The 63,942-nt window shown below is 36.5% G+C and overlaps 3 protein-coding genes across 5 annotated transcripts; 1 reads left to right on the top strand and 2 right to left on the bottom strand.

The window, feature by feature from the left end:
* Positions 1-13,441: 13,441 nt before the first annotated feature.
* LOC141822379 (uncharacterized) lies at positions 13,442-49,880 on the top strand. 3 transcript variants are annotated; one of them, XM_074709829.1, is made up of 9 exons: positions 13,442-13,554; positions 16,631-16,672; positions 16,786-16,873; positions 17,290-17,367; positions 24,497-24,530; positions 33,463-34,807; positions 34,896-34,989; positions 35,104-35,315; positions 49,622-49,880. In XM_074709829.1, exons 3-8 carry the CDS (start codon positions 16,794-16,796, stop codon positions 35,138-35,140), a joined length of 1,668 nt encoding a protein of 555 aa, XP_074565930.1. In that variant the 5' UTR covers positions 13,442-13,554; positions 16,631-16,672; positions 16,786-16,793; the 3' UTR covers positions 35,141-35,315; positions 49,622-49,880. The 3 variants fall into 3 exon arrangements, with proteins under 3 accessions (XP_074565930.1, XP_074565928.1, XP_074565929.1); XM_074709827.1 differs by having other exon boundaries at positions 13,442-13,614; XM_074709828.1 differs by having other exon boundaries at positions 13,442-13,707.
* On the bottom strand, positions 14,311-14,820 carry LOC141818052 (uncharacterized; the record flags this gene model as incomplete). The annotated part of the gene is made up of 1 exon (XM_074705643.1): positions 14,311-14,820. A coding segment is annotated over one exon (510 nt), but the record flags the coding sequence as incomplete, so codon positions are not given.
* A 770-nt stretch (positions 49,881-50,650) lies between the features above and the next one.
* LOC141821432 (light-regulated protein, chloroplastic) lies at positions 50,651-51,468 on the bottom strand. Its single transcript, XM_074708865.1, has 3 exons — positions 51,277-51,468; positions 51,013-51,174; positions 50,651-50,929 (listed from the first exon to the last, which is right to left on the bottom strand). The coding sequence occupies exons 1-3, from the start codon at positions 51,426-51,428 to the stop codon at positions 50,854-50,856; spliced, it is 390 nt and encodes a 129-aa protein (XP_074564966.1). The 5' UTR covers positions 51,429-51,468; the 3' UTR covers positions 50,651-50,853.
* Between the last annotated feature and the right edge of the window lie 12,474 nt (positions 51,469-63,942).

Genomic DNA, 63,942 nt, shown 5'->3' with positions numbered 1-63,942 from the left:
TAGAAAACCTCCTATTTTGAGGTCGTGTCTAAGAGGCACGCCCGTGCCTCTTCCACAGGGACGTGTTCACTCTGGGGCGTGCCTATGAGACACGCCCGTGCCTCTCAAATAGGGGGTGCTTATCGCAGGCCATGCCTAAGAGACACAGCCGTGCCTATTTTTAGAAGTGTGCCAGGCAGGGGTCATGCCTAAGAGACACGGCCGTGCCTCCTAACAGGGGCGTGTCTTGCCCAGGCCGTGCCTATGAGGCACGGCCGTGTCACAGAGCAGTTTTGGGGTATAAAAGTTGATTTTTGGTGAAGAAAAAGCATTCTACCCTTTGGACTTGCCCTAGCCGCCACCTTCATCTCTTCACCGCCGTCTCATCCATTACCCCATCGGAAAGAAGTCAAAGGGATTTCCGTCTTCAATCTGGCCATCTTCCACATCCACCGAGGAGTCAACGGGATTTCCTTCTCCTATATATCATTTCACCTACCGCTTCAACCACGGAGATTTGTATTGAAGTTGGGGATTCCTTCCTTCACCGCATCCTTCTGTGGAGTTTTTGTCGCCTCGCATCCACCTCCAGCCAAGGACCTAGGGAGAATCATTAGCTTTAACTCTTTTCTCCCATTTTAAGCATAGATTAGATTTTTGACATGTCAAGTGTTTGTTAAAATTCTCCTTACAATTTTGAATGTTGTTTGTCCTTAGATTTCTCTTGCTTGTTTCTTTGTTCATGCACTTATCTACTTGTTGCACTCCTTACTTCATTAATGCAATTTGTTCTTGATACTGAGCATCTTACTTCCATTGCTGTAAAACTAGAATTTAAGACAACAACCCCCCCCCCATCCAAACCAAAAAGAGAAAAATCCAAATCCCCAATTGTAATAACCACTAGAATTACCACACACCGACTATAATCGTTGGGAGATGACTCGAGTTGCCCTATACTACTTTAGTTAGGGGATTCAGTATTAAATTAAATTGACGTGCTCATTTAGACGACAATCTGAGTAACGCTTCACATAGGAGCAACGTTTTTTCTCCTTCCTTCTAGCAATAAGGCAGGCACACGACGGTCGACGATAAGGCGGTGGTCTGAGGCGCGCGACGATCGGGAGGGACGGGCGGAGCAAGCGGCGCGTATCGAATAAAGAAGCAGAAGAGGAAGAGGGGAACACAGCCTTTTTCCAGTCCTAGGGTTTCAGCGCACCTTATACCATCTCATCGCTGAGATTTTCGGTGAGTAGACGCGGCACGGTGGTCGGCTGTCTACCCTTAAATCGCGTATCGCACGTGATTAGGGTTTTCTGCGCCAAAGAGAAATCACGAGAGAGAGAGAGAGTGGCTCATGCATGGTGAACTGAAGAAAACTCAATGCTAAACCAGAGAAACCTAAACCAGGCTGAATCGAACCGGGTAATTTAGGATTTACTTTAGCAAACCGAGTTCAAAACTAAATCACTTGGGTCACTAACCAAATGAACTCTGATTTGACCCAAATCAATTTGTTCATTTCCTATTTACAAGACAAACCCCCTCATCACTTTCATTTTGCCAAAATATCTTCCATTATGAACCAAACTAAGTTGGTTTAATTTGGTTCAAAATTGAATCATTTTCTTCAATAACCAAACGACCTCTGATTTGAATGAAATCAATTTCATTCATTTCATCTTCATAAGAAGAATTTCATCATTTTGCCTTTGTCTGGTCCAACCAGACTTTATTTCTCTCGATCTGAGAATCCAATTCTCAAACTCATTTTTAGTCCTTCAGAGAACTTGTAGTGTGTGTGACCCAATAGGTTCCCAATTATGTTGGTCATTCATAATTAATCATTAATTATGGAACGATCATGAGTGACACCTAGTAATACATCTTAATCTCCAATTGACCAAAAAATCAACGATTGATTCCAAAACTTTTCTAAACCCTTTAGTAGCTCCAATGAAACGTGTCTCGTTCATTTTACCATCTTATACCCACTTGGTTCAGGACATGGTCTATGTGTGTTAGTCCCCACTAGGCTGACTACGTCACACCTAGCCCAAGCTAATTTTTTTATCTTGTGGATTCAAGTTACTTGTACATGTGTCCAAAAATGTCGTACTCTTGACATGTAATGCTTTGGTCAAAGACTTTTAGTAATAATCCTGACAAGTGGTCATAGGGTATACGTCTCCTTTTTAAGGAGCGATGAATCCTCTGTAGGCTATTTAAATACCTTCGGACACTTCAACTTATACCCAATCATCTTAGGTCCACACCTTCTCAGAGATATTTGCTTAAGATGTCAAAGTATAAGCCTACATGACCAAGGTGACTTGAATACCGCAAGTCCAAGGAAACTCGCACTTAAGCTGCACTAAGATCTTCATTGACATATGTATAGAACCATATGAAATCTCATGGCAAGTCACTCCAATGAACTTGTTACCTTTAACCAACATCCACGTTTAACTCTCAACATCCAATGTCTCCAGCCAGTGAGAACAACTACTTAGCAAGTCAAGGAGTTTAACACCTGCTAGTCTCGACAAAATTGATGACGTCCGTACTCATCAATTCATCGACTAGGGATAATTTCAATATATTTATAATTGTACATGTAAAGATGCTCACGAGTTGTGATCCAATCATAAATTCTCTCATGCTATGAATTATATTGCGGATATTCAATAAATGAGTTTAAGATTTAATCAAACACATATAGAATGTGCACTCAAATAATGAATTGTTATTTATCCAATAAATAGTATAGCCATAAGGCGATTGCCTTAGGACACCTCTCAAATATAACAGTTCGATCCTCGTTGACCCATCGATTTGTTGGACGTTTGGTCCACTGACCCGCTTAGACTTCTTGTCTGGTGCTCTGATTTGCTAAGTCTTCCTGCTTGATCCACCTGACTAGGACTTCCTTACGCGATCCTACAGACTAAGACTTCTTTGTCCAGCCTTAGCTAAGATTTTCTTGTGCTCCCTACACAATCAACTCAGCTTGTTAGCACACAACATAATCTTAACTTGAACTATTTGCCATGATCAAAACATCAGTTCGAGTTCCATGCACCTACAGTTTCAGATTTTTTTTCTTTTATTATTTACTAAAAAAACTCCACCCATAATAAATTCCCTATTATGGCTGGTCTCAAGCTCGGATAAAGGAGGAAGGGTTGCATTGAGTTGCCAACCAACATTAAATTAAGATAAATATTCAATGAATTGATCAATTAAACTATTATGCTAGTTGTTCCTTGGAAGGAACGCATTGTAAGGTTCGACTGTAACATCTTAGTAAGGACCGCTACATCTCGACAAAAGTTCATGTTGCAGGATCTGACTGTAACATATCGGCAAGGATCAATACATTTTTATGAAAACTTGAGTGTAATGTTAAATAAGCAAGAGTTCTCGCACCATAGATTGGATAAAAATAAATATTATAGGAAAATTAATAGTCTAAGATTTAGAATATAGAACATAGGATTTAGGTAGTAAATACGATTATTAGAAGAAGAATTAGTATTTTGTGTATATAAGAGACAAAATGGATAGGTGAGAAAGTAAAAATGATAGAGAACTAGGATTTTAAGTTATGGTACACAGGAAAGAATAAAATAAGAAATGGAGTGAGTATTATTATAGATAGTTCGTTAAAAGATTAAGTTGTAGGAGTAGTTAGAAAGAGAAATAGAATTATAGCTCTCAAGATAGTAGTGATGAAATAAACTATAAACGTAATTAGCATATATGCACCTCAAGTAGGATTAGATAAAACTATCAAATCAAGATTTTGGGATAATTTAGATGAAGTATTATAAAATATTCCATCAAATGAAATAATTTTAATAGGAGATGATCTAAATGGGCATGTTCGAGTGAAAAATGAGGAATATGAGAGGGTGCATGGGGGTTTTGGATTTGGAACAAGAAATGAAGAAGGGAAAACTATATTGGATTTTGCGATAGCATATACCTTATACTAGCTAATATATTTTTTTAAAAAAAAGAGATAAATACTTGGTCACATTCAAAAGTGAGAATAATAAATCGTAAATTAATTTTCTTATGGTTAGGAAAAGGGATAAAAAGAGTTATAAAGATTGCAAGGTCGTCCCTAGAGAAAGTTTAACTATCCAATATAGGTTAGTAGTATTGGATATATGCCTTAATCATAGTATCAATAGAAGAAAAATATACACGACTCCTTAAATTAAATTAAGGATGTGAAGCAAAACATATTTAAGGAAAAGGTAGAAGTACAAGTATTAGGTAAAATATACGATGACTCTAATACGACATGAGATAAAATTGAGTCAAAGTTGAAAATATTAGCCAAGAGTATACTCGGTGAGTTAAAGCGGCATGCACCACCAAGTAAGAAATCTTAGTGGTGGAATGAGAAAGTATAGGAGAAAGTGAAGGAAAAACGAATAGCCTATAAGGAATTATATATTTGTAAAAATGAGAAAAACTTTAAAAAATATACAATAGCTAAGAAAGAGGCTAAGAAAGTAGTAAATAAAGCAAAGAATGAAACTTTTGAATGATTATATCCAAATTAGATACAAAAGAAGAACAAAGAGACATTTATAGAATAGCTAAAGTGAGAGAGAAGAAGACAAGAGATCTTATCTAAATAAGATGTATTAAAGATGAATATAATAGGGTACTAGTAAATAATAGAGAAATAAAATCGTGGTGGAAGAGATATTTTCATCAACTTTTTAATGAAAATTTAGGTTACCAACTTAACTTAGATAATTTAAATGGATTAAATAAATATAGAAATTTACATTTTTATCGTAGAATTCAAACTTCAGAAGTAGAATAAGCTTTAAATGGGATGCAAAAAGAAAAAGTCATTTGACCTGATGATATTTCGATAGAAGTATGGAAGTGCCTAGGGAAACAAGGTATTGAATGACTTACATATTGAAAATAAAAAAAATGTCTGATTAATGGAAGGTAAGTATTTTAGTTCCCTTGTATAAGAATAAGGGAGACGTATAAAATTGTGTAAACTATAGGAGTATTAAACTAATGAGTCATACCATAAAATTTTAGGAAAGAGTGAAGAAAAAAGATTAAGGAAGGAGACCACGACGATTAAAAATTAATTTAGGTTCATATTTAGAAGGTCGACAATAGAAGTTATACATCTTCTCGAACAACTAATTAAAAAGTATTGGGAGCAAAAGCAAGATTTACACATAGTATTCATTGACTTAGAAAAAACTTATGATAGAGTTTCAAGAGAAATTATATGAAGAATTTTAGAAAAAAAATGTGTTAGCGTATCATATATTGAACTAATTAAGGATATGTATAGGATGTAATGACCATAGTAAAGACTTCAAGCGAATTAACTAAAGCATTTCCAATAAAGTTAGGGTTACATCAAGGATCAGCTCTAAGTCCCTACCTTTTTACACTGATTATAGATGAATTCACTAAACACATTCAAGACATAATACTTTAGTATATATTGTTTGTAGATGATATTATTTTGGTAGATGAGACATGTGAATAGTAAATGCTAAACTAGAATTTTGGTGGGAAACATTAGAAGTGGAAGATTTTAGATTTAGTAGAATAAAGACATAATATATAGAATTTAAATTTAACAATATTAAACGTAATCAGACAATTGTTAAGCTAGGAGATGACGAGTTATCTAGTACTAAGAGATTTAAGTATTTAGAATCATTTTTGTAAAATAATGGAGGAATTGAGAGAGATATCTTACATAGAATACAAGTAGGATGATTGAAATGTAGGAGAGCGTAAGGTGTTTTATGTGATTATAAAGTACCTTTAAAATTTAAAAGGAAGTTCTACAAAATGACGGTTAAATCTACTATGTTATATGACATTGAATATTAGGCTATGACTTGAGCACATGACCAGAAGATGAGAGTGGCAGAGATGAGGATGTTAAGATGGATGTATACAAGGATGATAGAATAAGAAATGAAACCATTAGAGAGAAAATTAGAGTTAGATATATTGAGGAAAAACTCTGAGAGACACGTTTAAGATTGTACATGTACTTAGACAATCAATAGATGATCTAGTTGGACGATGTGAAACTATGATAAATACGCATATCAAATGAGGAAGATAAAGATAAAAAAAAGACTTGGTTAGCAATAATAAAATAAGATAAAATTTATTTAAGTATATATGATGATATAGTAGGGGATAGAATTTAATGGCGTAGAAGGATCTACACAGTCAACCCCACCTAGTGGGATAAGAATGGAGAATTGACAAGTAAAAAGTCCAATAGGTATTGACAAGTGAAAAGTTCAATAAAGAGTTTACATATGAAAATTTTAATAGAGAGTTGGTAAGAGGAAAATCCAATAAGTGTTAGTAAAAGAAGTACAAGTAGGTCAAGATTGACAAAATGTTTGATAAATGATGGAAGTTCAGACAGGTCAAGGTGAACTTGATGGTTGGCAAGTGATGGAAATCCAAACAGGTCAAGAATGATTAAATATTTGACAAAGTGATGAAGTCAAGTTAAGGTTAATTGAATGGTTAGCAAGTGATGGAAGTCCACAAGTTAAAGGTGAGTAAGTCAAAGTTTACTAGATGATAAGTAAGTAAAATATCTTAGCTTGAAGAATGACCTTTAGTCATGCAAAAGTCCTAACATGCTAAGGTGGCCTTTGTTGGTGCAAGGTGTGTTAGATTTGAGAGGTGTCCTAAGGTAATCGTCTTACGATTATACTATTTATTGAATAAATAACAATTCACTATTTGAGTGCACATTCCATATGTGTTTAATTGGATCTTAGACTCAAATACTGAATGCCCACAATACGATTCATAACATGAGAGAATTTGTGATTAGATCACAACTCGTGAGCATCTCTACATGTGCAATTATGAATATATTGAAATTATCCCTAGTCGAGGAATTGATGAGCACGGGCATCATCGATTCTGTCGACACTAACACGTTTGAACTCCTTGGTTAGCCAAGCAGCCGAACTTACTGCTGGAGACATTGGATGTTAAGAGATAAACATGGATGCTGATTAAAGGTAACCAGTTCATTGGAGTGACCTGGCTTGAGACTTCATATGGTTTGATACATATATCAATGAAGATCTCAGTGCAGCTTAGTGCGAGTTTCTTTTGACTTGCGATATTCAAGTCACCTTAGTCGCGGAAGCTTATACTTTGACATCTTAAGCAAGCATCTCCGAGGAGGTGTGGATCTGAGATGATTGGGTATAAGTCGAAGTACCCAAAGGTGTTTGAATAGCCCACAGAAGATTCATCACTCCTTGGAAAAGGAGACGTATACCTTGCGGCCACTTGTCAGGATTGTTACTAAAAGTCTTTGGCCAAAGCATCACATGTCAAGAGTAGGAGACTCTTGGACACATGTACAAGTAATTTGAATCCACAGGATAAGAAAGCAGCTTGGGTTAGGTGTGACGTAGTTAACCTAGTGGGGACCAACACATAGACCATGTTCTGAACCAAGCGAGTATAAGATAGTGAAAGGAACGAGGCACGTTTCAGTATAGCTGTTGAAGGGTTTAGAAGATGTTCTGGAATCAATCATTAATTTTTTGGTCAATGGGAGATCATGATGTACTACTAGGTGTCACTCATGATTGTTTCATAATTAATGGTTAATTACGGACGATCAATATAACTGGGAACCTATTGGGTCACACACACTACAAGTTCTCCGAATGACTTAAAACGAGTTTGAGAATTGAATTCTCAGAATGAGAGAAATAAAATCTAGTTGTACTGGACAAAGGATAAAATGATGAAATCCATCTTACGAAGATGAAATGAACGAAATTGATTTCGTTCAAATTAGAAGTCATTTGGTTAGTGAACCAAACGATTCGATTTTGAACTAAATTGAGACAACTTGGTTTGGTTCGCGATAGAAGAAATTTTGGCAGAACGGATGTGATGAGGAGATTTGTCTTGTGAAGATGAATTAAACAAAACTGATTTGGATCAAATCAGAGTTCGTTTGATTAGTGAACCATGCGAACCAAAATAAACTTGGTTTGCTACAATACAGGTCTGAACCGGTTCAGTCCTATTTAGGTTTTGGTTTTCTTGATTTTTGGCTGCCAACCTAGGTTTTAATTAAAACCTAGCCTTTAAATTAGAAAGACTGTAACTCCTCAAAATATACGATCGCAGCACTGTTCCTCTTCCCTGGCCTGCCTCTCCGCTTCTTCCCGCGAGGAGTTTCTTCCGGTTCTTCCTGGCGAGGAGTTTCTTCCGATTCTTTCCAGCGAGAAGTCTCTTCCATGCAAGCCCTTTCCCACGAGCCTGATTCTGCCGGTGACCTCCACGCGATCGCGCGTCTTTGTTATTCTTCCTTCTCGTGACGCACGGCGTCATCGCTCGCTGGCCATCCACGCGATGAGCTGCCGGAGATGTCGGAGATGCCAGCTTCATCACCGCCCGAGGGAGGAGGATGCTGGTCTTCATCTAACTCCCAATGGTGCCGGACTTCTCTTCCAGCCACGCCTCTGTTCTTCAACTCTCGATCGACCGACGCGTGTGGAGAAGGCAAAAGCCACTAGCTGTCGCAAGAGAAACCCTGATGAGCCTCTGTTTCTCCACCCGACACCACACTGTTGTTCCTTTTCAATTGCGAAAACAGAGGAACCGAGTTCTTCTTCTTCCTCCGGTGGAGAAGTTGATCGCTGGACATCTTCTGGTGTGCGGCGCTGAAGGGAGCAGTGAAGAAACCCTAAACGCCCGATTGCCCTTTCCTTGATCATGGTCGGTCGTCTCCTATTTCTGGTTGTGTGGGAGAGGAGGAGAACGTCTCCTGTTTTTTATCATGTGGGGGAAGAAAAGAAAAGAGGCTGTTTTGTTTTCTTTTCTTATGGCGATTTATGAAATTGTTGTCAGAATAATCACCACGAGGCGTTGTTGTAAATTAGGGTTTAGCCATAGTATTTTGGCATCGAGATTCATCAAAGCCGGGAGCTTATGAGGCGCTCCAGAAATTATTCCATTATTATCGGAAAGAGTTTCTGATTGTTTGTCCTAAATCGGCGGTCAAAGGTTGACCACCAAAAACTAAATCGGGAATATGATTCTCGATGCTAGTTAGAAAGCCCTGAAACGATCGCGACACACGTTGTTGTGTGGTTTTGAAATTAGGCTATTCTCTCAATTCGATCATCATCGATCATCGACTAGTACTGAAAATGATGACACGACTCGTGGCTTTCAAAGCCGTCCAGACGGAAGCTTGGCGTGGATCACCAGTAGAGGCGGGATTCCGACGAGGACCGTTCGATTGATACCAATTCTGCTCAAACATCATCGGAAAGGTACGCTTAGAATAATTTATTATTCTGTAAAAAAATTTTAATTTTCTGTCATGCCTTGTACGTTATTATTTCCTATCTATGTATATGTGTGTGTGATAATAATTAGTTTAATTATCTATTTATTTCTACTGCGCACATTTGTGAAACGTGTAAACACGCGTATTGCACCGGGACAATCCCAACAAGGTGCACTAGGTCTTCCCCTAGAGTTTTGATGTTTGACAATACACCTAGGTTTGGTCAGTTTGACCAAGGGTTGATCCAAATAGGACCTGATATTTGGATGTGAGAGAAGTCTAGTCAGGTCAGTTTGTCCAAATGACTAGACTAGAGAAGTCCTAGTCGGTTAGACTAGGCAGTGAAAGTCCTGATCTGAAAGATTGGGCAAAGAAGTCCTGGTGAGTGAAACTAGGTAGGAAAAGTCCTAGTTATAGGCTAGGCAAAGGAAAGTCCTAGTTGTAGGCTAGGTAAAGGCAAGTCTTGGTTTGGAGGATCAGGTAGAAGTCTTAGCAAGGTCAAGTGCACCCGGTGCAAGTCCAGGTAATGTCAAAAGGACTGGGAAGCATGACAAAAATCCAAGCGAGTAGGGTCAGGAGGACCAGAGGCTTGGTGCAAGTCTAGGCGGTCAAGTAGACAGGTAGCCTAGCAGTAAATCCTAGGGGCCGAGGATCATGCCTAAGCGGGAAGTCCAACAAATCTAGAGGACTTGTTGGCAAAGTCTCCTGAATGGAATGGGTAAGAGCGCGTTCCTAGTTGGGGAACAGTAGGCGTCAGACTAACCTAGGATTTCGATAGAAATCTGAAGTTAGACCTGCAGGGTAAGGTTTAGGTTGCTTGTTTGTATGCTTGTCTTACAGGAACCAGGAGCTGAAAGTGAGATGGAGAAAGTATAAGTGAAGCAAACAAAGACAGTTGAACCAAGCCTAGGGTCAACTCAGGTCAAACCTGAGTCAGATGGATCTATACGACTTTATCCGTAATCCAGCAGACCGGATGTTCTAGGTGACTCAGGTTCGGATAAAGTCTGTGGAAGTCAAAGCTCATTCAGATCCTCCACGTCAGCACAGAGTCGATCGGAAAGAGAAATCCAGTCGACCGGAAGCGCCGAGTTAGCTGCGAAGATAGTGGATCGACGGTCTGCGTGGAGTCGCCTGGAAAGGGAATTCAGGCGATTGGAAGAGACTATAAAAGGAGATGAACGTGAACAACCAGCATACAACAACAACAAGCTATCCTCTTTATCTAGTGGTATTGCTGAATGCAAACGAGTCAGACTTTTGCAACCAGGGAAGATCCAAGAGGAGTGCACGACGCTTAGGACTTCCAGATCGGATCGACAAGGGTTTGGTTAATTCTTTCTTTACTTGTCCTATTTTGTATTGTATTGTTATTATTATTTGGACTGTAAGACGTGTTTCTCCGCCTCCGAACGAACGTTCGGAAAGAAGGCTACTAGTGGGCGGGTGTCTCCCATACATAGGCCTTGGATGTACTAATCCTGGGGGGTTAGGAACTAAGTAAAAATTCGTGTGTCTCTGTATTCTTTTCTAGTATCCGCTGCTTAGTGATTTCTAATAGAACGAATGAAAAAGCGACGACCACGTTATTCACCCCCCTCTAGGGGGCATCACGATCCTACAATCTTAAGGTGAGTTAAGTGAAGTTTTGATAAATCAAGATTGATTGAAGACTAGAAAGTGAAAGTCTTGGTAAGTTAAGATTGACTGACACTGGGCAAATGAATAAAGTCGGAGGCTAGGATTTTAGCCAGTGATGGAAGATTTTATTAAGTTGTCTAATACTAGGTAAATGAGAAAATCCATGAGACATAGGATTTCTTGACAAAATGAGTATTCAACTTAGAGTGGTTGGAGCTAAGGTTTCAATCAACTAATTATTGGTTCGAATTGGTTGATGGTTAAGTCAACCAAGTAGTTGACTTAGCTAGGTTGGAATGTCAACGAATATAATGTTCTTGTTTAAGGTTAGTCAACTAGGCAGTCAATTGATAAGTAAGATCAGTTGACTAATACAATTGCAACAATCCTAAAAGAGAGTTGTTGATCTGACAAATTTATCTACAACATCAGGTGATGCAAATGTTATAAAGGTCCAATCAATTACATGAAAGGATTAGTCAACTCAAGTAATTATTGTGAGTTAGGGTAGTTGACTACATGCTGGTCTACTTGACTCAATAGAGTCAATCAGTCGATTGAGATAAGTTAACAATCGACTGATTAGGTGATTCCAACTAGTAGCTATTAGCAATAAAAGCTCTATAAGAAGGAGATTGTTTGGAGATTTTGACATTGACTCTTGAGTGAATGAAGCAACATTCTTGAGCCTACTTGAGCAATTTGAAGTGAAAGAAATCCAGTTGAGAAAAATTTCATTGTGCAATTCTTTCTTGTATTTTATTGTATTTACTATTTACATAACAATTTGTATTATGTATTATATTTCTTCATTTTTTTTCTTTCATTATTTACTAAACAGAAAATATACCAAAAAATAGTTTTCACTAATAAAAAATTTATAATTTATAATTATATTATTATTTTCTATTATAATTGCATCGTGTTAAATCTTTGCACACTTAGTGCATATCTCTCAAATACAAACAAATCTAATTTTAATTTTTTATTAAATATATTAAAAGAAATTATTAAATTTGAAGACCTATAGAATTGTTAGACGGATTAATTTGTCACGGAGCCAATTGACCCATAACGAGACAGATTGACTCATAAAAAATTCATCATTTGGATGGTCTGGGCAAACTGAAAATCTTCAATCTAATCTAACCTTAAAGTAGATTGCGGATTAAACATGTCAATTTATAAAAAATAAAATAATAAAATAAAATCTCTACAAATTAAAATTTGATCCCTCCATAAATAAATATTTTTTAAAAAATTTCTAATAAAATTCATAATTCTTGATTTTACATTTATACAATCAATGTAATTTGACATAAAAATTTATAATTTTCACTAAAAATACATATATCCCTATAAATCTATAATCCATAATTAATTTTGAAAATTTTTTCCTTCTCATCCTGTGGATCAATCCGCCTACCATGGGTCTATCCATTTGGACCTGCAACTTATATGGATTGATCATATAAATCAATTTTTAAATAAGTTGATAAAATTTTAATCTAACTCGTTTAAAGTAATTGACGGGTGGATCAATCTGATAAACTCAATTTAAATTAACAACTCTAATCATATGTGAGAAAATAGGACAACAGAAGTTCCTATATTTTGGGCACACATAATAAAAAGAAATATTGATGCAAAAGGTAAATTAAATGGGTATTAATATATACATAGTATTCTTTATGACTTCCAAAATAGTAATTTAGTCAAATAAAAACTCTTTCATCTTTTAACTTAATGTTGGAGGAAGAGAATTTGTAGCAAAGTAAAGTAAAATGAGAGGTAATCCTTGTCACAATAGATTTCCGTCATAAATTTGTGACGGAAATCTAGACCGTTCGATTTTAAAATAGAAGATTAAATTCAGGTCATCGCAATCATCCATTCAATCTACGGCTTGGATTTAATCTTAACTTTAAAATCGAACGGTCCAGATTCCCGTTACAAATTTTGTGACGGAAATCTATTGTGACAAGTAGCTTTATTAAAGTATAATATACGTGTATTCCCTTGTTGGATTTATCCAAATTAGTTCGAAGATAACAAGAAAGAAGATAAAAATTAACTACTTTCTATTCAGAATTCCTCTCTTCCCTTTACAAACTATTTAGATATTAAAAAAATATAATTAAAATATTTTTTTTTGTCTACGGATGACTTTATGACAATTAATTAAAGTTAATGATGTATATAATTACAAATTTCAATTGAGAAATTAATGTTTTTTAAAATAAATATTATAATATATTAATTTTTTATATTTAGTTCAATAAATTCGGTTTAAAAAAAAAGTGGGCCCACATTCCTGTAACCCATAGGGTTCGCGGCGGAGAGGGACCGCGCGACACGCGTTGAGTCGCGTGGTTGGGTTTAACTTGCTTCGCGAGCTTATAAAGGGGAACGACTTCATCCTCCTCAACCGTGCACGGATCCAGAGACGGGAAACGAACCGGCGATATCGATCGCGACTAGTGACCTCTCCGTCGGTAGCGAGTTAGCTGACCGAAGATTTCCGGTGGTGAGCTGTGCGGCAGATGCAGATAGCGGTGACGGTGCTGATTTTCTGACTCTGTTTATCCTTGTTGGTGTTTGTTGAGCCGCTATGATTTTTGGTCATCATCTTCCGCCCGATAATGAGTTACTATGTAGGGTTGGTTATGCCATAACGTGGTGTTTGGAATTCATGTCTTTTTGTTGATCGGCAGGTAATTAAGTTCTTGTTTCTATCTATGGCAAGTACAAAAGTGTTCCAGCATTTGGGTTACGAGTTTTGAAAATTTTCTATCAATGTGATTTATGTACTCGCTTTTGATTGTTGGTTTTTTGAATTTGTGAGAAGTGGTTAAAGAGGTAGTTTAATCTTTGGTCGTGGGTGTTTGAGATTATCAAATGTTGATGTCTATGGTGCCATTGCATTGTGGCTTGTTTTGTGAGCTGCGTTTGGTGGTATCATGATCTACCATCTGGTCAAGGTGTTATGTACTGAGTGTGCCTGTTGATAGGGAATCAAATAAATAAAAAAAAACTTCAACGCAATATCTAGTTTGAGTCATGACAATCAAAATACAAAATCAAGTTATTGACTAAGTTGCATGGATACAGATACGGGTATCGCATCAAATACGATACGGATACGGCGATACAATAAATTTTGAAATTATAAGATACGATACAGCTAGGATACGATGTGTGTGTAATATTAAAAATTAAAAATTGTAGAGATAGAAAGTCATAATCATCATTCATAATATCCATTACAAACCAAAAAACATAGTCAATTATCAGATTCATTACTAAATCATGACAAGTCACCAATCATCACCTTGTCCATCACCAACATTATCTTCATCAGTAAATAAGACTGCCTCCAATTCAGGTTCATCAAGAGACAAATTTGCAATTTCAAGGATAGCAGCACCCTCCATGTCCATGGAATCAAATGCATCCGCTCCAACATCCCACATCTTACTTTCTCCTTCGCTATAATGTGGGCTCCTCCTTGATAAAATACGAAGATTGTAGTGAACATATACCAAATCTTCCGCTCTTTGTAGTGTTATCTTGTTCCTTTTCAATGAGTGTATGAAATTGTAAGTGCTCCAATTTCTCTCACAACAAGAAGAAGAAGAAGGATGCCCAAGTAGCTTTAAAGCTAAATTTTGAAGGGTTGGTGCAAAAGCACCATGGATAACCCACCACTTGGTTGGTGACATCAAACCTCGATCTCGCATTGCATCATTATCAGAAAAATCATCAATAGCGGCTGAAAAAGAGGCAAACTCCTCATTGACACTTCTTCGTTCTGATGAATTGGAGTAATATCATCAATGAGGAGTTTGCCTCTTTTTCAGCCGCTATTGATGATTTTTCTGATAATGATGCAATGCGAGATCGAGGTTTGATGTCACCAACCAAGTGGTGGGTTATCCATGGTGCTTCTGCAGCAACCCTTCAAAATTTAGCTTTAAAGCTACTTGGGCATCCTTCTTCTTCTTCTTGTTGTGAGAGAAATTGGAGCACTTACAATTTCATACACTCATTGAAAAGGAACAAGATAACACTACAAAGAGCGGAAGATTTGGTATATGTTCACTACAATCTTCGTCTTTTATCAAGGAGGAGCCCACATTATAGCGAAGGAGAAAGTAAGATGTGGGATGTTGGAGCGGATGCATTTGATTGCATGGACATGGAGGGTGTTGCTATCCTTGAAATTGCAAATTTGTCTCTTGATGAACCTGAATTGGAGGCAGTCTTATTTACTGATGAAGATAATGTTGGTGATGGACAGGGTGATGATTGGTGACTTGTCATGATTTAGTGATGAATCTGATAATTGACTATGTTTTTTGATTTGTAATGGATATTATGAATGATGATTATGACTTTCTATCTCTACAATTTTTAATTTTTAATATTACACACACATCGTATCCTAGTTGTATCGTATCTTATAATTTCAAAATTTGTCATATCGCCGTATCCGTATCGTATTTGATACGATACCCGTATCCGTATCCATGCAACTTAGACTTTGGGATGGTTGGAATAGAGTGCAATGTTTTGAAAACCAGAACAAACCTGCTGGAAGACCGAATAGACCAATAACTTAAAGCTAAATTGCAATAGTTCAACTAGTTAAGAAATCCCAGTTAAACAGAATTCTAATCAGTTCATTTAGAAAAAACACATTTACATGGTCTGCATTAGTAGGATTATCATCTGAACCTACATTTGAAGTATTTGTTTTAAACCTCATTTAGTCTAACATTATGTACAAACTATGGATTATCATGATTTTCAATAATCAAAAGCATATTTTTTTTCTAGAGTGCTTGTTAAGTAGTTTGTTATATAAGTTTTAATCTTTCCTTAAAATGCATCATCAAATTTGTCAGTTTCCTCTTTTGTGCATCTAAAAATTATCTAATTGCAGATTATTTAAATCTCCAGGAAGGGTGAAATAGGAGAGGGGAAGTCTGATGAAGACCAAACATATATTGAAATGGAGGTGTTGGTTGTTGTTTTTATCTAAGTAAAAGGCATTAATTTGGAATCAAGCCATATAGATTTGACATAACCAGCAGTGGCTAACTAGGTTTTGTTAAGACTAGATGGGGGAACTGGGCCAATCTGTGGGTGAAAGAAAATCTGTTGAAACTCAATAATCTTGTTCCTTTGTCTACTTGTTTCTTATCCAATTATCCAATTGTACTTTTATACCTATATTTAATGAAATGCAAATAATGTGACATAGTACTTCAAACTATGTTTTTTGAGCTTTATTTTGTTCATATCTTGTGTTGTGAGCTGTATAATAGTCTAGTGTTTGGGTGTGATATTGGATGCATTGCAAGGTAGTTGTGTGAAATTGTACCATTGTTGTATGAGCATTGGATTACATTCTCACTGCTAGTGCAAATTTGCCTGGTGAAATCAAAACAGTCAAATGCTTTGAACCTGTTTGTGTCACAGTACATAACAGTGTGCTGAACATAATTCTTGAGTATAATTAAATTTAGTAATTTGATCAGTATTACATGTTATTTTTTCACACACATGGATACCATATTTTTTTTGCATTTCTATTTAGCATCATTTTGTTAACTTCTGTGTTGTTGCCTCTAGTTGCATACTGTTGGATCAGTTGGCTAACAACGCTAGATAGAGGTATTAATCTCTGCTCTCTTGTTCACTACAAATGGGAACAGATTTCTCTAGTAGCCTCCTTTGGTCTGTCTGAGTCTTGTTTTTCTTATGTGCTTACCCTAATTTTTCTCTAGGTTTCACAATGGATATTTCTTGGGATGATGGGATAAGGTTATGGTCCCTCCTGTGGAAAAAAGAACAAATGATCACTAAGAAAAGGAGGTTTGTCAGCCACTTATTCCTTCCTTTGTGACTCGTGTACTTGTGTTTTTATTTTTGTGGGCATTACATCACAACCTTTTTCTATAAGAACTGGAGAGGAAGCAAAGTCATTCGAAGGCTGAATCTTTTTGTTTTTAGATGAATTAAATAATAGGAAACCAGTTGAATTAGGAACTTAGTTGATACCTCTTTTTGTTTTGTGGATATTTTCTCTTGTTTCTCATTGGGTTTTAAGTAAAGATGTGACTTTGTTGAGGCTTGCGAGTAGTTCTGGTTGGAAATTATCATTAAGTTTGGACTTACATTGACAAGATAGTGAAAGAAATTCAGAAGCTAATCTCACTTGCAATAGAAAAACTGCACATATGGTTTTAGAGATTCCTCCCTGATCATAAATGCTTGAACACTTTGTGCAGCTTACTGATGGGACCAGTAACAACTTCACCGGATGGGCATAGAAAGAGATGCAGAAAACCACAAATTGCAACAGACTTGTAAGTTCATTGTATGATGCCTTTTTGGTATCCCTCCTTGCTTCTCTCTCCTCAAATAAAAAGCAAACACTTTATGAATTATGAAACCAATATGTTCATGCTTGCCTGGATGAGAGAGCTTATTTTTATCCTAGCAGATACTGTTTTTTATTATCACAATTTGTAGATGAGATATTTTATTTGTATTGAGCACAGCTAAGGAAATTATCACATCAAGAAAGAGAATCTATATGCAGGCTGGAATTTAAGCTAAGATTACTTATGGTCATCTTCTAGATCCACCTCTAGCTATTGTGTTTTCATTTGGTTGTAACTTGAGGCCCTAACTCCTAATCTCATTGAAGAGTAACAAATAAATGTGATATCTTGGGTCTTGGCACAAATTTTTTTTTTATAGATATGTTATAATTTATTTGGATAAAAGGTCTTTTGTCATGCCCTGGGAGTGTACCGAGAGGTACCCCACTCGGTGATAGTATATTAAAGAAATCTAAGAACTAGGATAACTATAAAATTCATCAAATTTATTTAATTATATCATTTTCTTTGTATACAACAAAAACTATACGGAGAAAATAGTAGATAAAACAAAACGTAAATATAACAAAACAAAAATCAAACCAAACCATGAATCAATAGGTCGAGATCTCTGAGCAACTCTATGTAAAGCTAAAACAACTATAATATCAAAAAGTGTGTAGGACCCTTTTTACACTAGAAGGGGGTGAATAGTGTATGCAAATTTTTACAGATTTAATAGTTAAAAACTTCTAAACTAATATACAAAGTATGCAGTAGAAAATAAGACAAGTAAATTAATTTTTAATAAATAGAATCAATACACAAAACCAATTTGATCCTAAACTAAACATGCAATATCTAGCATAACACTTAGTAATATTTAGCATGCAAGATTTAATAAATTCCTTAACACAATTAGCATAGAAGATCTAACAAAAACTAAATATGCAAGACTTAATTAAAAAATTATGATTCTTATTAAATATCTCCTTTCCAAAAAGATTTTGAAGGTGGAGAAATCCAATCAAGAGTTTAAACACAAAACAAATAATGTACGACAACTAAAACGGAAAGAAGTTACGAGCCCTAGTTGCCATTTGAAATTGAAGATCATGAGTGCAGCGCGTCAACACAAGAGAACAAGAGTACTTTCGAAGAGAATGATAGAGTTTTGATTATCGAAACAAATGCTTTGAGGCTCCTTTTTATAAAGCCCAAGTCGAACGTTGACCTGACATTATTCTAGGCCACTGAACCCTTACAGTCGTCTAGAGCTTATTGACGTGGCTGCAAACTTTATCTCCGTCGATAATGTTTCCGCAGACTTCGATTGTCTGGAATACCAGTCACGGGTACCTCAGATTAGATGTTCCCAGTCGACAGGAGCTTTCGGTCACTCGAAAAATGTTTATAAAGGCAACCTGAGACAGCAGCCAACCCTCACCTTTAGATCCTTTTATTTTCCTCCCAAACTCAAGTTCTAGCACCTTTTAAGCCTAGTTCCAACTAAAGTTTCGGGTTCTAGCCATCTTTTTCGACAACATGCCTAGGTAACGAAGCTCTAACTTGATCTTTTTAAGTTCAAGTTATTTTTACCTTAATGTTCATTAATTTATGTTAATGTTATTATACCTTAACATAAAACTACTAAGGCCAGCTACTCCTAGCTTCCTAACTTGGATCCTAAGTTTTCCTCTTAGGAACTTAGGATTAAGTAGACTGAACATATATTCATACCCATACACATTAGGTACCTAAGTAGCAAGTTCTTTACTAATCATTGTAGGGACATTATTGAGATCATAGATTACTATGGTCTATCTAGACTGGTTTACTGCACTCAGGCACTAAATATCGACTTATGTGTCGAGTTCTTAACAACTTGGTCAAGATAGGCAACCTCACTTCTTTTTTTTTTGGATAAGATAAAAATGTATTATATCCAAGACAAAGGTACAATCAAGATCAGACAAGCCCAATCAAGTCCATACACCAACATCCACCGTTCCAAATAACTAATGGCATGCCATCATGCATCAACATCAACCATCCCACATAGCTAGTGGACCCTCCACTCTACATACATATTCAGTCATTCATCTAAATGAAGCTAGCCATCTCCAACTCTAATCTAGATTAGATGGCTCAGTATGTGATCCATCAGAGAAGGCCCAAGAGCCTCCAAGGTCAATTAACCCAGCTTATAAAGTTAGACCGTCAAACAACCCCCCAAGCAAATCCAGCAATGAACATGTCTTGGAGTTCGGCTTCAGCTCAAGATCCGGGTAGAACAGTGCACTCATACTTGCAACAGGCAGCCCGATCCACTTCATGAAAGTCTGATGAATGTGCCTCCTTGTGCAGCCTGGTTTTGGAGGGAGAAAGCCAAATTTAAATTCAGATTTCCCTCCAATGGAGCCTTCATCTGTAGCCTACCTCACTGCCCATGTACATACAGCGGAGCTCCAGTAATCCAATAGAGCTCCGACCTTTCAACAAGCAGCTCAAATCAACATTGGCGACACTGTCTAAGGCCTAATAGTGATCGATAGCTCCTTAACATGTATTGCCTCCCCTCCCACCGTAAAACTCATACTAGGCTTCTACATCTCCCTTGGCTTCACCAGTGGCCGAAGGTGAGCCCATAGCAAGAAGAAGGTTGGAGGAGTAACCATTGCTGTTGGTGTGCAGTTCCACCAACAGCAGTAGGCAGTGGGCGGACAGAATGATGACGATCGATTGTTGGCTGGGGCATTTTGTCCGTGTCATCCCTGATCCTTCTGGCCAGCTCCAAACTTCGACGGGGTAGTGTGCCCAAGGCCTAGGACAAGTCAGTGTGACCAGATCAGGGGTCAACAGGGAATGGATTGTTGGGATCTTATGTGAAAATTAGTAAATATACGTAGTGGAAAAAATATTTCCTCCAGAGATCTATGTGGATACAGTATACATATTTGATCGAGTTGTCATCTTTATTGCGTGAATGAAACAATCCCGGCAACAACTTTGATTCAATAGTTCTCAGCACAATCAGAATGGTTGCGCCTCTTTGATATTCACACGAACACGTTCTTCGTTCGTCGCACGAACTCAGCCTTCTGAGAAGAACCACCTTCGTTGTGCTAGCAACTTGGATGGTTCGGCCAAGAGGAGAAGAAGAGACTAGAAGTGATATCTATGAAAATGCATGCAAAATGGCTTTTGTACTCATCCAATGAATACAAAAGGTTTTTGCCTTTTGTTCTCCTTTTTATTAATGTTCCATTAATCTCTATTAATGAACATTAATCCTCTTTAGTGGTTGAGTCTAGTCTAATGAGTCTAATTCGGATTAGACACAATCCAATAATCTAATAGTTGGATTCATTTGAATCTAACTCAACGAGTCTAATTCGGATTAGACTTAACTCTATAATCTTAGGGTCCATTATATTTTAGTCAAACTAAAATAAACCCATCTCCAAATCAACATGTTCTTTGTATGTGACCCAATAGGTTTTTAAAATATTGGTAATGTCTTTAAAATAACATTTTAGATACATAAGCGATGAGTGACATCTAGCAATCCATCATTGCTACCTAAGTGATGAGAATGTTAAGATTCGACCTAACCTTTCTACATCTATTATCTTATATAACTTAGTCCGTCCTTCTATCCTCGATATCTAGATTGATCCATGAGACATAGATTGTGTCATCTTCTTATCAATATTTCTGTTTTTGATCTTTAAGTAAACTCACTTAACCAAATGAGCTCAATATCTTATATTGATTTATTTGAGCGTAATCATACATTTTAGTAGTCCTACTTAATCAAAGCCTACAGATATCACTTCCGTCATATGGAAGGGATAGATCCCATCTATATCACATACATTCCTCTGCATAATTTATTGCATACCCAGTGATTGATTTTATAGTCCACCTTGTGGTTACAGGTGACGTTTGCTGATACTAAAGTACTCAACTCCTTATATAGGGAACTGCAGCGACTTTAGGTTTAAGGACTATTTATACTAATAGTCACTATGAGAATGTTTATGACACTCATATAACGATCTGTGAAATATTCTCATGGTGGATCAATTCAGTACCTATTCTCTAATATATATCAATATGTCAATTTGATATCTTATATCCATGACTTGTAAGATTAAGTTATCAGTTGACTTACATGTTAGTCTCAACGCATTAATATTGCTTTTGTATATTAAAGCTTGATTAGGAATAGTTAAGAGTAGCGTTCTATATATATCTATAACTTTCCACTATCAATTCAATTAATTGATATGTTCTAAACTAGAACCGACTACCCTAGGACATTATTATACTTATTTATCAGCCACAGATCTGAAGTAAATATAATAATCATAAATTTTACCTTTTGTTAATGAAATATGATACAAAAGTTTCTTAGTCAATCATTTCATAATTGGCTATAAGGGCTAACAATAACATGGACATCCCAAAGCTTGAAACAGCCGGCCATGGCAGTGTGTCGGTGTGAGCTTCGATCTCCTGAAGATGGGGATGCTGCAGCCTCAAATCACAGCAGCCCTTGGCCCAACAAGCTTGTGGGTTTTGGATCCAAGCAACAACTTAAGACCTTGGCAAATTTGGAGATTCCAGCTTGATATGATTAGCCTACAGCCTGCTGATTTGGCTCAAAAGTGGCAGCCAGTTTTGGGGGAGATTTCGAATTTGAAATTCAAAACTACCTCCACTTGGCACGCTTCCCCATCTCACCTTGCTGTCTGTGCGCATGCTCAGCACATGTAAATCTTCTTACTTAGCTCCGGCAAGCCATCTGAGCTCTGGTGATCCTCCAGTAAGCAAAAAGACGTCCTTGCTGTTTGGGCAGGACATCAACAACAGTTCGCCTTGCTTCCTCTCCAACTAGTGAATGCCCACCACAGTCATGGAGTCCACTTCATCTCGTTGCTAGTCAGGGCATCCCTGTCACTTTTATACCATCGTCGAAGAGGCTTTCATTGTTGCCGGTGTGCAGCTCCACCAGCAAGATATGGCTTTCTGCGGGATCCTCCCGGAGCACAACAAGATATGGATGAAATCCAATCTCGACGAATAACCCCTTTGTTAGCGATAGCGGAGCTGGAAACTTCAACGATTATGGCTTTGTTGGTGTCTTGGGATCGTCAAATTTGTCTTCTCGTGGTCGTTCTATTCCAATATCTTTGGACACCATATTTGATGGTCTTGTGGATTCCACTACAAAGAGCGCGTTGGTTGTGCTTGTCTATGATAAGCCAGTATATGATGATGATATATTTGACAGGGCACTGGGCTTGAACTCGTCATCAACGAAGTATGAGGATGCTTTTTCTGCCATTTTATTAGGATTAGATCATATTTCGATAACTTCATTTGCGGATCTTCTTCAGAACTTTCAGAAATAAATGCTAGAGTCGAGGGCAGGAGTGATGGGAGATTTTTGTATAAGGAGGAATAAAATATCTCAGAGTTTGATGAGCTAATTTTAGGATTCGGTAGGAACAACCCACTTAAAGATAGGGAAGCACTAGAGGCTAGACACTAGAAGCTAGATGCCTCAGCAACTACACCAACTACAACTAAGGCAGAAGATCCCTTCATTGTTTTGGAGTCTGTATCGACCTCAGCATACTCATCATCTGGGTTATTTTCTGACCCTTTAGAAAACATGGAGAGGCCTATAAGTTCACAACATGCATTCTACTAGTAAGAGGATCTTTACTGATAGCAATGTTTTTGATGGAACCTTACAGTCAATAACTTTATCTTCAGACGAAATGATGAGAGACACAAGGAGAGGAATTTTCAAATGATTTCCAGGCTAAAAGCTCTAGTTATGATGAATCAAGAACGAAATCACCGCATCATTCTTTCACTTATATATTTGACAACATTCCAAAGGTGGAAGTTAGAAAATTTAATGACTTACACAGCCTTATTGGTAGACGTGGCCCTAATACAGACATGCATGAAAGTAATACTACAAGAGTTTCACTAATACAGGTATACTCCTTTACCAGTTCCTGGCGCTCCTTGGTTAGATGTCAGCATGGATTTTGTGGATTCTAATAATCCTACTCTAAACTCGAGGATGAGTTCTTTTCAATTTGGAGCTAGTGATGCAACGGGATCATGGGATGGTGTGTTTGTAGAGGCTATAACTTGTAACTCGGGTTGAACTACATGACAGTCAACCCATCAAATCGAAGCTTGTTTAGAGATCTACGATTGATTATGGGTGGAACCCGTAACAGGCCAATCTCGGGCAAAAAAAAAAAAAATCATTTAGGGCCTTTTCGGAGGCCTGAAACAAGTTTAATATTTTTTTATTAATTTTGTTGACTTAGGATTTTGAGGTTATTTTCGTCTGTGCAAATTTAGGGTTTTGAGTTTATTTAAACACTTGTTTAACACTTGTTTAAGTAGTTATTCGGTAGTTTTTGATCAATAATAGTTTTCGGCCATGTCGTTTTCTTTTCTGAAATGACGAATTGGGTTGCCTATTTCCTGATATTTTACTGAATCAATAGAGTTTAGAAGATTGTTTTCGACATATGTGTTCGAATCAACAGATTTAATAGTTTCTGCTGTTTCAGAGAGGGAGGGTTGCAGGTTTTTTCTTTTTGTTGCTGTTGGAGAAGGAGAAGAAGAGATGGGGGAGAAGAAAGAAGAAGATAAGGGAGGTGTGTTGAGTGGAGCTGTTAGCGCGTGGAAGGGGCTGACGCATGGGCGGTGGGAAGTGCTACGTACGTGGAAGAGAAAAAGAGTAAAAAAATACTCTAATTCATTTTAAACCGAGCGAACCGACTTAACCTATTACTTGGATCGGTCTCCCCTTAACTGCATTGAACACCATAAAGCAACCCTCAAATTAACCATTACTACTATGTTAATTTCTTATTGATTGATCCATGCTTCTCTTGATTTTGTTTACTTATTCTTCTAATTTACATATTCAGTTCTCATGCCATTTAGAACAAGGTATTATCTTTTAATGTGTGTTGGGTACTAGAACAATGTAATGTTATTTTGTTCATTACTAGAATTCTAGAGAAGTTTGTCAAAATATAATGGTCTTTTGCTGCTGTTGCTGCAGGTACTTGCCAGAATATTATGTTAGGAATAATGAAGTAAGTTTAACCTTCTTTTCATTCTGTAAATCTGAAAACTAGCTAATTGACTATGATTTAAGAGAGAACCAACTGAGGCAAGCTCTGTTTAATGACATTGCAGCTTACATAGAGAGGAAGTTTGATTACATTAAATGAGAATATTTTCCATGAGAATGTAAACTATACTTTTTGTTTATATCACGTGGAGTTGAAACCAACCTAACTATTATTTGGTAAGTCAACTTTACAAAAGACTTACTATCTGGCTAGTGCATTTTTAAGCATATGTTTAACATTATATATGGGGGTGGCCACGACAATGGTTGGTTTTCTTGAGAAAACCCAACCCGATGATGGTCTTTTGTTTTTGAAAACTACCTAACATATTTAGTTGTATTGAACTTCTTTGATTATTATATTATAATTAAAGTCAGATTAATATAAAAACAGTATGAAATTGTTAACTATTAATCAAAAATACTTTGAATGGAGAGAATATAATAGATTTTCATTCCAAAAAATTAATTAACGAAGAAAATCTAAACTGAAAAGGTGGAATGACTCATAAAAGGGGGAAGTGACTTGCCCCACAAACAAGGTTTAGCTCATATGGTATCTTTTTTCACTTACATGCTCTTTGCAAGTTGGTAATGTTAGATAAAGTAAATGCTAGATGGATTACCTCAAGCATATAAAAGCTCTAATTGACACAAGACTATGTATCTAACCACTATACTTGCTGACACATTAATATTAATAAATTGCACACTCCGTGCATCAAATCCAAATTATAGACAATATCACTAGGCCAAGTTTTACATCTTGATATGTTCTTGATTTATAAATGCACCACCATGGGTTTAAAAAACCAATGTTTGGATCATTATCTAGCGGTATAGGCATATTTTGAAGGAAACTATATAATGGTTGTGTATTGTCACGCGTCACATATGCAGTCTACACGCATAGTTATAAACTATATAAAATTCATTAAAACCAATTTAAATTAAGCCAAATTGTCTCAAAAATCCTGGAGTCTTATTTCTCATGAGGGTAGGAAACAACTAGGGAAAGAGAGAGGATAGGGGAAAACTCTATTGGAGAAGGATTGAAAAATATTTTCATAATGTTAATTTCTATGAGGGGAAGGAAAGCAGAAGGGAAACTTCAAAATTTTATTACTTTATTTGTTGAAAACATTAAAAAGCTAATAAAAATAGATATGAAAATAAGATTAATTTTAAATTATTTAACGCTAGACTTGAACTCCATTGCATGATCAAGTGAGGTTTTCGCCCAAATTGGTAGAAACCATAGAGGAAAATTTAGAAAAGATTTCCTCAGTGTTTCTTTTTTCAGAAATTGAGGGAAAGTGTAGTTGTGATGAATCTTTTTGTCACCTTATCTCTGTTGATGTTTCCTTAAAATTACACCCTAAGGTATCCTATTTAGTAATTTTGAAGTGATAAATATTTTAGATGTCCATATATTTTTTAAATTTGATAATGTTTGAGTTTAAAAACTTGAATATGCTTATACAATATATACTTTAGGGTGCATTTTAAAGTAACAATAATGAATATAAGTACAAATAGAAGGGATTATCTGGGAAAGCAAAACCCTAATAATTTCTAAACTACTCCTATGATTTTTATTTTGCAACATGGTTGACTAATTCAATTATCTGCAGTTTCACACACGACTTGCATTTGTCGTATAAGTTACGACCTTTTCCCATTCTCAAGGTTTAGTGTGTTATATCCCCTATATGTGATCTCCTCTATGGAGATCGAGTGCTCTGTCACATATGACACATGATCTACCCTCTATATGCTATGTGTGTGACTCTCAATTAGCCTTGGTAGGATCTCTTAGCAAGAAGCTTCTCACTTGATCTTCATGTGCCCTTTCTATTTGTGTACATGGGCACACATTATTTAAAATGTGACTAGGCGGCTGCCTAGGTGGTGGGAAGTTATTGCTTCACTTGTGACTAGGCAAGCCTTATTAGATAACCATTTAAAAAAGTATCCAAGGTGGACAGTCTTGGTGGTTGAGGCAAATCTAAAGAATTTTTTAACAAGTTGTTGATTTATTTGACATAGTTATCTATATTTTGATTTTAGCATGACACAATTATAAACTAGCTATGAGTTTTTGCAATTTGAATTTATGACTATGAAGTATTCAATTTTATTATTTATTTTGATTCTCATTTTATTGGTTTCATTGTGAAGTATAAAATGTTCATTGATTTTATATATTAGTGCTTAGTTATTAATTATGATTTGATTAATTGTAAACTTATTTTGATTGATTAAGGATACAATTATGATATATATATACGCATACATACTATCCATCCTTAATTTAATATATTTTTCTTTTTTATTTTAATATTCACTTAGGTCTTGACCTAGGTGCTTGTCACCTATCGCTTAGGCACTAGGTAGTGGATCGATTATTTAAAATCACCTTCTAATATCTTGGACACTACAAATAAGTTTTACTAGCTTTTAGTCTCTAGCGGTATCTCTCGCACACCTAGCTATTGCTTCATTGAAGCGAGCAAGGTTGTATGTCACCGTTGCCACCTTTAGGCAAGCTTATTCTTGTGGATGTTGTAGTTCACTATTGCTTCCTTCTAGTATCATTTTACTTTCAACGAATTTATTGAGTATCTTAGTGTTCAACATGGAACCTACCGGTAGTCTCCCTAGTTACTCTATTCTTGAGCATCAAGTGATATTTGATTTTAAACAAGTATTTGCTCTCTTATCAACATCCTTTTACTTGGTGACCAATAAGCTCCCTTCGGTTCAAAGTGTTGGATTCATTAACTTCTTCCTAGTTTCTCTCTACCTTTGGTTTTTTATATAATTTTGGCTTCATGATGATTATCACGGAGAAGCTAAACATAAACAACTATGCTTAGTGGGTCACAATTATTCGAGTTTGGTTCATGCGCCATGGGCAACTCGAACACCTACACAAGGTTTCAAGATTCTTGAGCTTAATGTAGCCTTTGAAAGCATAGCCTAATCGATCATAAAATGCCTAACAATTTGAGAGTTCATCCCTTTAATATAAGCACACTTACTCTGCTTGCCGCATTATTGTACATTAGTCACTAACCTACACTATGTTCATAGTGTAAAAATTAAGCATGATAAATTTCCCATATTCAACATTTTGGTTTTAAATTGTGGTTGGAAGATCAATTGGATTTAGATTTGTAACTAAGCTTACATGTGTTAATTGGGAATTGCCAAATTGATATGCAAATACAAAAAAAATATCTTTCTCCTAAATTGGTAGCAACTAATTTGGAATAGAGTAGACTTTATCTTGATTCATGGGTTATATAGATTACAATTAATTGATATTAATGCATAAATTATCTCTTGATTGTGATTGTTTATGAGTAAAAATTATACATCAAAAATAGCTATAAAAATAGTATGACATCTATCCATATTTATAACATTAGGAACCATTTTAGTTACCAAGCCAATTAATTGTTCTCTCAAACAAAGAAAAAAAAATTGAATTATGACAAGTAAATCAGACATTGTTGTTGTTGTTATTGCTATAGAAATAAAAAAAACTAATGATATTAGGTAAATTGCTTGAAATATAACCAATATGAAGCTAGTAGAAATAGGCTCCAACATATATCTTACAACAATACAATAACAACAACTAAACTTTTAGGCAGGGTTGACTATATGAATCTTACTACGCAATTGAGCTTTATCCTCTACTATATCATCATCTATATTTAAATAAATTTAATTTAATTTTATCGTTAATCAAGTATTTTTATCTTCCTCTTTTTTATTTAATGTGTGTATTTATTATAGTTTTATATTGTCTAACTGGAACATTTATTGATTGTCTAATTACATGTTTATATCATCTTAAACATGTCTTTTGAAGTTTTCTCTCGATAGGGGCAATTTTGACTTTTTCTCTAATTTTCTCATTATTATTCTGTCCATCCTCATATGTCCGTACATTCACCTTAACATTCTCATCTCTGCGACTCTTATCTTTTGCTCCTGTGTTTAAGTCATTGTCCAACATTCAACTCTATATAACATAGCAAGTCTAATTGTTGTTTTATAAAATTTTCTTTTATGTTTTAGAGGTACTTTATAATCACAAAAAATACTTGATGTTCTTCTTCATTTTAACTATCTATCTATATTCTACATAAGATATCTCTCTCAACACTATTATTTTTCAAAAATGATATTAAATACTTAAAGCTCTCAATTACAGATAATTTATCATTTCTATCTCAACAATTGTCTTGCTATGTCTAATATCGCTAAATTTAAATTTCATATATTCTGTCTTTATTCTATTAAGTTTAAAATCTTTCACTTCTAGTATTTCCCATCGAGATGCGAACTTAACATTTACTCTTTCCCGTGTCTCATTTTGTAAAACAATACCATCTACAAACAATATGCACCATTTTAACTATCTGTCTATATTCTACATAAGATATCTCTCTCAACACCATTATTTTTCAAAAATGATATTAAATACTTAAAGCTCTCAATTACAGATAATTTATCATTTCTATCTCAACAATTGTCTTGCTATGTCTAATATCGCTAAATTTAAATTTCATATATTCTGTCTTTATTCTATTAAGCTTAAAATCTTTCACTTCTAGTATTTTCCACCAAGATGTGAACTTAACATTTACTCTTTCCCGTGTCTCATTTTGTAAAACAATACCATCTACAAACAATATGCATCATGGTAATGTGTCTTGGATGTGTCTAGTGAGTTCATTCATGATTAGTATAAAAAGATAGGGATTTAGAGTTGATCCTTGATGTAACCCTATCTTTATAGAAAATTCTTTAGTTATTTCATCTGGAGTCTTCACGCTTATCATTGCATCCTTATACATATCCTTAATTATTTTAATATATACTCTAACATCTTTCTTTTCTAAAATTCTCCACATTATTTCCCTTTGGACTTTATCATAAATTTTTTCATGGTCGGCGAGTTCCATGTATAAGTCTTGCTTCTTCTCTTGATATTTTTTAATTAGTTGTTTGAGAAGATGTATAACTTCTATTATCGACCTTTCAAGCATGAATCAAAATTGATTTTTGATCACTATAATCTCTTTTCTTAATCTTTTTTCTATTACTCATTTTTAAATTTTATAGTATAACTCATTAACTTAGTACTCTTATAATTCACACAATTTTATAAATCTCATTTATTTTTATACAAGGGGACTAGAGTACTTGTCATCCAGTGATCACACATTTTTTTATTTTTAATATTAGGTTGAATAACTTCGTAAGTCATTAATACCCTGCTTCCTTAGGCACTTTTATACCTCTATTAGAATATTATATGGTCTAATCACTTTCATTTTGCACCCCATTTAAATCTTATTATACTTTTGAAGTTTTAATTCTACAATAAAAAATTATATTTTTATACTGTCTGATCTACTTAAGTTACATAAGTTAAATTTATCATCTAAACATTCATTAAAAAGTTCATGAAAATACCTCTTTTATCGCTCTTTTATTTCCTTATCATTCATTAGAACTCTATTGCATTCATCTTAATGTATGTTATTTGAGTTAGACCTCTTATCTTCCTCTCTCTCTCTCGCTTTAGCTATTCTATAGATATCATTTTCCTTTTTTGTAATCAATTGTTGATATAAGCATTCAAAAGTTTCATTCTTGGCTTCATTCACTACTTTCTTGGCATCTTTATTGTCTATGTCTACTTTTTAAACTTTTCTTCATTCTATAATAACTTATAAGCTCTTCATTTTTTCTTTACTTTCTCTTGTACTTTCTCATTTCACCACCAAATTCTTCACTTGGTGTGCACATCTTTTTGACTCACCAACTATGCTCTTGGCCACCATTTTCAAATTTAATATCATGTTATCCAATGTTGTATTCGAGTCGCTATGTACTTTTCGTAATATTTGTGCTCGTATTCTCTCCTTAAAATATACTTTGCTTTCCTATTCTCTAACTTCTATCACTTGGTTCGAGGAGCTATGCACATTTGCTTTTTATTGATATTATACTTAGGAGCATATCTAGCACTACTAATCTATGTTGAGTAGTTAAGTTTTTTTCAGACATGACTTTGCAATCTTTACAAATTTTTAATCTTTCTTCCTGATCATAAGATACTCAATTTACGACTTATTATTCCAACTTTTAAACGTAACCAAATGTTTTTATATTTTTTGGAAAAATATATTAATTATTATTAATTTATATGCTTTTGCAAAATCTACTATATATATTTTTTCATTTCTTATTACAAAACCATAACCCCATGCACTCTATCATATTTCTCATTTCTTACTCGATATGTCCATTTAAACCTCCTATTAAAATCATCTCGTTTAACAGATTTTTTTTTATAATACCTTATCTAGGTCTTCTCAAAACCTTATTTAGTGTTTTTATCTAATTTTACTTGAAGTGCATATATGCTAATTACATTAGTTTTTTACCATCACTATCTTGAGAATTATGATCTTATCTCTTCCTAGCTACTTTTATGACTTAATCTTTTAACGAACTATCTACAACAATAGCTATTCTATTTCTTATTTTACTTCTTCTTGTGTACTATAAATTCTTTATCATCTTTGCTTTCTCTCCTATTGATTTTGTCTCTTATAAATATAAAATATTAATTATTTTCTTAATCATTGTATCTATTACTTCATTACTTTATCAATAAACATTCGTATATTTAATGTTCTACAATTCAGTATTCCTATAATATTTGTTTATATACAACCTATCATGTGAGAACTCTTGTATATTTAACATTACACTCAAGTTCTCATGCAGATATAGCAAGACATATAGTTGAACCTTACAACACGTTCTACAACTTAACATTAGTATAATAGTTTGATAAATCCATTTATAAAACATTCGTTTGTTTTTGAAGTTGATTGGCAACCTAATACAACTCATGCTTTTCTTTCGTGTTTGAGATTAACATTGACGGTTTTATATATCTTACAACAATATGAACACTAAATTGTTATTTTGAAGGCTGAGAACAAATATTTTAGATAGAATTTCATATACCTCCACCTTACTCCTTGCTAACTGTGTAATGTTGGCATCGTGAGTTATGTTGTAGTGGAAACACACAACCTCGTTCTCATCGGTGAGGTGTTGAATCATATCATATCTAAATTCCACTTGGATTTCAAAGAACTCATCCATCCTCTTTTTGGCTATTTGGCTAGCCTCGCTAAATTCACATCAACTTACACTTAAGTCTTACTTTTGAATTTATTGACCACCTTACCAGCATCATTGATGTCGGTCCTCTTTTAAACTTTGATAGATAAAGTTAAATTTTTGGTAAATTTTAGGAAGTCAAAATGAAATTTCCTCAAAATATATTTTTACATATTAACTTCCATTTCTAATGTTATTGTCTTTGTTACTAAAACTATATTGGACCAATCAGGAAAAATCAAACCCGAGTCATGTCTTAGGCAAAAATCACAAACTTAAGAGAAGAATAACTAGTTTTTGAATGGCTTTGTCAAATTCTTCGTAAAAAGCCCATTTGTATAATTCAATATGTGATGGATATACATCTTTTTATTTTACCCTAACCTAACTTACCCCTTGTTAAAAAATAAAAATGAAATGTTCCTCCCATTTCCCAGTGCCACCTTTAATATGATACTATCCTTAGCCTTTCATAATCTTGACCTCAACTACCGTGAGTCTAATATCCCACCTCCTTTGAGGCTTCTGTACCACTATCAACACTTCTCTATGCCTTTCTCTGCCTTTGACCCTCCTAAATAGATGAGTGAGCACTTGACCACTCTCCTAGTGCAGCATAACAAATGACACCATCAAACTGTTCCAGCCACTTCGCGCAGAGTAGTGGTTGACTTCAGCCACTTAGCCTCCAATCCTCTGACCACTTTGAGACTGATTTTCAATTACCTAAGACAACAAACCCAACAGTCATTAACACATTGGCTGACCTAAATTCAATGATCCCAATACCAATTGAGCATCAATAAGCGAGAGCCTATTATCCTCCTATTGTTTCCCCCTTTCATAGATTACTCTTTGTAGTAGAAATCTACAACCACATAGTAATTGGTTGTTTTCTATTACCCATATTGTTAGTGATGGTAACAACCTTTGCACCTTCAACAATTGCTTGTACTGTCAAGAGCCTATTATCCACTTTGTTTTCCCTCTTTCATAGACTACATTTTGTTGTAGAAATCTACAACCACATAGTAATTGGTTGTTTTCTAGTACCCATATTGTTAGTTATGGTAACTACGCTTGCACCTTCAACAATTGCTTGTACTGTCTGACTAGTTATCTTGTCTCGTTTAATTCTATATGCTGGAAAACTATGACCAACTTAAAAGGAATTTATAATCAAGTCTTAGAAAGTCCTGTTTATTTTAATGTCTTGTTCAATAAAAGTTTAGAATGTGATGATTGAGATCTTACTAGGATGGTGAGTATGTAAAGTCCCTACCAAATCTGAACCTAATTGTAAATCACAATTCCAATTATTTTGACTGTTTTTGCTCTTAGGATTATAAGAACAGTCCAGTCCCATATCTTGACAAATACTGTTTATTCAGTTTTCTATGTAATATAGGAGTTGGTGTGGAAAAAAACTATAAATGTAATTTCAAGTAGAAATTGTCTCAGATGGCTTAGATCCTGTCATTCTTATTCTTGAAAAGCTTAGGGCTCAAAGAAATTTCAATTTCCTCTAGCTGAAAGGTTTCAACAGCCAAACATTAATTTTCTGTTAGTATGGTCTTTTCTTATAAGCATGCTACCTTATCAATGACACTCAATTAATTTGTTTTGTTCTTTGCTTGAAAATTTTTATTGTTATCCTTATCCCTTGACAGGCCAACGCTGATTCTGTAAGAACAGCTATTGAAAGAAGTTTCTCATGTGATGGTAAAGGAAACAACCAAATGATTCAAGACTATTTACAACTTGTTCAAATGCATGTTGAGAAAAATAAATGCAATAATGGTCAAGTGAAGCAAAAACGAAATGCTGTAAGAAACAAAGAGAAGTTTGTTCATGAAACTCCTACCTTTCAACTTTGTCTCAAGTCTATTAACAATATGTTGGAAGCACTTGATGAAATGTCCCATCAGGATCTTACTGCAACAAATAGGAAACTTAGAAGTGTAACACTGAAATTAAAATTTCCACTCACCCGCATTACTGGAAGCAGGGAATTGCTTATTGTGCGATTAAAAAAAAAGTTCCAAAAGTTTATATCAAAACTTAGCGATGGGGATGCATTGCCAGAACCTTTATTCAATGCACTCTCTGTGATTTATTTGTCTTTCATGCATAGGTCCGGGCATATTGATATGCTAAAATCAAAGTTTTACCCTTTCTCACCTGAGGTAGCAGCTTTGCAGAGCAATATCATAAAAGCCCTTGGGTTGCTTCCAAAAGTTAAAAATGATGAATTGAAAGATATACACGCCTTACTGGATCCAGAAGCTAAAGTTTCTCTAAGACGTTTCAAGTGTGCACTTCGGAATTACTTGATAGAGTACTTGTTTGAATGCAATGAAATAGATGTCACACAGGAGTTATTAAATATCATTCATTTAATAAACCAAAGGATGTATAGTCAGACTGTTATACGCTCGACAAAGACAATAGAAGAGGAGGTTGAAGTTGTAATGGTTTCCAGCTGTCACCTTAATCAAATTATGTCAAGCCCACTTGCAGATCAGAGTGATGATGAGAATCTTTTGCATGGGTTTGGAAATAATGAGAGTGCTGATGCTTTTAGTTTGACTGGAACTGATTATTTCTTGTGTCTTAGTGAAAATGAAGATGGGGAGATGTATAGGTGTTGCTCTAACTTTGAAGCCGGAGCTACTGGGCAAGTCACTCCTAGTACAGATCCTTCCTTTCAAAAGGTGGTTACCGAGGAAATTAATCAGAACAGCAAAGGAATTCCTGCATTTGAGCAAGATGATGTAGATGAGGAGAAACCTTGTCTTGAAGAAGCTGCAAATTTCGGTCTTGATAGAACTGCCCAAAACTCACAAAGTTTGAGAGTCAAATCTAATCAAGAAGTCTGTGACGAGACATCATTGGTTGCTTATAAATTGATTGGCTCCATACTTGATAATTTACTAAAATCTGAAGGCACAGTTGTAGATTTGTCGACAAGATGGTACTTAAATGGTGGATTATCAGATCCTGCAGATTTGTTAGGTATGAAATTGTCACAAGAGAACAAATGTTTTCCTCAATGGCACTTTCCACATAAACCTTCTAATTAATGGTTCAATTGACATGCCAGATGCTGAAGGTGTGTGGAACACTGCAAAAAAAAATTATGGGCATCATATTCTTGTTCAAACTGTCGAAGAGCTAGTACCTTCCTTGTCGAAGAGGTTTGGTTTATTTACCTTGGGAAATTTTTTGCACTATCTAAACTTCTATTTTTGTTAGTAAAATTGACTTCGATGGCTGACCTTGAACTTTCCAATATGATGTTGATATTGTAGTTGTATTAGAAGAATGAAGAATTTCATGGGCATCTGATTCAGTTTTTTTCCCAAGCATAATTCAAGGATGCAGAATAAGTATTTGGTGGAAAACTTAAATTCTTTGGTGTTCCTGTTGGCATGCTACTAACAGCTTTTGCTGTCCCTAGAGCCAAAGCAAGAGTACATTATGAAAATTCTCATCTTGGCTAAACAGAATACTTTTCACTGAGGTAATGAAGTAATCACACTGATTACTGAGACCTTTTCCAGCTTTTGTAATGTTTTCATCATGAGAACCTTTTCCAAAGATATCTAGAGAAATGGATAAAAATTGTATGACTTAGTTTTACTTGATAGATGTAAAAAAATGTGTGGTCATGATCAAGCTTACAAATTCCATGTTAGGGCCCTTTCTCTTCCTCTTACTCAACATGTTGGTGCAACCCTTCCCTTACTCTTTCCATCTGATATACTACTGCAGCTCTGTGTGACCTAACTCCTCCCTTGCATCACTTGTTTCCTTTCGTTTGACTCTTCTCCCTATGTAACCATTGACTACCTACCCTATGGATTACAACCCTTTGGGTCCCTCACTTGTAGCCATCTCTCTTCTTCCTCTTTGGCCTTTTACATGTGCATAATCATTCATTTTCATCTCCAGCCCCTAGGACTTCCTCATTTGGCATTTATTGTACAGAAAAAGCAACTTGGTTGCTTTGAGACTCACACTGGTAAATTTGAGAAATCTCACTGTATGCTAATTTTGCAAGTAAAAGTGATTTCTGTCATTGGACTAATCATGAAGGAATTATAGCAGATCGACTATGGTCTCTTGACATTATTCTTAGGACATATGTTGGTGCATATAGGCAATCTCCTTTTGTGTTTTTAAAATATGTTTCAACTAAGACTGAAAGTATTAATATTTTTAGTAATTGATGACGTGCACAATGCACTTCTTGAAGCAAAGGCATATTCCTTAATACCTTTTCTTAAATATACATTAAAAAATATGTGTTACTTATGATGGGATATCCAATGCTCCAAGTATTTGGTCGAATATTAGTTGTGCATCTTAGGAGAGAATATGCATCCTTTCACTCTGTTTTCATTTTCTTAGCTAAAAAAGAGAGGGAAAAACATGATATAGTATATGCATTCCCGTGGAATGATGCATGGCTAACAAATAAGTTGTCAAACTAGCTTAACTAGTATTAAGAGTAAAAACATAAAATTCTCAACTGAAATTAAAAGTGCATAGATAAAAATGAGAAGTTTCACTTTAGGCAACCCATGCAAAATAATAAGCGAATGATAATTAAGTCACAAATCGATGCGCTAATGTTTGTCAAGTTTATTCTTAGAATGTGGTTTTATTTTGTGAGTGTCTAAAGATCCTACGAGTCGTAGTCCTTATCAGCAATTATCCCAAATAGGTTTAGTGAACCTTGGGTCAGAGAATCAACAAGAATATTCAGCTTTTATATATATATATATAATGTATCAGGTAGACCTAGGTAGATTAGTAGGGTTGAAATATAGAAGGATTGTAATTATAAAAGTTTATCCTAGTTGAAATGCTTACATTTCTCTCATACACCATGGGGTTTACTAGTAATTTCCAATGAAACCTCCTCCCCTAACTCTAATTCTACTAATGATTTACCTATAATAATTTGGTTGAGCAATACAAAATAGAGTTCTGGCGCAACGGTAAAGTTGTTGTTGCCGTGTGATGAAAAAGTCATGGGTTCGAATCTTGAAAATAACCTCTTGTAAAGTAGGATAAGACTGCGTACAATAGACCCTTCCTTAGGATCCCACGTTAGCTGGAGCTTCGTGCACCAAACTATCATTTAATACAAAATATTTTATGTAGGAATAGTTATCATGGTTGAAAATTATTCCTTGGTTATCTTTGATAATTTTCCTACAAATCAAACTTAGGAATTGTAGGATCGGAGAGCGCATTAGAGGGGGAGAGGGTTAATAGCGTGTTTTGCTTTTTCATTCATTTTTGAAAAACTCATTATAGAGATGGCAGTGGAAATAGAAAGAACGCAAAGGTATACATTTATTTTTATTTGGTTCACAGCCTCTAGCTACTACTCTAAGGTTCGCGGTCGTTGACCGTTTCCAATGGGGAATCTACTAATTTCCTCCATCTCAAAATAGGAGGTTCGTCTTTTATAAAGATAGGAACCGGTAATAAGTTTACTGATCATTTTCAAAAAGCAAGTAAGAAAGACAAAAAATGAAGCAAGAACTACTAACATTGAAGATTCGGAGATATATATGGGTGTCGGAGTAGTATGTTGGCGTTGTGTCAGAATTTCGGAGCAGAACGAGAGTATGGGGCGGTAGTGATTGATTGATTGAAGTCGTCGGGCGAAGCTTCTTTTAAAGATCATTCTGGGCGCTTGGGTCCCTTTTGGGCGTCTCCAGCTTGACCTGGATCCTTTCCGGACGCCTGGAATACTGACATGTCATGAATAGGATAACACCCTCTTCAGCTGCGACTTATCCTTGTTCAGTCACTTGAAGTTCACTTTTTCGGTCAACTCCAATCTCAAGTCCTTGCACCACAGTGTTAGCACAAGCAAACATACGATATTACGATTGACAACTTTCCAAGCTGTTCGGTTTCAACTTCAGTCTCCTGTGAAATTTTAGGTTGGATTAACGCCAACTGCTCTCTTTCAAAGAACGCATCCTCACAGTTCCACTCGATAGAGTTTATCTAGTGTTAAACCTTGGCCCACCTGACCTGTTTTGTATTTTGCACAACTTGATCTTTGACTCTCGGGACTTTCTGCTAGACCTTCGATCCTCAACCCGTCTAGAGTTCCTACCTGATATTCTTGACCCCTAGGGCTTCATGCTTGATGCCCTCGATCTGTTAAGACTTCTTACCTAGTCCTTTCGGCCCAGACTTCCTTGCCTAACTATGATGATCTGCACACTAGTTCAAGCCATATTAGATCATAACATATCCTTAACTTTGAACTTTTTGCTATTATCAAAACATAGGTTCTATTATCTAGTATTCTCTGTGTTGGTGCAGGGAGCATCAGATGATCGAACCTAAGTTTTGATAATGACAAAAGGTTCAAATTAAGTCTGTGAAGTGGATTAATGAGCTGAACTAAGTGTGCAGATAGCACAGTTAAGTCATAGTTAGGAAGACCTGGTTTGGAGGATTGGGCAAGGAAGATCTGATTTAAAAGATTGGGCAAGAAAGACTTGGTTTGGAGAACTGGGCAAGAAAGTTCTGGTCAGGAGGACTGGGTAGGAAGTCTTGACAGATTAGAGCACCAGGCGGAAAAGTCTAGGCGGGTTTGAAGGATCGGACGTCTAGTAGTGGAAGACCTGGGGGCCGAGGATCAAGGCTGAATAAAAGTCCAACGGGTCTGGAGGACTTGGTTAGCAAAAGGTAACTCTCCCGAATGGAGTGAGTCAGGATGTGTTCTCAGAAAGGGGAACAGTAGGTGTTGGTCTGATCTACGATTTCACTGAAAATTTGAAATCAAGACCAAATAGTTTGCCAAAACTATCAATTCCTGCTTATGTTTTTTGTTGTAGATTAACTTGTGATGTAGGAAAGGAGGAACTGAAACTATGAGTTCCGGTCGCCCTTATCTGATCCAAGCGACCGGGCAGTCTAAGTGCCCGGAAGGGATCCAGGCACTTGGACATCATCCGATCGGGTCACAGAGGTGGATGAGGTGGCAGAATCTCAGTGGTTGGGACATCTCCCTCCAAATGCCCAGAAAGGTTCCAAGTGTCCAGATCGGGATAAGGCGTTTTGGAGTCAAAATTGATCCGACAACCTTCACGTCAGCATCCAAGCGCCTGGAAGATGTCGAATCAGCATCCGAAGCGGATCGACGGGATGACGTGGAGGCGTCCAGAAGGACTTCTAGGTGCTCGGATCGACGTTTATAAGCAACTGCGAGAGGAAACCCTAAGAATCACTTTATACTCTATTACGATGACTTCCTGCGCGTGAATAGCCAATTCAGTATGCTGTCGTAACCCCAAGGAGCTGCACTAACTTCTGCGTTACAACTCTATTTCTGTAGTCGGTAATATTTCACTTTCGCTTGTGTACTTAATCTTTTAGGACGGTAAAGGTTTACAGTTCTTAACCCATTTTTGAAAATCGAAAACTCCTTGTAAGAGGGGAGTTTTATAGTGGATTGTCCGTTGGAAACGATCAACGATTGTGGGCCTTAGAGTAACAGTCTGTGGCTGTGAACCAAGTAAACAAAAGCGTACATTTCTCTTATTTCTACTGCATTTGTTATTTCCGCATTTTGATTTACACAAGGTTTTCTGAACGAGTGAAAAAGCGATAAAGCACTATTCCCTCTCCCCTTAGCGCTCTAACTCAATCCTACAATTGGTATCAGAGGTAGGGGTACTCGAAATTAGTGCAACCACTAATCGAGCTTATTTGATTTTTTCGCTCTATTTTTTCAGTTTTATTTTTTCCCGCACTGCTAATTTAAAACTAAGTCTTGGTATATTTTTTTCTTGTCTATTGTTGTGTAAGTTGCATGATTTATCAAGAAGGTTATAACACTATCAGACCCCCGCTATTTTCCAGAGAGGATTTCATCTACTGGAAAGAGAGGATGGAGTACCACTTTAAAATATAGGTGGGGATGTGGTTTGTGATTCAAATTGGATTCACACTCCCAATAGACGATGATGACATCCCACAGCCTTGCAAGAAGTGGGACGCTGCGATAAAGTGCAATATCGAGGGTGACGCTAAGGCGGCCCAGATACTCCAATAAGGCCTCACAAAAGAGGAGCTCAACTGGGTTGGTCCTTTATAAGTGATAAAGACTTATGGGACAAGCTCATTGAGCTGCATGAAAGAATCTTAGACATAAAAGTGAGCAAGCGAGACCTTCTGCTAAACAAACTCTACAACATCAAAATGCAAGAAGGTGAATTCGCGAGTGGGCTACATATACAGATTTAGGACTTACTCAATGGACTCCACGCCATAGGACAACTCATGGAGAATTGAGATATAATCAGGTACGCGTTGAAAGTGTTCCCTAGGAATATCTTGCCGGCATCAATGGTTGATGCATATAAGGTCTCCAGGGGCATTTTTAAAATTAAATTGGATGAAATTTTTTCTGAGTTTGAACTGCACGAACAAACTAATGCCAATCCAGTCAAGAAAGGGATTGCTCTTTTTGCAGGCCAAACCAAGGAATGGAAGACAAGACTTCGAATTGAGGATGAATCCGAAGACTCATCAGGTTTCGAAAGTAACGGCGAGGTTGCTATCGAACTAGTCAATCTAGTTCGGAAGATGTTCAAGAAGAAACATGGAATCAGAAAATCCGAGATGAAGAAGGTGATCCAGAAATCTAGATCCAACAAAACCCCAATCAACAAGGTTGAAGTCACCTGTTACGGTTGCAACGAGAAGGGGCATTTCAAGGCTGAATGTCCTAATCAAAAGAAGGAGTGCAAAATAAAGAAAAAAGTGCTAAAGACCACCTGGGATGAGTCATCCTCAAAAGACTCAGAGGAGGAAGCAAACATAAGCTTCCTAGCTCTCCTAGCAAGAGAGGAGATTACTGAGACCGAGACCGAACCAAACACAAAATCAGAAGCCGAGTCGGAATCAAATCAGGGATTCGTATCTAGTTTAAAAGGTTCAAATAGCAATGAATATAAAGATTTGAACTAATGGATGTTGGATAGTGGATGCTCCAGGCACATGACTGGAGACATTCAAAATTCACAAAGCTAAAGGTCAAGAACTTAGGATCCATTGCGTTTGGGAACAATGAAAAACTTAAGGTAATTGGAACAAGTAACATCGAACTAAGTTTCAACTTTATTGTTCGCAAAGTATTATTGGTAGACCAATTTGAATATAATTTGTTAAGCATTAATCATTATGCGATGCTGGATACTTAGTTAGGTTTACCAAATCCAAGTGTATAATTGAAAACATTGAAAACCCTAATATAACACTTAAGGGAATTAGAAAAAATAACATTTACAAAATTGACCTACCAAGCTCCTCAACTAAGTGTTTATTGATATAACAAAAGAAAACCAAGTTATGACACAGGAGGTTGCGTCATACTTATATAAGACTTATCTCAAAGATGAGTCAAAATGACTTAGTTAAGGGTCTATCTAAGTTAATCAATCTAGAAAATACAATTTGTAATGTTTGTCAACAAGGTAAATAAATAAAATCAACCCACAAATTAACTAACCTGAACCAAACAAATTCTATACTTGAATTATACACATAGATCTCCTTGATTTACATGAGGTTAAGTCATTAAGCGAAAACTAGTACTGCTTAGTAATAATTAATGATTACTCTAGATCCACATGGGTAAAATTCTTGAAAACTAAGGATGAAACTTATGAAAAATTCACAAACTTATGTAAGCTAAGAGAGAATGAAAAGGATTTAAAATTAAAAGAATAAGGAGTGACTGTGGTGGAGAGTTTGAAAATGCTAGGGTTAATGAATTTTGTCAAGTTAATGGATATCACAATGAGTTTTCATGTCTTAGAACCCCACAACAGAATGGAATAGTAGAAAAGAAAAATAGAACTCTACAAGAAGCAGCTAGGACAATGTTAAATGAATACAAACTAACCAACCAATTCTGAGGCAATAAGCACAGTCTACTATACACAAAATAGAATAATAATTAATAAATATCATAATCAAACTGCCTATGAAATATATTATAATCAATCTAATGAACAACTTAATAATCCATAAAATCAAGAAGAGGAAGAAATTTAATCTAACTCAAACATAACTGAACCAAAAGATAGGATTGACCAAAACCTAACTGAACTTGATACCACTCGAGCACCTAGACTAAGAGCCAATTACTCACCTGATCAACTATTGGGTGGTTCTAACCAAGGAATTCGAACTAGGTCATCCTATCGGAACCTGAGGCAAATAATACTAATATCTAATATTAAACCAAAGACTATAGAAGAAGCTCTATCTGACCCTGATTGGATAATAGCGATGCAAGAGGAACTATCGTAATTTTAATGAAACCAAATATGAGACTTAGTTCCCATGCCAGACAACAAATCAATCATAGAAATTAAATGGGTGTTTAAAAACAAAACAGATGAAAAAGGAAAAAATTATAAGAAACAAAGTTAGATTAGTAGTTAAGGGGTTTAGTCAAGTAGAAGGACTAGACTACAATGAAACATATGTACCCATAGCTAGACTTGAATATATTAGAATGTTGCTAGCCTATGCGACTCACAAAGGATTAAAGCTCTACCAAATGGACATTAAGTCTGTATTCTTGAACGGGTTCATTAAAGAAGAAGTCTATGTAGGTCAACCACCTGAGTTTGAAAATAAAGACTATCCAAATTATGTCTTCAAACTCAAGAAAGCTTTGATGGGTTAAAATAAGTACCTAGGGCATGGTATGAAATTCTATCAATATACTTAGTATCTAAGGGTTTAAACTAAGGACAAATTGATCCCTCATCATTTGTCAAACCCATAGAAAAGGACTTCTTCATAGCCCAAATTTATGTAGACGATATTATTTTTGGTTTAACCAACACTAAATTCTTAAATGAATTTGTTGAACTAATGAAAAATGAGTTGGGTAGGTGAGTTATACTTTTTCTTAGGTTTACAAATAAAACAAACTAAAGATAATTACATTTATTAAACTAAGTATGCCAAAGTAATTGATTAAGAAATTCGGTATGAAAAATTCTAAAGAAATAAAAACACTCATAGCAACAAATAAAAATATTGATAGTGACTCAGAAGGAAAACAAGTAGACTTAAAATACTATAGGAGTATAATAGGTAGTCTACTATACTTATTGCAAGTCAACTTGATATTTTATTTGCAGTTGGTATGTGTGCTAGGTATCAATTAGATACTAAGAAATTTCATTTAACATTAGTAAAAAGAATAGTTAGATATGTTAAGTGAACACTAAATGTAGGAATGTGATACTCTAGGAGTACCAATTTTGATCTAGTAGGGTACTCTGACTCAGACTATACTAGTTGTAAATTGGACAGAAAAAGTATAAGTGGAGGATACCAGTTCTTGGGTCCATATCTAGTCAGCTGGTGTAGTAGAAAATAATAATGTGTTGCATTGTCTACCACTGCAGCAGAGTACATAATAATGAGGGAATGTGTTGTACAATTACTTTGAATGATGCATACATTAACTAACTTTAATTTAAAATACTACAACACTAAAGTATTAATTGACAATATTAGCTCAATCAACTTGACTAAAAACCTAATCCATCACTCTAGAACCAAATATATAAAAGTCAAACATCATTTTGTTAGGGACCACGTCGCTAAGGGAGAGATTGTACTCGACTATGTTGAGTCTAAATCAAACCTAGCTGACACCTATTCACAACCCCTTCTTGAATCTGAGTTTAACACACTCAGAAGACAATTAGGAATGTGCTTGGTAGACTAAGGATTAAATTGTTAAATTTTTTTTCTGTCTAAACTTTTTTAAAAACTCATGATTTTAAAATCTACTATTATTTATATTTTTTCAATTTTTTTCCAAAATTGCTTAATTATCATTTTTTTTAAAAAACTTAGTTTCAGAAAAATATTTTCAAATTTTTTGATTTCAAAATTAAAGACAAAATTTAGACTTAGCCTAGACACTCCTAGTATAGATCATACACCTATAGACTTAGATTAATCGTATCTCACAAAGCATACTAACTAGATATAACTTGCTTGTGTATTGTGAAACCTAGAATGATGTGAGATGCATAGGATAAAAGTCTGAGTTTCGATGTTTATGTCCGTGCATCAAAATAAATCTGAACTAAAAACAAGAACAAACATGGATCAGGTTAAGTGTTCTTGCTAAGATTAGCTAGAATGATATACTTAACTTGACTAACTTGGTCAAAACTATTATCCTTTGATAGTTAGCTAATACCAACTAGTTAGACATGTGACTAAAGGAATTTTTTTAAAATTATTTTATATATTGTATATAAATGACTTGCTTGGATTCAAAATCATCTTCTAGCTTGATTGAAAATGAATGTCTTGTTTGTCAAATTTTTAAAAAAACCCTCAAGATATTTTTAACCCTTCAAATTTTTAAATAATTTTTTTGATTTTGTCAAAAGGGAAGAGAAAATTCAAGTTAATGTTTTCAAAATATTTTGAATTGCAAGTACATTTTAATTGCAAAAAGTTTTTCAAAATGTCTTTGACGAAGGAGAGAAAGCTCAAGTTAAAGTTTTCAAAATTTCTTTGAAAAATGACTTTTTAAAAATTTACTTGGAAAATTTTCAAAACGTCACAATCTTAATCTTTTTCCAAGAAAAGCTATTACAAAATATTTTTGAAAATATTTTCAAAAAGCTTAAGTATGACTTGGATGGTTCTTAAACTAATTGATAAAATAAAGAGAACCATGTCAAGTTCAGGGGGAGAGAGAAATTTTATTTTCAAAATTTTCACTAAGTATACCTTAATTTTAGGGGGAGGATCTTGATTTAAGGGGGAGTCATGTTTTTTTGACTTGGAATTTATTGTGAACTTATCTTTTTTTAAGTAATTTATATTTAATTTGGAACTTAGGTTGCCATAAAAAAAGGGAGATTATTAGTACAGAGAGCACTAGATGATCGAACTTAGATTTTGATAATGACAAAGGGTTCAAGTTAAGTCTGTGATGCAGACTAACGAGTTGAACTAAGTGTGCAGGTAGCACAGAGAAATCCTAGTTGTGGCTAAGCAAAGGAAGTCTTGGTCTGAAGAACTAGGCAAAGGAAGAAGATCTAATTTGGAGGATTGGGCAGGAAGTCTTAGCAGATCAGAGCACCAGGTGGGAAAGTCTAGGCAGGTCTAGAGAACCGGACGTTTAATTAAATTAATTAGATTGATTAAATTTAATTAAATTGAGTTAACTTAATTAGATTGATTAAATCTTAGTTCAATCTTGCCTATTTCTAGATTGTTAATCAGGAAACCTTATAGAGTTTGTGAGATGATTGTCAATTTTATCTTTATTAATTTAGTTTGAGTTCTAAGGATTATTTGACTTTGTATTACATTTAAGTTTAACCGTTGACCAACTAAGTACACATTTTAGGTTTTAACTTCCATACAGTGGTGAGGCACAGTGGTCTTCGTGAATATCGGAATAACGATCACTTTTTAAGACAAAGCTGATTCGTGAAATTTGAACACTTGGCCAATCTATTAAAAAACTCTAGTCTAACTAGTCTAAGATGTGGCGAGATAGTTTCAGTGTATTCCACTTAGCTTAGTAGATCAAGTAAAATATTCCTTATCCTATTTGACTATCTAGACCAAGCTCATCTGACGTACTATCATCTCGTCTCACCTTGGTACTATGTTGGGCAAGTATTAATCAAGCCTATATCCTTATTTAATCATTCTAAGTTAAGTAGGAAAATAAACTAAGCATGCATAAAAGGTAGTAAGTCAAATAGTCATGTAATTTATCTAATTAACATGATTTTTCTATTAACTCTCTCTGGATCATAACCCTGATAAAGTTTAGTCAGATAGTGGATCTAATCCTTGGGGATTCAATATTGGTTCAGTCCAATTTGATTGCGCAAGCTTGACTTGGGAATCCATGCTCGGACTCGTGTCTGTTAGTAAGATTTGAATTGTGTTTTGGCCTTGTATCTGAGTTCGGATTGATTGTATACAACCCTTTGAATTCCAAGTATCATATCAAGGTAAACCCGAAGTGAACCATTCCAATGAACTTTTAAGGTCTTTAACTTGAGCTTTCAAAGTAGAATTTTCTTCCTCAAGTTATTGGACTTGAGGTTCCATTTTGAACATCTATAGTTGAGGAACTTGGTCTAGTCTTCTCCTTAAAGGGTTGTTACCTCATTTTGGAGTGGCTTGACCTAGATATTAAATTTGGTTAATTTACGAGTCACATATCTAATTATATCATATAATTTATCTACTAAGTTAGTACTTACATTGGAGTTCAGACTTTCGGAAACGGATACGCATCTGTGACTTGTATTTGACTCAGCTTCGGACTCGAGCTTGAACTCGATCTCGGACTCGATTCTTGCCATCATTGCCAAGTCACTCACTTTCTCTTCTTCCTTCAAAGATGAGGATTCATCCCATATTGCCTTCTAAGCTTTCTTTGCCCTTTATTTCTTCCCCTTTTTTAGTCTTGGGCATTCATCTTTGAAGTGACCCTTCTAGTTGCACTCATAGCAAGTTGCTTTGGATTTGGAAGTCGTGATTCGATCGGACCACCTTTTTGATATCTCCTTTTGTAAATCCCTTCTTCTTGAATATTTTTTGGACTAGATTGACTAATTCGGTGGCGATTTTGTTGTCGTCTTTTGATTCTGATTCGTCTGATTGTGCTTCAATCTTAGTTTCTTTCTTCAATTTACTTGCAAATAAAGCTATATCTTTCTCGGATGCAGTAATATTAGATTGCTCATGAAATTCAAATTCAGAAAACATTTTGTCTAATTTTACCTTTGAAACATCCTTTAAAACTTTGTAAGCATCTATCATATATGCTCACAGAGTGTTTCTCAGAAATGCTTTCAAAGCATATCTAATTACATCTCGATTTTTCATACATTGTTCGAGTGCATGTAAGCCGTTGAGGATGTCCTAGATTCTTGCGTGCAACTGGCTTGCAGTTTCTCCGTCCTGCATGGTTATGTTATATAATTTATTGAATAGTAAGTCTCTTTTGCATACCTTTGTGTCGGATGCCCCTTCGTATAATTCGACTAGCTTCTCCCATAGGTCCTTCGCATTGATGAACGGGCCGACGCAATTGAGCTCCTCCTTGGTTAGACCGCATTGGAGGGTCTGTGTGACTTTGTCATCAACCTCTATCTTCTTCTTGGTTGCGTTGTCCCATTTGTCGTACCTGAGTGGCACTCCTTCGTTAGTGGGAAGTGCGAATCCAGTTTAGACCATGATCCACATTTCCACCTCGGTCTTCAGGTGATACTTTATTTGACCCTTCCAATAATCGAAATCTTTACCTAAGAAGAGAGGACGGATCGTTTTATACCCTTCTTGATGCTGCATTTAGAAGAATACTTGCACACATAAAAAGACAACGAAAGAGAATGTACCAAGGCTTGACCTTGGATTAGTAGTGCATTGGAGGGTCTGTGTGGCTTTGGAATCAACCTCTATCTTCTTCTTGGTTGCGTTGTCCCATTTGTCGTACCTGAGTGGTACTCCTTCGTTGGTGGGAAGTGTGAATCCAATTTAGACCATGATCCACATTTCCACCTCGGTCTTCAGGTGATACTTCATTCGACCCTTTCAATAATCGAAATCTTTACCTAAGAAGAGAGGACGGGTCGTTTTATAACCTTTTTGATGGTGCATTTAGAAGAATACTTGCACACATAAAAAAAACAACGAAAGAGAATGTATCAAGGCTTGACCTTGGATTAGTAGTGCAAGATAAAAGATGAAACAAAAATATATAAAACGATAAAATAATTTTGCTCGAATGGTGGCTGTACCAATTTAGAGTGCCTCTACTCTGATACAAATTATAGGATCGGAGAATACGCTAGAGGGGGTGAATAACATGTTTTACTTTTTCACTCGTTTACGAAAAACTCGTTATAGAGATGGCAATGGGAAAAAAAGAACACAAAAGTATACATTTATTTTATTTGGTTCATAACCTTTGACTGCTATTCCAAGGCTCGCGGTCATTGACCTTTTTAATGGGCAATCCACTAATTCTCTTCTTCTCAAAGGAGGAGGTTTTTCTTTTACAAAAATAGGGACCGGTAATAAGTTTAACGATCCTTTTCAAAAGCAAGTATGAAGACGAAAACTGAAGCAGAAACTACCGACACTGAAGATTCGAAGATATGTATGGATGTTGTAGTACCTCAGTGTTGCATTAGAATTTCGGAGAAGAACAAGAGTATGAGACAGTAGTGATTGAAGCTTTTAGGTGAAGCTTCTTTTAAAGGTCATTCTCGGCGCTTGGATCCCTTCTGGGTGGCCCCAGCTCGATCTGATCCGACACCGTTGCACTTTATCCATCTCCAGGCATTTAGTTTCCTTTCGAGCGCTTGAAATGCTGGCATGACATGAACAGGATAACACCCTCTTCGGCTGCACCTTTTCATTGCTCGAGCACCTAGAGCCCTTCTGATCGCTCGAAGTTCACTATTCCGATCAGCTTCCAATCTCCAGTCCCTGCACCATAGTGTTAGCATAAGTATACTATATTATAATTGACAGCTTTCTAAGCTGTCCGGTCTCAACTTCAGATCTCCTATGAAACTTTAGGTTGGACCAACGCTTACTATTTTCTTTTAGAGAGTGCGTCCTCATAGCTCCACTTAAGAGAGTTTACTTAGTGTCAAACCGGTCTACCCGACTTGTTTGATTTTTTGCTCAGCATGATCTTGACTTTCGGGACTTTCTGCTAGATCTCAATCTGTTAAGATTTTCTACCTAGTCCCTCTGATCAAAACTTCCTTGTCTAGGCTCGATCTACTAAGATTTTCTACCTAATCCCTTCGACCAAGACTTCCTTATCTAGACTCAATTAGGATTTTTCTGGTTGTGCTACCTGCACACTAGTTCAAGTTATGTTAGATCACAACATAACCTTAATTTTGAACTCTTTGTCATTATCAAAATATCGGTTCAATTATCTGGTACTCCTTGCACCAATAGGAATAATTATCCCTAGTCCATTCCTTCTTTACTTTATTTCCTCTAAATTACTATTCCATTCCTTTCCTATTACCGTTCCCATTCATGAACTTAATGAAGAGTCGGTTTTAATTACATCATATGTTGGCCAATTGTGAATGTGGTAACCTGATCCGTTCAATTTGGATGATTTTCACAGTTACATTGTCTTTTATAATTTATGAGTAGGATGTGCAATGCAATCAAGATTTGGGGATAAATTTAGGTTTCTTTTAAAAGAAGTTATAAATTTCTACAATTTATTGGATTTTAATAATTTTAAAGGTTTAAAGTTGTTTAGATTTTTACAAAAAAGTAGATTTTTGAAATAATGTTAGGTGGTTACTTTGTAAAGAAGTGGTATTATTTTAAGTTTATAAAAAGGGTTAGGATTCAATGTATTTGATATTTTTAATTTAAGAACAATATTTTCCGAGAGGATTCAACCCCAGCTGCTGACTTATAAGTCGCAGAGATTGAGTCTTACTTTAATGGCTCAGATCTGATAGCTTGGAAGAGAACTTCATGCAATAACTCCGTCCATGGCCCATCATACTGGCAATGTTTCTTTTTCTCTAGCTTTCGTATTTCATTCATCAGCCTTGACTGCACTTTTATTATCTATTTCGAATGATGTACTATGACAATGAGGGAACATCTTTCACTCGTTCATATTTTTGCTATTTTCAGCATTATCCTTATCGATCATGAGAATCTTAGATGATTGGGTGGAAACATGTTTGTTATTTTTTTCAAATTTACCAGGCCAATGGCAAATGCAGCAAGAGTTCGTGCTCGAAGAACTTGGCAACCAATAAAAAAAATTTTGTGGAAAGATCAAAGCAGCTGGCCCAGAAAGAACAATGCATCAAAAAGTGCTCCTTCACTCAACTTCTTTTCTTCGATTGTAGAGTTCTTGGGTATTGAATGATACCCAATCCTCCCTGGTATTATCCAAGCTGGATGAGCATCACAGTAGTCCACCTTGATCCTCCTATCATTTTTTTAGTCTGCATGATCACTCTTTTTGAAACATTGTAGTTTTGCTATTGCCGATTCGAGTAAAATTATTATTATTGAATTAAACGAAACTGTACTTAATTTGGCCGAAAGTTATTTAATTAGTATGTATGGTGTTTTCTGATCAAATGATTGTTTCTTTTTTTCCTTGTTCACGGCTGGTGTAAGGATAGTGTATAGATAAGCTAAAGAGACAGGAATTTCCTTGAACTTGAAATTTCATGTCTGTTTCTTGTGTCTTAACTCAAAATAGGTCTTTGTTTGAAAATAGGAGAAAGAAACATTTTCAAGCAATCTGTTTTGGAAAAAATTGAGTAATTCGAATCCTTGTAGGCTTAAGATAAACATAGAAGTTACCTTGTTTTGCTGGTCAAAGACAATCTGGCTGTGTGATTAACATACCAAGTGCTCTTAAATATGAGATTTTATGGGAGCATCAAAAAGGGGCTCTTATTTAAAATGTCTTTCTTTTTGTTGCTAAAATCATAAATTTGTTTTTCTTTTCCAAAAATAAGTAGTTGAATATTTTATTTTTGGGGTGCAATAATTTAGCTCATTGGGTGTTTATATAGTTAGTTCCATCAAGTCCACTTCGAGGGGAGAGAATGGCAACTGCAGAAGAAGGATGAATGGTTTTCTCTTTCGCTCAGAAGACATTCTAGCTTTCCAAGCTTCTATATCCAAACAACTTCCGAGTTGAAATTTGGTTTTGACAAAAGGTTAAGTGAATTTTTACTTGGATCAAATTTTAGCTTAACAATTCAACACTATAGATCAACCTTAAACTTGCACTTAATAGCAATCTATCATCCAATGCATTTACAACACCAACGTGGAAACTATATGTCAAAGTCTATCCTCTCCTTTATTAAACACACATACATATATCACACAGCTACATCCACATGCTGCATGTGTTTCTGAATACTGACCATCTACAGGCAGCTGAATACTCATCTGCCAAATTCAGTTCTCTCTCAGTAAACACCACTTTGATACTCAGCTTCACAGAACTCTCCTCCGAGGTCATCACATGCCTCCCCAGGAAACACACTAGCAACACATATACACACATTCAGAAGACTTTTAACTAAAGAATGAGATGCAAGCTGATATGTAGGCGAAGAAGATCTTACGTTTTCGAGTCGTCGTACTCGAGATAGTCTCGCTCGATCTCCTCCGATGCAGCAGTAGAGCCAGTGGTGTTACTGTCTGATGCTGCAAGTTTCACCTCAGGGAACATCTTCGTGTTGCATGCCTCACCGCCGAGTACGTCACAGGCCTCCATAGGGAACACTCTGCATTTGAACTACCATGATATATCAGAGGTGTGAAAGATCTAGCTATCTATATATCTATCTATATGTGTGTGTAGCTGAACTGGTTTGATAGAAGCTTACGAGACGGTGGAGCTGTAGTCGAAGGTGGATGTTTCCCCGGCCATGGACCTGATGATGAAGGCTCTGCGTGGCTTGGCTGAGCTTGGCACCAGTGATCTGGTGCTCCTGATGGGCAGAATTGAGGGGGTGAAACACACGGCCGCTGCCTGCATTTTGGGAGGTTTGTAGTTTTGCTTGAATGATGGATGAGGGACTTGGTGCCTATTTGTAGGAGAGGATGATCAATGGATGTGGATAAGGTTCTTGGATATTTTTCGTTGGTCTGGTGATATTGTTTTATTATTTTTCTATTTTACATACTTTGTTATAAAACTTTAGATATTTTTCCTTCGGATTCTTATTGAGGTAGGTATTTGGATCTTTACGTAGATATTTTTATTATTGGATGTGGACTTGCAAACATTACCCACGCAAAGAATGAACTAGGAGGCATCTTTTCTCAGATCTAGTAGCTAGTAGCGTTAAAATATTTAATAAATTATTATTATATTTTTAAAACGTATAAAAAATAAAATAATATAGAATTTTTTTTTATTAATTTTTACAAGAATCAATTTAATTTTTTAAAATAAATTTATTTGATTTAATTAAAAAATAAATCATGTCATTAATATATAAAAAAAGATTAAGATTTTATGTATTAATTGCATGATGAATTTCAGAGTTAAAATTTTTAAAAATTTGAATTTGGTATTAGAGTCAAATTCTTCCTAAACTCTAAACTTTTTCCCCCTTTGCACCATATATCTCGATCGCCATTACCTCCATTTTTTTTTTACATCTACTATTGTTCCAAAGTCATTTATTCGTCGCACACTATATCTCTTCGATCATCGCAAACCCACCACCAAACATCTTCGTTGTTTTTTAGCCGGAACCAATTAAGAAAAAGTCGCAAGAATAAAGCTAAGTTTTTTGCTACCTTTTAACCTTATATTTTCTCCTTTAGCTTGATGAGTAAACAAATTGAATCTGCAAAAACAAGATTGTTCCTGTTATGGTCGTATGCTTTGAGCATGGTTAGTCAAGCCCAATGGACAGGGGCGGGTGCTACGTCTTAGGATCGGAGACGTGGATCGAACCAAGGTTCCCCAAAGCCACGTCGCTAACCCTCTAGATGTTACCTTACAATCCCGACAGGAGGACCGAATCGGGATATGTAAGTCGGAGACCCCGAATAGGTCTCGGCTCGGCCCTGAACCTCCCTCGGCGTGGCTCCACGCCTCCAAATCCCCTGAACGGAGTACCCTTGAGACTAAGCGAAGGAGTCGGTTCGGATCCTCTGCACAAGAGAAGTCTTCCCCCTGCTCGAGTGAATCCAGTCGGCTCGGACCCTCCTCATATGGGATACTCTCTGGGCATTCGAGAGGGTCATGTCGGGTCGGACTCTCTCTAGGGTGACTGTCCTCTCGAACCGGGCGGAGACGCCATGCTGGAGATCCACCCATTCGACTCGGTTTCTTGATGGCCTATACTCGAGCCGGATCAACTTTCATCGCCCCTTCTTATTCTTATCCTGGAAAAGATCACTCCTCTATCGTACAGTTGTGAATGTTCTCCTGACACTTCTACAGCTCATCATGGCAAATCTCTAAAAGATATCGAAACATACTTCCTTAAATGCAAGGCAGCGATGGGACATCAGTGTTGACTATACCCTATTCTCTGACACATTCATAACGACGATGGGACTTTAGTTATGTCCTCGATGTGACTTAACGTTTTCAACCATATAAAAGGTCAGTGGGTTATCGAAGAGAGGTATGCAATCTCAGATCCCTCACTTCTTCCTCTAAGTTCTCCTCCTCTCTCACACACTAACTTAGGCATCGGAGTGGTCGCGCCAGGACCCTCCTAGCCTTCCCTCTCACCTTCTTCATGTTTGCAGGCTCTTCCCTTCAACCCCTTCTTAACCTCCTGAGGTCCTGGTGCTAAAGAAGGCGGTCGAAACTTCCTGGTGCAGATCTCAACAGGAACAGTTCCAATTCTTATTCAGTTTGTGGGTGTCTTTACTGCAAGCATTCTACTTACTGAAACAAACTATGATGTGCGGTGTCAATTAATGGAGATGCATATTCATTTTTTTAATTGGCATATGGTATTTAACTTACATCTATTAATTTTAGGGGTTTCATGAAAGTTTCCTATCAATCACCACTCTAAATCAGAAAATATTTACGATGCCTCATCTATATAGACCGTTTTCTTTGACTTGCTATTTACTGGAGGGAAAAAAAATCCTACAGTGTACCATAATTGAATCTCAAATTCAAAATTTTTAAGATCCATCAGAGGACCTTAACCATTACACCATTACCCTAGGCTCTTATAACTCTCTTATATCGTAGGCAAATGTGCTTCATCGGCTATGACAGACAAGGGATATGAAAAATAATATGTCAAAAATCCAAAAGTAAAATTTTGGCTTTTGATGTCAATGTATCCTAATATCATGAAATGTTATCTTCATTTCATCCCAAAAAAAAAATGGAATGTTATCTTCGTAGGCTCTGTGCTTGATGCAAATGGTTAAAGCATAATAGGGATCTTTAGAGTGTCATGGTTCAATTCTTTGCTGGGACATATGCTGACATTGAATTTAGAGGAAAAACGTAGGTTGGGCAGCCGTGGGCTGAAGTACCTATGGACGGAAAAGTCCATGAGTTTGTCTTCATAAGTAGAGTACCGATTCAGTGTTGAAACTATAGATAGATTGATATACATGAATGAACATTTATATACCATAAAAAATAATTAAACATTTACAGTGATTGATGCCTTACAAACTTGATCTTGCTTTTCATCTATCAAATAATCCTCGTGCTTATTGTCTAAAGGATGTTACGAAATCGAACAACCCTCCGAATTCCACGAACCAAATTCCTCTCGATATGGGATGTTCTTCTCTTGCAAAAATCTTCACCTTCATCATCCCGCTTCGCTTGGGTGCATCCTTTTAATAGAAGGGAGAGTAATAGGATAAGTCATGGGGGTAAGTGGGCAGTTTTGATAACTGCCCACATCTCCAACTGTTAGTAATAACCCTAGAGCCAATTATGTGATGATTGACTAGGGTCTTTGTATTATATTGTATTATTAATAAAGGCAAGGATTTTTGATTGTTATACTTACTTTATGTTTATGCCAAATAACTAAGTCCTTGGGTAGCTAGTTCTAATCTACATCATATCGATTGTTTGAATCGATAGTTAGATGATGTAGAGAACACTACTCTTAATCATTCCCAATCAAACATTAATATTCAGGGACGATATTAATGCATTGAGATTAACATGTAGGTCAACTGGATGACTTGATCTCACACGTCATGGATATGGGATATCGAGTTGACACATGAGTATATATTATAGAATATATACTGAATTGACACACCATGAGAAAGTTGCATGGATCGTTATATGAGTGTCATAAACTTTCTCATGTGACTATTGGTATGAATAGTTCTTTGACCTGAAGTCACTACGGTTCCCTATATAAGGAGTTATGTACTTTGGTGTCATCAAACGCCATCCGTAATAGGGTTGACTATATAGGGGATCAATGGGTATATAATAAATTATGCGGAGGGATGTGAGTGATGTAGATGGGATCTATCCCTCTTATATGACGGGAGTGATATGTTGAGGCCTCTTGATAGAGTAGGACTACGAAATGCATGGTCATGCTCAAATGAGTCAATATGAGATATTGAGCTCATTTGCTTGAGTGAAGTCTACTTGAGGATCAAGAAACATAAAGATTGATAAAAGGATGACACAATCTATACCTCATTGATCAATCTAGATATCGAGAATAGAAGGACATGGTTCATACATTATCATAGTCATGATTTATTTAATTAACGGATATACGATATTCATAGGGAGATGTTATGTGGAATGAGTTATTATTGATGGACAGATCTCGAAATCCTCGAATCCACCTCAGGAAGAATTCATATTCTTGTCACTTGGGTAGCAATGATGCATTGCTAGATACCACTTATTGCTTATGTTTCTAAAATAGGTTTTAGAGACATTGCCAACGTTACAAGAACCTATTGGGTCACACACAAATAATATTCTATTTTGAAGATGTGTTCATTTTAGTTTGACTAAAGGAATAATTATTGCTCATTAGATGGCCAATGCTTGAATTAGACTTGAGTTAGACTCAAGTTGGTTGAATTTGACTTAGACTCAAATTAAACCAAGTTGATGGAAGGTTGGTTCATCATGCATGATTAATGTGGATTAATTATGCAATGAAGAAGAGGAAGTTATCATGCATGATTAATAGGATTAATCATGCATTGATGAAAGAATACCAAAAGCCTAAAAACCTTTGGTATTCATGGCTTGGGTATAAAAAGAGTTTTCTTCTCAAGAGTCATGTTGGATGATCATCTTCTTCCCTCTTCTTTCTCTTGGCCGAAACTACACTATGGGGTTGCTAGCACAATCCAAATTTTCTCCAAAAAATGTGTGGTAGTGTGGATACGCATAGAGGCACGGACATTTGAACGTGCAAGAGATCCGATAAACTTTGGACAACCAGGATAAACAAAGGGCACGCAACAAAGGTATACCCTATTAGATAGGATTTTATAGATCTAACTTGTATGAGTTTTCTTTCGCATGGATCACTTAAGGGATCCTTTTTCCGCTGTGATTTATTATTTTATCGCATAGGATTCCCTACAGTGGTATCAGAGCTACTTGCGAAAGATCATACAAGTTTTTTTTCTTTTTATATGTGATATAGAAGTAGGACATGTTGTTATGGGTTGCCTAATTATATGAGTATTTTTGTTTGTATGCAAAAGTTTGTGTTGATCAAACTAGAGGATATAACATCATCATGTTGACAGATATGCAAATGTTTGTCTAATGAAAGTATGCTACAGTCCAATTGCATTTGACAAAAGTGTGATAAATTTTTCACGATCTATTGTAAACAGATGGTGTAATTTTTGTCACAAGGATACATCAACGGAGCAAGAGGGTTTCGAGTTTATTTTGATGAACAAAGGGCAGTGACTCATTCAAGGAGTTGTAAATAAAATTTTGATCATGAGTAATTTTAATGAACAAGCGGGACCGTCGTGAAATTTTTGCTCATGAGTAATTTTTGCAAACATAATAATATTGATGTCTTAGATCTATTTGTTATGTGTTGGTTGCCATGGTGCATGGTTATGACCCTTAACCCCGATGTGATTGTGGTTGTGTTGTGTGTGCATGTTGTAATTCATAATACAATCTGCATGTCGTGCCTTTCTCTCTATTTTTTTAGTTGTAAAAATTGATTTAGACTCGAATGTAACTCGAGTATTCTTATTTTGTAATGTACAAAATGAGGAGTGGAAAGTCCATTGGAGGATGAAGTTACAAGAAGGATGTTGATGACACATGATGACCAAAGGAAGCACTTGGAGAAGATGTTATCCCTAGGTTGACCATTCGATTTTCTCATTGGCTTGAGAGGATCGTAGAATATGAGTCATAACCATGTCACGTTTAAGCTTATATGTTGATATATGCTATGTGTGTATGTAATGCATGTTAGATAAATTTTATTGTAAAATACCAAAAATTTCATTGTGAAGGAGATTGGAACTCATCTTGCAAAGACAAAATCAACGAAACCAAATTAGGTCAAATCTGAAATTTGTTTGGTTGATGAACCAAATGATTCGGGTTGAACTAAATTGAACCAACATGGTTTGGGATGTGATGGAAGAGGTTTTGACAAAATAAAGGGGATGGGAAGATTCGTCTCACGAAGACAAATCAAACGAAACTGGTTTGGAGCAAATCAGAGGTTGTTTGGTTAGTGAACCAAGCAAACCAAAGTTGAACCTGGTTCACTACAGTAATCGGTTCAAGGGTTACAGTAAACCCTAAGATTTAAACCAGTTTAGCCCAACCCGAGTTAGGTTACTGTGCATCCCTCTTTAAAACATAAATCACCGATTGCTTTGAGTGCACCGCGTCTTCCTTCCCTCACGAACCCGATCAGCTTCTTCCTCCTTCCACATCTCTTGCCGTCGCCGCCTCACAAGCACCGAAGCCAATTTGTTCCTTCCCAAGTCGTCGACACCCAGCTGTTTCTTCTCCCTGAACGACGGCCACGGTGATCCTCATCATTGTCCGATCACTGCACGCCCGTCGTTGACTCTTCGCGCGATCTTTCGCAGCATCCCGCGCCGCCGTTTCACAGCGTCGTTTCTCTTCTTCATGCCATCTGTCGTCGTTCCCTGCCAACCGGTGTCATCTTCTTCTTTTTTCATCAAGTCGCAGCGTATTGGAACGATTTAGAGAAGGAAGACAATGGTTGTTGCTGTGATCTAATCCGCGGTGGGATTGATTGGGGTTGAGCAAGAATTATAGGGCAAAGGATTTGATCGGAGGAGGAGCTCGATTTAGGGCATGATCGGCCTTCTTGGAGGTGAGTTCTTCCCTTGATTTTGAGTTAGCTTCGTTCAGCAGTAGATGGTAGGTTGATTTTGGATGTTGGGTGTTGTCCTGTTTTGTCTAGATAGAATGGAGATCGAGTTGGGTTTTGCGGCGGTGAACTTGGAATCGGGCAGCGTTTGATCAGGGGCTGAACTGAGGATCCTAGGGCAAGGATCTGAGGTAAGTTTCTTATTGATTCTGATCTGGATGTTTTGATTAGCTATGTTAGTTTGATGTTGATCTTGTGGGTTGAATTGCGGTAAGGAAGAGTTGATGTGGGTTCTTGATGTGGTTGTCTACATGGGAGATTAACCACGGTTGGGTTATGTTAATCGATTTGTTGGGTTTTATGTGTTGAACTCGATTGTAAACCAAGGAGAGTGAGGTTGGTTAGTTTAACTGGATTGTTGTCGAATTAGTTAGGATTATTAGATTGGGTTAGAATTTATATATGATAAATTTAATACGATGATGTATTTAGTGTTGTATTGTCATTTATTGCAGGACCTTGAGTTGATTGGTCCTATTATTACACGGAGTTTGATTATTTTCTGGGGTTCTGTTGTAGACGATCATCTTATCAGGTGGGTACCCCTATGCTTGGTTAACACAGGTCCTCTTTTATAGTACATAATTTAATTGTTTATCCTATTGATACTCCTGCTACTTGTACTATTTATCTGATTAATACTATATGATATTCGTTGTTGAATATTTTCTAGTTGACCCTTGATATGGTTGATACTATCCTATTGATACTCCTATTACTTGTACCATTTTATCTAGTTGATACCCTATGATATTCGTTGTTGGATACCTTCTTGTCGATCTTTGATATGGTTTGATACTATCCTGTTAAATCTCTTGATACTTAGGTGTGTTATCTAATTGATACCTTTTGATACTTATTAATTGATACATGCTTGTTGACCTTGATTGACCTATCTATTGATAGTTCAGCGTTTAGTTGATATCGTTGATCTATGATGACCCCTCTTGATTCATGTTGATTTTACTGATTAGTTGTGACCATTACATGATAAGATGATTATCATAACATCTACATGCTAGAAGTAGGTGTTGTTGCTTGCTGTTGTTGTTATACCTCTCACTACCTGTGTGGGTGAGAGTATTATAGCACTGTCTATGTGGGTGCGATCATTATATCATTATAGCACTGCCTATGTGGGTGCTACACACTGCCTGTGTGGGTGCGACGCACTACCTGTGTGAGTGTGATTATCTTAGCACTGCCTGTGTGGGTGCTAGCATACTTTTGCTGTTGTATTATACTGCATTGTTGTTTGCAGCATCGTTGTATGTGACTATTGCATTTATATATTATATGTTTGTTGCATTTGCATGTTATATGACTATTGCACTTGTATGATACCTGACTGTTTCATTGTATGCCATGACATGCATAGCATGATTTTACATGATTCCTATACCTGTCACACATTATTGATCTTTCCTTATTTATTCACAGTAGAGATGGTATATCTTCTATATTTCTGTTGATATAACTCTTGCTGATATTTATCCTTACATGTACTTCTTTCATGTACCCACTGAGTATTTAATGCTCACTACCCAGACCCTGGAGTTTGCCTTGTTTCCTCCCCAGGTAGCAGATAGGATTTACTTGGAGCTTGGAGATCTGCTTGGCTGACTGCATCCATCTCACATCAGAGAAAGTTTTATATGGTGGTTTGTATGGATTTTGGTTTTACTCAATTTATGGGTTGTAATTGTTGACTGTTGGACTTTGTGAGTATCGAGGTTTTTGGTTGTATTCGGTTTATGGACTTCTGTTTCGTAGACTTGGGGTTTTGGACGGTATGTGTGGATTTGTGGAGTTGTATTTTATTTTGTTTTGCTATGTTGCTTTTGTGTGGACTTGTCGTTTATACGTTTTATTGTGGTTACATGTATTAGTTTAGTAGTTGTGGTCGTGTAAGCCTTATATTGCATTTGTGATGTATCTGTGTGGTGTGTGAAGGACGTGTAGTCCTTATTCTGGCCGCATGTGGCCGTGTATCTTTGTATGTATTAGGGAAATTGTCATAGTTACTGGGGAGATGCTGTCAAAATTTTCGGAAGGTCTTCCCGGGGCGTGACATAGATATCCTCCGGACAGCAGATTGAGTTCACCCGAGACGACGAGGGTATTGTTTATTTCCGAGGCAGATTATGCGTACCTGAGTCTCACCCAGTCATGGAGGAATTACTTCAGAAGGCTCATCGCTCTATTCACCCAGGCGTGACCCACATGTATCGAGACCTGAGGCGTGCCTATTGGTGGAAGAGCATGAAGAAAGACATCGCGGAATTTGTATCTAGATGTCTTGTTTGTCAGTAAGTGAAAGCTGAACATCAGAGACCGACTGGACTACTTCAGAGAATTCCCATTCCTGAGTGCAAATGGGATTACATTACTATGGATTTTGTGGTGGAATTGCCTAGGACACGACGAGACCATGACGCAATTTGGATAATCGTTGATCAGTTAACCAAGTCCACACATTTCTTAGCGATTCGGAAGACTAACTCTCTAGATCGATTGGCAGAGTTGTACTGTCATGAGATTATCAGATTGCATGGTGTTCCATTGAGCATTATATTAGATAGAGACCCACGATTCACATCCCGATTCTGGCAGAGTCTGTAGCAGGCCATGGGCACGCAGCTCCGTTTTAGTACAGCATTCTATCCACAGACAGATGGACAGTCAGAGCGGACCATTCAAACTCTGGAGGATTTGTTGAGGTCTTGTGTTATGGATTTCTGGGGCTGCTGGGAGGACCACTCTTGAGGATTTGTTGAGGTCTTGTGTTATGGATTTCGGGAGCAGCTGGGAGGATCACCTGCACTTAGTGGAGTTTGCCTACAACAACAGCTTTCATTCGTCTATCTAGATGGCACCGTTTGAAGCGTTGTATGGTAGGCCTTGTCGGACACCCACCCTCTGGGAGGAGGTCAGGGAGGCTTAGCTGCTAGGACCCCATAGAGCTCAGCATGAGATAGAGTTTGCCCGCACTATTAGACGGAGGATGTCAGAGGCGTAGGATCGCTAGAAGAGTTATCCTGATCGGCGACGAAGACCCTTGAAGTTCTCTACGGGAGATCATGTATTTTTTAGAGTCTCACCCACGAAAGGGGTGAAGAGATTTGGCCTCCGGGGTAAGCTAGCTCCACGATACATTGGGCCGTTCCAGATTCTAGAGAGGATTGGAGCAGTAGCTTATCGCCTAGCGCTACCCCCATCCTTGGCTAGTATTCACGACATATTTCATGTGTCCATGCTGAGGAGATCGATATGTATCAGATCCAGCACATATTCTATCAGATGTATCGGTCTCCATTCAGCCTGATGCTACATACGAGTAGGCTCCAGTACGGATTTTGGACCGCAAGAAGCGTTAGTTGCGAAGAAAGACCATCCGGCTCGTTAAAGTTGGATGGCAACATCATTCTGATGCGAAGGCTACCTGGGAGCTTGAGGATACAATACGAGCTCGATACCCCCACCTCTTCACTTGAGGTATGTATGTAATTACATTCAGCATGTATACTTCATATCCATTTTAGTATTTGCTGATAATAAATGCTGAAATTTGGGGACCAAATTTTTATTAGTGGGGGAGAATGTAAAATATGAAAAAATTCAAAATAAAAGAAAGACGGTTAATGGATTTTGAGTTTAAAAACTCGAAACCCATTAGGAATCCAATAACCCCTCGCGCAACTCTCCTTCCCGAAACTGAACTTCCGTTCCTCTTCTTCTGCCCGAAAACGCCCGATGTCGTTCCCCTTCTTCTCTGTGTGAAACCGCTGCCTCCTCTTCTTCTTCTTCCCTGCCGTGGCCTCTCCTCTCCTCCTTCGCTTCGTCGCCTGCAGCCAAGGAAGCCAAGCGCGACTTTTCCCTTCACTGCCCGACGCCGCTGTCGCTGTGAAGATCGCCACTGTCGGCTGCCGCCGTCCATCTCCCTCTTCTCTGTGCCCTAGCTGCAACCCTCTGTCACCTTCTTTCCCTAGCCGCCGCTGAGCAACGGGATGAAGGTGAGGTCCTATTTCATTTTTTGGGGGTATTTGCTGCTGGGTTGGATTTCTTCGGTTTACTGAGGGTTTCTTTTGGATTCGGCAGATCAGGCGAAGGAGGCGTCGATTGGAAGAGGGAAAAAGCTCCATCGTTCCTCTTCCACGTTTCCCCTTTTTCCTTTCTTTTTGTGATCATATTCACATGCCCTCCCTTCTCTGGTTTCGTCCTGATTCCTCCCTAGAACAGCTCATCAATTTTATCATAAGGCCCCAGGTGCGGAACTATTTCACGGATGTCTAGTTCTTCATTCCTTGTATTTATCGAGCATGGATTGATTTGATAGGGCAATATGTTTGATTTGTTGTAGAGATGTTTGATACAGCATGTTGTAATCAAGGATTCTAGATTAAACTTCATTCTGATGTTGATCTTTCCTCCCACCTTAAACCTACAGTTTCTACTGTGAAATATCAAAATTTGCCTTGATGCAAACATATTCTGATAATGAAGTTGCAGCTAGAGCATGCTGTTTTGACTTATTTGTATGAGACAATTAGCCTTCAAAGGCCCAGTTCAACCCTAAGATTTATTCTGCAAGCCAAATGGGTAAATCAGAAGGAAAAAATATATATATAGCAATATGATTAAATAACAGTACAATAAATGCCTCAATAGATGTATATGATTTAGAGTATATACACATGGTCTATCACTAATCCGACTCTGGTTTGGCATGGGCATCATGTGGAAACCAACTGTAGACTAAGCTTATCTTTTAAACGTTTTAATGTATTTGGTACCATGATTTGCTCGAGGATAAGATTCTTTGCTGAGCAATTAGCAAAATAAAAATTCAGATCCTTGGTTTTCACACACTAGATGTCCAAGTAATTTTGATAAACTATATAATTGACAAAACTCAAGTAGGTGTCATTTAAGGCTTGGTTTAGTTGAATTATGTTTGGTCTGGTTGATTTGATATTTTTTTTCATTGTGTTGAAACGAGTGTTCATTAATAAGTTATTAGGAAGTTATTTATTCTAAATTCAGGACATTGAACCGGATATTCTAGACAGAGGTTTTCCTTGCTGATACAGACTACATTCTGAAGGCGGGTATCTGTCTTATCTCTTTAGATAAGTCGTTTTGACATGTATAGTTTTACTATAGCTGTAGTAATTCATTTTATGCTTTTATATCTGCCCTGGTATGTCACTACTTGCTTACATATGTTGTATACCATTTTTACCTGATACCTGTTTAGTTCCTTAGCATCTTGATACTTGCTATGTGTATATAGGTTCATCAGAGTAGTGATATATTGTTCTTTACTGGGCATTGATTATCTACTAGATATATCTTGCATACATTAGTGTCATGCACCATTTTGCATGATTGCATGCTGGTGATCATCGGCTCCTTTGTTGTTTGAGCCCGTCGCCAGTTACATGATCTGCACACACTTCCACTCATGGGTTAGTGGTACATCAGGAGGGTGTGTGCAGTTGCTCTGTCAGGGCTCCGCTTGGCCGCTCAGGGGTAGTGGTTCCGCGGCGTGGTAGCATTACAACGATCCCTCCTTCGCATTATGAGACGAGGAGATGAGAGCATTGCTCCCCCATATGACTTGGGGTAAGAGGATAGGTGTACTCCGACAGCATCCTATCCACTTTGTCACTCAGGAGCAGTGAAGGCAGAGTGCACAGTTGTCATAGCCCTACCCACTTGAACTCACCATTGTGGTGACGGTGGCTGACTGGTGTCAGGGATGACCATGTCATTGCATCATGTGCATACGGCATAGATTGCATTTATTTATGCTTGTTGCATTTTGGTTGCTGCATATGTTTGACATGCACATACAGGAGGCCTTATGCATTTTGGTAGGTGATTCTGGTATGCACAGCTTTTCCGTTCTTTCAGTTTTGCATTTCTTACTATCCTTTCAGGAGACTGTACTGGCATGATTATTACTGCTAGGGATAGTTTACTATACATGTCTGCTAGATATCCGCTGAGTTCGTGAGCTCACCCCGTTGATTTCATTCTTTTCAGGTTGATGTCAGTCTGGAGAGTCGTGCTGCTAGTCCCCTGTCGAGATGACCTCGACCATTTGGTTTTCACTATGTTTTCAATATTTGTGTCAATACTGGTTCTATATAGTAT

This window comes from Curcuma longa, chromosome 2, assembly GCF_044706935.1.
Source record: "Curcuma longa cultivar G26 ecotype Majalengka, Jawa Barat chromosome 2, ITB_CL_G26_1.1, whole genome shotgun sequence".
NCBI lineage: Eukaryota > Viridiplantae > Streptophyta > Magnoliopsida > Zingiberales > Zingiberaceae > Curcuma > Curcuma longa.
The sequence above is the reverse complement of the archived record's forward strand: the minus strand, read 5'-3'. Positions and strand labels throughout refer to the sequence as shown.

Excerpts from the sequence above, each read along its gene's own strand:
- LOC141821432 (XM_074708865.1), bottom strand. The coding sequence starts at position 51,428 with ATGCAGGCAGCGGCCGTGTGTTTCACCCCCTCAATTCTGCCCATCAGG. Across the intron at positions 51,175-51,276 it reads GACTACAGCTCCACCGTCTC|AGTGTTCCCTATGGAGGCCT; the intron begins GTAAGCTTCTAT and ends GTTCAAATGCAG. Across the intron at positions 50,930-51,012 it reads GAGTACGACGACTCGAAAAC|TGTGTTTCCTGGGGAGGCAT; the intron begins GTAAGATCTTCT and ends ATGTGTTGCTAG.
- LOC141822379 (XM_074709827.1), top strand. Across the intron at positions 16,673-16,785 it reads GCTAACAACGCTAGATAGAG|GTTTCACAATGGATATTTCT; the intron begins GTATTAATCTCT and ends ATTTTTCTCTAG. Across the intron at positions 17,368-24,496 it reads CCACAAATTGCAACAGACTT|GTACTTGCCAGAATATTATG; the intron begins GTAAGTTCATTG and ends CTGTTGCTGCAG.